The following is a 72,089-nucleotide window of genomic DNA, read 5'->3' as shown; positions in this document are numbered from 1 at the left end:
CTTATGTATTAATGAATATGTAGTTTTAGAAAGGATTTTATATATCTCTGGTATAATACCATCATTACCCGGTGCTTTGTTTGATTTAAGCTTATTTATTTGTGTAATAACTTCTGTATATGAAATACTCTTGTCCAATAGTTTAATCTGTTGTTTATTAAGCTTTTTATTCATGTTTGTGGTTATAAACTCCTTTATTTTATCTTTAGGTTCCATGTTAATGTTGTTATGGTTAATCTTGTGAAAGTGATTTCTAAATTCATCCAGTATTTCTGGTATACTAGAAACATTCTTCTTTTCCTTAGAGAAAAGATTTCTTTGATATGGTTTTGTTTATTCAATCTTTTTGTTTTATTTTAAGTCTATGTAAGTATTTGGGGCTTATTGAATAAGACAAAAACTTGTATTTCTCTAAAGTTATTTTAACTTTATGAGTTAAAATTTCTTTGTATTTCTCATTTAGTTTGTTTATTTCTTCAATAACTTTCTTGTCCATAATATTTTCTTTATTATTATGTTTATAAGAGTCTAGTTTACTTTGAATATCTAACAATTCCTTATCCCAAGATTTCCTTTTATTATTATACCATCTGATACTTTGTCCATATAGATATGATTTTAAGGCATCCCAAACATAGACAATGGAGACTTCAGGAGTATTATTTATGTCTAGAAAATGTTGTACTTCTGAAAGTATATATTCTTTATAGTCTTTTAGCTGAGTTAAGTATGCTGGTATCCTTTTGATCTGAACATTATGAGTATTTTTATCATGAATTCAAAACAATTGAGTTATGATCAGATATAGGACATGAAATGATTTTGGAATTAATTAAATCTGTTACCATCTGTTAGAAATAAAGACCCTATCTATTTTTGAATAAGTTTTGTATCTGTTAGAAAAAAAGGTGTATGGTAATGATTTTGACTCTATCTGATTATTAATATCATTCAAATGATAAGAATTAGCAAAATCATTTAAATGTTTTGCATTAGATGTAATTCTTCTTTTCTTTATAGTGGTAGTATCACTTTCATGTAGTATACAATTAAAATCACCAGCTAAAATAATATCCCCTATAGAGAATGATATGATCTTATCAATATGATGTTTCACTGTATTAATACCAATTCCAGGTATCCAATATACATTAATTAAAGTGTAAGTCTTCCCATTAATTTGTATTGTAACCATACAAAACATTCCTTTGTCATCCTGATAAGACTTAATGGTTTTAGGAATGGGCATACTTTTATTCCATAAAATAGCCACCTCTGTTTTTTTCTGAGTGTGCTCTGAACTAACCAATACTGTATACTTATTAGTGGCTAGTTTATCAATATCTTTTTTCAAGAGATGGGTTTCTTGCAGGAAGACTAGATTGGCCTTGTGTAGATTAATGTATCTTATTAGGCTTGCCCTTTACATGGATTATTCAATCCATTAATGTTTAAAGAAATTCCTTTTAAAGATGTCATTTGGTATTTTAAAACTCAAGAATCTTATGATCTAAATAACAAATAACAAGATAAATAATGTTACATCTCCTCTTTTAGGTGTACCTTTAAATATAGCTGTATTTATTAAATCTCTTATGGGATTTTGTATAGGATTCAATTTTGTTTGTAGTGACAATGAGTGTACAAAATATATTGTGGATGTCAAAACTATATACATATAACAATGAACAAGTGAAAATAATGTAAGGATTAAACCTTGCATCCCGCCTGGAGTTAAAAACTCCAACTTAGAGTAGTATTTGCTACTCAAGTTAACCCCTACCCTAAGCAGCAGTACCTCAGCTACCACCTTATCAATTTAATACTAGTTATATTTAACTGAGGTTAACAGTTTTCAATTCAATTATCTATCAAGACAAAACTACACATTTGGTAAAACAGCATCATATAAACTAAAATAAACTTTTTTTTTTTTTTTTTTTTTTTTAAAAACTGTTCATACTATTATATAGATCTATGTAATATATAACACTTGTATTCTAATAGCATTCAAATAATCTTAATGTTAGAAATCAAGAGGAGAGAAAATTATGTTCTAACATTCATTTAAATCAAAACTTTGGCTAATATGATTCAGACATTACATGCATTAAGATGCATCTATTTTCTGTCATGTGAATTCTATCAACAGCTTCCAAAAAAATCTTGAATTGTTTGTATATGAGCATTTACTTAAACTCATTATTGTCAATAGAGTTAAATATTGTATTCATAAAAATTATTATAAATCATATTGCATAGTTATGCAGATTCTCAGAAACACCTGCGTTATTACCTAAAAAAAAAAAGCCATCACACACCCACACCCACACACACACACACACACACACATATACACATACACATATATACATACATACATACATACACACACACACACACACACACACACACACACACACACACACATATATATATATATATATATATATATATATATATGATCTCACTGAGTTGTGTCTTTGTAGAGCAGTATCCTATTTGCTGTTCCTAGAATAAATCTGTCTGCTTTATACAAAATAATGCACAGCAAACACATATTAGTAACCAGATTTTACAATCATGCTAACCTACTGCTTCAAAATATATCACATGACATTTCTTCCAGAATAGAGTTATAAGATTATTTATGTTTGTCAATCAGATGAATTAAATGAGTTATAGTAAAGTATATGTTTGGGACACAAATTTTTAACACAGATTATTATACTGCTGCTAAGTAGATTTTCCAAAACATTTAAATAAATGTTTCATTTTTTATGCCTTCTAAAATAAGACATTTACTTACTACAAGAAACTACATCATTTAAACTCATTATAACTGACATATTTTATGAACAGGGTATTTTTCCTGAATCTGTGGTGTGTCAGTGTGATAACCTTGTCAATGTTTATACTAACTGCTTTCAGTTTCTCTGTGAGAATTCTGTCATTTGAAGATTCTGAGGTAACTCTGACACTGTGCATGAGACAGCCCACATCCGAGATTGTCTCTCTTAACATTTTGGCGGGAAACTTATTAAAAACTAGTGACAAACATTCATTTAGCAGTGTAAATGCATCTAAACATGACAGAACCTCCACAATGTATTCCACAGATCATCACAGCCTCTATGCAAGTGAAATTAAACTCAAAATTACCAACAAGCAATAAAACTCAGCATTCTTCTCCCAACTCAGTTTTCATACAAATCCTATTATTCACTGTGCCCACACAGTCAAAAGCATTTCTATATATTAATAAAGAAAAGAAAAAGAGAGTAGAAAATAAAAGGGAGTGAGGCAGAAATAAAAAAATGTAAGAGAAAGCTGTAAGAAGTATATACAATGGAATGTTACTTACTGTTTATATTAATAGAGTTAAAAATAAAACATATTATTTACTCTTATTTAGTTCTGATTATTATTAGTTAAAGCATGACAGATTATTTACAAACAAGCATAAGCAGTATAATCAAGAAAGTATAATTAGAAATAGCATTTGAAGAACTTATAAACTTTTACAAGAAATAAATATGTTATTATTCTATTAATGATATTTTCATTACTGTTCTCTCCTGCCCTCCCCACCCTTTACCCACTACATAATCTAAATAGAATGTCATTGTTTAAACAAAGAAAATAATAAAAGAAGGAAAGAAAAGGTAAAGATAAAAATGTATCAAATTACTAACCTTACTTTTTCAGAAAGAAAACAAATCGAGTCACAGCCTGCCATTAAATCCTCAGGCATTTTGACTGGTTATGAAACAAAACATTTCTTTGCACATAGAGAATAACTTTGATTAAATCTTTTCCAAAATATTTGTGGCTTTCTGGAAATGCAGGAACTATATTCAAAAAGATTAATAATGAACTAAAATGATGAGAGAGAAAAAACATATAACAAATGATTTGTTTTTTAGTCTCTTCTTCTTCTCTGAAGTCTTCCAGGAAGCTTCAGTTGCCAATCTCTTCAATGAAGAACTGGCCCATTCCATTTCTTCTATTTTATCCAAAATCCTTTTTTCTTTGACAAACAGTAAAGCAGAGTCTAAATCATCGAAGACCTTAGAACCATCAGGAAGGAAGATTTTAAGCTTGGCAGGAAACAGAAGGTATGTTTTAAACTGTGCTTTTTTAAGCTCCCTTATTAGTGGCAGAAAAACTTTTCTTTAGCAATTACCATGGAAGAATAGTCATTGTCAAAACGCACAGTTGTCTCATTAAACTTAACAGGAGCTTTAGCCCAAGCAGATTTAAGAACCATCTCTTTATCAAATGATGATAGAAATCTAACTATAACTGATCTAGGATAGTTTTTGTTAGAGTTAGTATTAGCTATAGATCTATGTGCTCTTCGATACCAAAAGAGAATGCTTCTGGTAAATCTAAAGTTTTAGAGAGCCATGTTGTTAAAAAAAGAAGTAATATTGTTACCTTCAATATTTTCTGGCAGTCCAAAAATCCTAATGTTATTGCCTAGATCTATTTTCCAGGTCATCCAGCTTTGTTTGTAAATGTGTATTTTGTTTCAGCAGAAACTCAATGTTGATTCCCTCTTCTTGTATTTTATTTTCCATGTCATTCACAGCTTCTTCTATGCCTGTCATCTGGATCTTCTGTTGTTGCAGGTCCATATGTAACAAGTCTATTTGTTTTGTAGTTTTTCTATGAAAGTGTCTATTTTAGTATCCATTTTATCCATCTTAGCAGTAAGTTGCTGGACTATAATTATCAGAGACTGAAGTTCTTTCTTGATGCTGGAGTCTTGAGAATTTGTCTTACTGGAACTCATTTCAGACTGATAAACTGACAGGAAAATTTCCAAAGTAATTTCTGACAGGAATATTATTAAGATTTCCTTTCTTTTTTAGATATAGTTCAAGAACTATATAAAACAAATATATTTAGAAAGAAAATTACTTCAAGAATTAATTTTTTAAGTAATTAATTCCTGTCAATGTAATGAAATTGGTGGAGCTGAAGAAATCTGCTGCTATCCTGTGTTCATCCTTGGCCACGCCATGAGTGTAGGGTCTTGAGGTTGTTATAGGGGGTGATTAGGTTAGTAAGTATTGGTGTGTTAGTAGGTTGATATAGGATCTTGTGGGCAACTGTTAATTGATTAAATAGTATTATATTTGGCAGTTCTAGCCATCCTAGCTGTTTCAGATCACAATGATGGGCTCTAAAGGCAGATACAGTTGCAAATCTGGCAATATTATTGTAGGAGATTGCTAGCTTGTTGATGTTTCTATGTAGTTTTGTATATATAGGCGAGGCAGAGAGGAGGGTAGAGATTAAGTGGGTACTGGCAATGGTGGTCCTGGCTAGTGGTGACAAAGGATTTAATCCTATATAGGGATCCTAGTTTCTTGACTGTTTCTATAGTACTATTGGGAATCAAAGGTAAGATTTTTGTCAATTAGAACCCCAAGAAGTTTAGTATTACAATCAGGAGATATAATAGTGCCATTGCTTGATGTGACCGTAAAACTAAGTGGGGAGGCCCTATGTGGGGCAGTGAATAGTAACAGTTTTGTTTTTTGGGATTCAGAATGAGGCATCGATATAGAAGCTATTTCTTGACTGTGTTAAACACATTTTGGGTTATGGACTGTAGGACAGATGGCGAGGTTTTTTTATTCTGTTTAATTGAATAATGATCGATTTAATACATTGGTATGTGTATAAATTTGTATTGTTTGCTTGTTTTAATTGATTCTGTAGAGGTCTCCAGGGTGGAGACGAAAGCGCTCAATCCTTATTTTCTGTTTTATGTGAAATAAAACTTGTGATTTAACTGCCGAGGGGTCGGGTGTTTGGTTTTACACCATTGGATTTCCTGTTTTCCATTGCTGGGTTGTTTGATTGGAGTTTCCTCAAATACTTCCACAGATGGCGAGGTGGCAGAGTATATTAGCGTGAAATCATCCGCATACTGGATACAAGTAGCTTGGGAGTACAGGTAGTTTATAAAAATAGAGAATAGGAGATGGCCTAATATGGAGCCTGGAGGGACCCCAAGGGCAATTGGGAGGCGGGAGGATAAGTTGTTCTCCCATAGGACAGCCTGCTGCTGCCCAAGTATGATAGGAATGATTGAATAGCCAGGTTTTTGAGTATATTAATGAGTAAGTGGTGGTTAACCATATTGAAGGCTTTTGAAAGATCAATAAAGAGGGCTGAGGGTATGTGTTGTTATGATTCTTATTAATACAGTCTGTGAAAGGTAAAAGAGCAGAGGTGGTGCTATGAAATGGTCTAAAACCATGTTGGCAATTGGCTAGTAAATTGTTTTCTATTAAGTGGTTTAACAGCTGCTTATGAATGCATTTATCCATGATCTTTCCCAGTGGTGATATGGCTATAGGTCTATAATTTGTTAATTCGTTGGAGTTGCCTCCCTTATGCAAGGGGATAATGGTGAGAAACTTTTCAGAGTAATGGGATAGTTCCTTCTGTAATAGTTCTATTAATCAGGATGGAAACTAGGAAGGCTATGGCTTTTACAGCTTTTTGCAGGTATTCTGCAGGTAATAGGTCTGCAGAGAGGGTGGTAGGTTTAAGCTTATGTAAAAGTGTACAGACAAGGGATGTAGGAACAGGTTGAAAGTGAAATGAAGGGGGTGCATTAGTGATGGAGGTGGTAGATGTATTCGGACAGGTGCTTAGCAAGAGATTGAATAGTCTCTGTGAAAAGTGTTAAAGGTATTGGCTGAGTAGGGTTATTGTGATCAGAGCCTAAAGGGATGGGTGTGACTGAATGACCAAAATTTTTGTGGTTTATTTTGGTGTGTTTGTTGGAGTTCAAAGTAAAAATTCTTTTTGTCTAACTATGGCTTTTTTTTGTTTCATTTCTAAGCTGTCTAAATTTTAATTGATCAACAGGGTTTTTAGTTGAATGCCAGTTTGCCCACAATTTGTTTCTAAGGAGGATGTTTTGTTTGGTAGTTTTTGAGCCATAGGGCTGGTTTAGTCTTGGCTCTAATTGTATGTGTTGGGGCGTGGTAGTCTAAAATAGCTAAGAATTTTGAATTAAAGTATTTTACTGCTTCATCTAGAGGTAGGTTTGTTAAGGGTGACCAATCACATGCCACAGGTTCTTTTTGAAAGCTATCTGGGTTAAAATTATTTTTGGTCCTTATTGTCCTGTAGGTTGTTGGGTTTGGAAAGTTACTTTTATATCTGATTATAAAGGTCAGTGAATGGTCACTTAGATCTTCGGGGAGAGTACCTACTTTGTAAGTTTGGTGGTGATTGAGAATCCGATATAAGGTGCTTTCCTTGCCATTGAGTTTATTGGTCCTTGTAGGGGATGTAATGGTTTGTGTAAAACCATATAGGTTAATATAAGTAGGTGTCTGTTCTGAGGAACAGCTCTTCCAGTTGATATTAGTCACCAAGCACTACAGTTTCTTATGGGTAGGTATTAGATAGCCAACTAAGGATATCTTCTAGGGTGCTAGAGTTATTACCTGGGGGAAGATAAATACAGATGATGCAAATGGATTTGTTTATTAAGTTGTAATTTGGAAATAAGTATTTCAGCCTTATTAGTGGAGGTTGAGAATCTATAGGGGTCACCTGTAAGCCAGATTTATATAGAATAGCTACTCCCTCACCCTTCTTAGCTTTACAGTCTAGCCTCAAGATATTGTAGCCGGGTGGAATAATCTCATTATCTTGTGTTGCATTTCTGAGCCACGTTTCAGTAAGACATGGGATGTCGAATGTGCATCCATGAGTGCATGTAGGTGGGCAACTTTGTTTATGCTCTGTATATTGAGATGAGCTATCAAGAGTGAGTTAGAGGGTCTTTCTAGCAATTGTGTATTAGCAGGAATTGGGTTGTTGGGCAATGAATTTGTAGTAGAGGTTGGTCCAGGGTTTGGGTGGATATCACCATCTATTAAGGGGTGAAATTGTACTCCTCATTGTAAGTTTTAAGAGTCTACCTGTTAGATTCTGGAATTTCCTAGTTCTTGAACTATAGAATTTAATGTGGGTCAGCCTATGATACTCAGCTGGTAGGTAGTTAGTTGTGCTTGGGTGTATATGTACTGCTAAGAGGGACTTCAAGTATTGGTGTAGAGGTTTTCCTTATGGAGTTATAAAATCTTAGGCAGTTAAAGGTATTAATAGAATGTAAATAGGTAAGGTATAGAAAGGAAAGGTAAGAGTAGAATTGAGAAGGACCTCTGGGAATGGTAAGCTCGATGAAGGTAACATAATGAGATGGTGTTCTAGCTTACTATAGAGGGAAAGTTCCAATTGAGGTTTGTGTGTAAAACAATGGTAATGGGTTATATCACTTTAAGGAGGTGGGTCCCATGAGTGAGTGTGTGGATACGGGGTGTTGTTTAGGGAGGATAAATGTAGAGGTACCAGGGGCGTGTGGGAAATGGGGGGAGGGTAGGGGAGCGGAGTGAGCCCACAGGGCGAACGGTGCGGATAGTGCCAGTGAAGGATTGAACCTCAGGAGAACAATCAGTGAAGTGCTGACTGCTATGGTAAGTTTGGGAGAGATGGTTGGGAGAGTTGAAAGAGAGATGATCAGTGTAAAGTAGAAGGATAGAGTGGGACTGCAGGAGAGATAAGTGTAGGAAAAACTGGAATGCCTGAGAGTTGTATGTTAAGAAAGTAAGATGTGTTCAAGGAGATTAGTCATGGCAAGAGGGTGCCACCTACTGGTCAATAGGATATATTGCAATCATGGCTACTCGTAGGGGCTAGCAGGGCAAGAAGTATTAGGAAGGAAAAGATAGGATAAATATATACAGAGGCAATGAGAGGGGAGGGTATGGTAGGTAGGAGAAGAGATGACTTTTTTTGGCTGCTGGCTGTCCTGGCTAGGGAGTGTACGCTAAACCTGCAGTTTGCTTCCAGATATCAGATATTCCAGGTACCAGACAAGTCTAAGTACACACAATGTTCTGGTAGGCATACTTGTTTCCTTGAGGGAATGATGCTCAGGGAGAGGTTTGACTCTATACTTAGCCCTCTAGTTTTGGGTAAAATAGGATTCTTGGTCTTCAGCTAGGGCAAGTTTCCAATTCCTTATACAGGACAGGCAGGTTGGAGAGCTGGTTACATAAAGGGGAACAGAAACAAACTGGTAAAGAAAAACATAAGGGTTTTGGCCACATGTACTCCTGTAATAAGAGCTTAAAAAATTACTAGAATACATAAATTAGCAGGTAAAAAGTCAGTATTCCAAAAACATAAGGTAAACGTGGCATGGGCTCCATAAATACTTATAAAGATTTTCAATAATAAGTTTTTCTTATTACTAATGTGGTGAGATTAGTGTTCCATAAATCATATGCTCTTATGTCATCCATGGTAAATAACTCATAAAATCTGATCTTATATGGTCCTATCTCTCCCACATTCCTTACTCACTGGTTCTCGGCTCCGACTCTGCCTACAATTCTTTTAGCACGAAGTCTCTAACTGGCTGGGCTAACCCGGTATCCCAAGATGCACCACACCGTAACCCCCAGATCTTGTTTGCCGCTCGTAGAGTTAGGACATGGTCTCGCGCTTGGCTGTGGCCAAGTACCCCTTGTTTAAACTTTACTAAAGATTTTTGCTATCTTTATCTTCAAAAAAAAGCTATTGTCATAGCTATATTGTTTGTGTGAGTGTACGATTTGTTGTGGTTAGCTTGTTATTGGCTAAGTTATTGGCTAGTGGTAGTGTTAGCGTTTTGTGTGGTATCCTTTGTGTTTGGCGGGTTAGGCCCATTTAAATTAGAGGGACCTAGTCCTCTCCCTTATAGCCTGTTCTGTGTCGTGTGTTGGTGATTCCAAGGGAACGTTTCAGTTAGTCTCCTTGGCGTCAGTAGTTTCCCGCCTTCCTACTTTTGTATCTTGTTGGTTTGGTGTTTGTGTGTTCAGTATGTCAAAGGAGCAGAAGGAGCATAAACCCTCTGGGTTTAAGAAATGTTCGAAATGTGCTTACAAAATGTCTATTACAGATGGGCATGCCATCTGTGTTTATTGTTTGGGTGCGATACACCTGCAGGAATTTTCCAGTGTCTGTCATTCCTTCAGTTCGAGGGTACTGCAGGAAAGAAAAAATAAACTGATTTTGAAGGGCCTGATTAAGCCCTCCTTTGAAAAGGCATTAGATACTTCCTCTTATAGTGCGAAGTCTAAAGCTACTAAATCGAAGAAAAGATCTCCGGCTCCATCTATTTCCTCGGAGCCTCCGGAGAAGGTGTCGAAAGTAGTTACTACCTCCTCGGCTTCACTGGCTTCGGAGCTGCAGGAGAAGGTCTCAATATTGGATACTGCCTCCTTGGCTCCATTGTCCTCGGGGCCGCAGGAGGTATCTGCTGTACCGATTTTATTGGAGCCCATTTAGAGCCGGTCACCCAGTGTCAGACAGGAGTCCACAGGGAGGAGATCCCCATCTCCTTCGGTTTCCTCCAAATCCTCTAGGCTGTCTGATCTGGATGTGGACAGGGTGGTCCTGAGGCTCCTTCAGTCGCCGGTGTTAGCCAAATTGTTTTCGGCTCCGACCCAGTCGGCTCCGGAGCCAGCCCCGATGTTGGCACTGATGATTCCTCCTCCGTGCATCTCTGTGTCATCAGAGCCAGAGTGCTCCACGCAGAGTGATGTTCTTGCTCCGGCTCCGATACCCCTGGTGGGTTTATCGAAGCAGATGGTGGCTCCAACCATTTCGGTTCCATCGTCTGGTTTCGGTACTCTGGTTTCCTCGGTCTGAAACCGAGGGGGACGCATCAGGACTTCTGTCGGATCAGTCTCTCAGTCTTGGTGGGTCGGCCAGGGGATCCCAGACTCCGGTTGTGGCCTCGGAGACTGGTCAGTCCTCTGATTCGGGGGGACCCACCTTCGAGGCCATGAGGAGCGCACTAGCTAGGTTGTCAGTTACACCCCGGCTAGAGCTTCTGATGCCCCCTATCCATGGACGGTGGAACTCGAAGGCCTGAGGACACCCCCATGAGCAGTCCCCAACTTTGAGGGCCCCTCAGAGTCTGTGCCTGAGGAGCCTTCCAGGAAGACGTTGTGCAAGAGGAAGCACATAGACTCCCAGGACGAGTCCATCACCTCAGATACCGACCTCGAGGAGTCAGAGGGGTCCCCTAAGTCGTCCTCCGAGGAGGTCTCTTTCTCTGACATCCTGGAGATTTTGAGGCAGAGAGGCGACTGGCCTTCCAAGACCCCCTCTGAGGAGGAGTCTGTATTCAAGGCCTTCTGAGCTCAACCCTCTGCCTCCTGGGTGTCTCCACCCTTCGAACTTCTGGATCTGATTTGTCGAAGGGTGTGGGAGAACCCTGATTCCGTGGAACCGGTTCCTAGACGTCCAAATAAGTTTGTCTGCTCTCCCGGGGAAAGAGTTCCTGACGAAAGGGGTTTCTGTAGATGCCATGGTGGTGGCGGCGGCCACTCAGCAGGAAGTTGCAGAGGCTTCTTCTTCCGTCCATCTTCCTAACAAGGAGTCCAGGAGTATGGACTGATATGGGAAGCGTACCCTGTCTTCAGCAACCTTTACTCTGAGGTCGCTGAATTATCTTTGTCACTTTACTCTGCTCCAGAGAGATCTCCTTAAAGAGCTGGGAGATACTTTGACGGGTAACATGCCTGAGGCGGTAGCGCAGACTGTTAACGCCCAGTTGTCTACCCTTGGTTCCATAGTTAACTAGTCCATGAGGCTCATATCCTATGCAGCCGAAGGGGTGGGTAGGGCAGCTAGTTCAGGTGTCGCTCTCAGGAGGCAGGCCTGGATGCGCCTGTGTCATTTCGCAGTGGCCTTTAAGTCTTGCTTTGCTAACGCCCCCTTCGATGGGTCCTCTTTTCGGGACCAAAGTGAAAGACACTCTCACCAGATGCGAACAGGAGGGTAAGACTGCCGTAGGGGCTCATTTTTCTCTACCTTCTAGGCCTTACCCCAAGGCTCAGAGTGGAGGGAAAATGTGGTTCAAGAAGTCACAAAAGTCTTTCCCTGCTGCTCAAGGTGAGCCCCCTCAGAGGAGGGGGAAATTACTCTGGGAGATGCTGCCTTAGGGGCAGAGGAGGCCCCCGCAATTCGGGAGACCACCACTCCTTTCGTGGTTCTTCTATCAGCATCTCTGAGGGACTGCCAGACTGTGCTATTCCGGAGCCAGTCAGGGGTCAAATTTCGTTGCATCCGGAAGCCTGGGAAAGCATCACCCAGGATCGATGGGTGCTTCGAATAGTCACCGGAGGTTACACCATTCCCTTTATATCGATGCCCCCCCCAATCAAAAAAATCCTGGACGTTCCACCCAGTCAAAGGGATCAAGCAGCACTAGAAGTTTCAAAGCTGCTAGAAAAAGGAGTCATCCAACCAGTCCCCTCAGACCAGATCGGATCAGGAACTTACTCAAGACTCTGGTGCCAAAAAGAACAGGGGACCTGAGACCCATTCTGGATCTCAGCCAATTGAATTATTACGTCCAGAAGTCCAAGTTCCGAATGGTCACTCTTCAGTCCATCTTTCCCTTGTTGGAAAAAGGAGTATGGATGTGCTCCATCGACCTCAAGGATGCCTATTACCACATCAAGATGAGCAAGGCATCCAGGAGTCATTGACACTTCCGGCTGGGAGCCAGTCATTTCCAGTTTCGTGCCCTGCCCTTTGGTCTCACCACAGCCCCCAAGGTGTTTACCAAGTGTTTGGCGGTGGTGACAGCTCACCTGAGACGTCTAGGATTCCAGGCGTTTCCCTATCTGGACGACTGGCTCCTCACCGGCCCCACCAGGCATCTCCTCGTCCAAGCCAGGGAGGCTACCATAACACTTTGTCAGTGACTAGGAATTGCATTAAACTGGGAAAAGTCTGCCTTGCTGCCCTCCCAGCGTGTTGTCTTTATAGGCGCAGAGCTAGACTCTGTTCAAATGCGGGCTTTTCTGCCACAAGAAAGAATAAGAGTGCTGCAGTCTCAGATTCAAGAATTGTTGCCCCTCGAGAGTTCAAGTCAGGTCAGTTCTTCAGATCCTGGGATCCATGGCGGCTACCGTCATGCTAGTGCCTTTAGCCAGTTTACACATGCGGATCCTCCAGTGGCTCCTTTCGGTCCAGTATTCCTTTCAAGAATTCCCTCTTTCTCGCTTAATTCTCCTCACGGAACGGTGAAAACAGGATCTCTGTTGATGGCTATGTTCCACCAGCCTGGACAGGGGTAGGAGTCTAGTTCCTATGTCTCCTGCAGCCACGGTGACCAGGGACGCTTCCCAGATGGGGTGGGGGGCCATTATCTGGGCAGAACGGTCCAAGGCACATGGCAAGATCACAAGGTACACCTGCACATCAACGTTCTAGAGATGAGAGTGGTGCTACTAGCGTTGCGAGAACTCCAGAGCTCTCTCCCTCGTGGAACTATTGCTATTCACTCAGACAGCATGTCAGTAGTGTGGTACCTGAACAAGCAAGGAGGAACCAAGTCTTATCCCCTTTGCAGAGAAGCCATGAGAGTGTGGCATTGGGCAGTGTCTTCCCAATGGTTTCTGGTGGCAATGCACAATCCGGGAAAGTCCAACGTGATAGCAGACAGGCTAAGCAGAGACATTCTGATGCCTTACGAGTGGTCCCTGAACGACTGAGTTGCGGTTCAAATCTTCAACAGGTGGGGTCAGCCTTGCTGCGATCTCTTTGCCAGTCCCCTCAATGCCAAATGCAGCAACTACTTCACTCTGATCCCCCCACAGGGGGAGTCAACCAGGGACGCGCTAGTGCACAGTTAGCCTCCCGGTCTGCTCTATGCTTTCCCTCCATTTCCTCTATTACCAAGAGAGGTTCAGAAAGCCATTTACTTGGGAAGCAGGATGATTCTAATTGCCCCACACTGGCCTTGCCAAGTTTGGTTCTCCTTTCTTCAGCAGCACACAGAGGACGGTCCTTGGACTCTGGACCCAGTGCCATTTCTACTGACTCACATGTCGGGACAGTTCCATGCCTCCCTGCGGACCCTCAGGTTGACAGCCTGGCTGCTCCACTTCCATCATTAGTTAGGCTACATTCCTTTTCACCTGAGGTGGTGCACATCCTATCGTCGTCTCACAAGTCTTCTACCAGAAGAATTTACTCCAGCAAATGGAAGAGATTCTCCATTTGGGCTCAGGCCCAAGGGTTGGACCACTTCACAGCCCCTATTTCATCGGTTTTAGATTTTTTAGCTATGCTCTTCTGACAGGGCTCTGCACCCTCTACCATTAAGGTGCAGCTGGCTGCAATTTCTAATTTCCATATATCTTACGAGCCCTCTTATGGGCCATAAACTCTGTAAGGCCTCCTTGAAAGGAGCCTGGTTACTTTGCCCTCCTGTTTCAGAACCCGTTATGCCATGGGATTTACATCTGGTATTGCAAGCCATCACTTCTCCTCCTTTTGAGCCGGCTGCTACCTGCAAACTAAAATATTTATCTTGGAAGATGGCGTTCTTAATTGCCATCACATCGGCCAGAAGAATATCAGAGCTTCAAGCGTTGTCCATTAAGCCTCCATACTTGACCTTCCATAAGGACAGAATCTCCTTGAGACTTAACCCGTTCTTCCTTCCTAAGGCGTCATCCATGGTTAATCTCCACCAATCTATTGAGTTATTTTCCAAACTTCTTCAATAAGGCAGAGTTCAGGTTCCATCAGTTAGATGTGCACAGACATCTAAGATTCTATTTACACAGGATGAAACCTGTTAGGAAATCAGATCATCTGTTTGTGTCCTTCTCAGAGAATAGAACAGGTTGCCCTGTGTCCAAGGGCACTATTTCTAAATGGATTAAGGATTGTATTTCCTTCATTTTACTCCTCTGCAGGCAGAAATTTACCTTTTCCAGTTAAAGCTCACTCTACCAGGGCAGTGTCGGCATCAATAGATTATCGTGCCAGGCTTTCCTTGGTTGACATTTGTGCGGCGGCTACCTGGGCTTCTCCTCACACCTTTATCACTCCACACAAGCTGGATGTGGCATCTAGGGGCCGGGCTTCCTTTGGTTCCACGGTTCTCAGGAATATTTTCCTATGAGCCTCCCGGGATAGAGGTGCTGGGGACGCTGTCCCGTGAGTAGGAGAGATAGGACCACATAACATCAGGTAGTTATGTACTCACAATAACTATCGATGTATGTGGTCCATCTCACCTACATTCTTGTGTACCCTCCCTCCAACCCCCTTCCTAAGGATTTGGAAGAAAATTGGCTCTGGAACCCTTCAAGGTCAGTTGTGTTTTTCTTTCTTCCTTGTTGGCCTATATTTCTCCTATTGAGGATTGTGTATGTGGAATGATTGATATGCCTGCAAACAAGATCTGGGGGTTAGGGTGTGGTGCATCTTGGGATACCGGGTTAGCCCAGCCAATTAGAGACTTTGTGCTAAAAGAATAGGCTCCGAACCCGTAAGTAAGGAATGTAGGCGAGATGGACCACATACATTGATCGTTATGGTGAGCACATAACTACCTGTTATCCTCCAGCATGTTCTCTGTCTTTTGGTTGTAGCTAGTGTTATCAGTCATAAGTATACCGCCTCCCTTGTCTGCCTTCATTACACACCTGGATTTATCATTGTTTAGCTCAATCAATGCTTTTCTTTCTCCTTGTGTTGTATATTTTTTCCTTAGGTTTTTTTTTTTTTTTTTTTTTTTTTTTAAGTATTTTCCTGATATTCATCTCACATTTCACTTCAAAAGCAACTAATGTTTGATGTAGTGGTGGACAATAGCTGCTAGACTTTTTATAGTTTCATCAATAGGCTTATTTTCAATGTCATTAATTTTGCCATGAAACTGTACCCTTAAGTTGAGCTTCCTCACAAACTTTTTAAGATCGATCAGTACCTGAGCTACGTCACTCCTGTAACTTGGTACAAAAGTCCTTTGAACAACACTTTTTTTTCATCTTCAGCCAGTGCTTTAACAGAGTGGTTCCAGGTTAAGTGCAGGACCTGTTATTGTGGCTGGTCCGTCCATCTGAGCCTGGGTTGTATTAGAGGTTGCTCAGGTATTGCATTTTCCTCACCCCTCTCCACTGTTTTGGTTGTTCTGCCTCCATGGGGGGGTTCATGGATAGGGTCTGAGACCTCTGCATAGCCGGTGTTAGGCACCTGCGAAACCAAACCCGCGGCCATGGGGAGTCCCCGATTACCTCCCTGTGAATGAGGGCCCCCATTCAGTAGCTGCGGGTTGCTCTGACAATTACTCTTCTTCAGCTTGACTCCCCATGGATGTCTGCATAGTTCCCTGCAGCTGCCGTCACTGTGAAAATCAGAACCATGTTTCCAGGTTTTTTTTTCTAACTGGTTCCCACCCTTTATAGTGTTGCGTGTCTGCGTCATTTTTGTCAGGCAGTGACTAGTGCTGTTTTGGTTTGGTGATAATGTGTTGGAAAATGTCCAAAGATACCAAAGAACATAAACCTTCGGGTTTCAAAAAGTGCACTAAGTGCAGTTATAAAATGTCTATCACCGATGGGCACTTTATTTGCGTTTATTGCCTGGGAGCCATCCATCTGCAGGAGTCTTGCAGCCTCTGACATGCCTTCAGTCCTAGAGTGCTTCAGGAAAGAAAGAATAAGCTAATTTTTAAGGGACTATTGAATCCCTCTTTTGAAGAGGCCTTTGATTTGTCTCCCAGTGCTAAACCTAAGTCCTCTAAATCGAAGAAGAGATCTCCAGCTCCTTCAGTTTCTTCAGAGCCTCCGGAGAAAACCTCAAAACTGACTTCGACCTCCTCGGCTCCACTGTCCTCAGTTTCACCTGAGAGGAGATCTAGATCTCCCTACCCGTCCTCCAAATCCTCCAGGACCCTCTCTGATATGGATGTTGATAGGGTGCAGTCACCGATGTTGGCAAAATTGCTTTTGGTTCCGGTCCAGTCAGCTCTGGAGCCGGTTCCTATCCTTGCTTTGATCGTTCCTCCTCTGAGCGCATCCATGTCTTCGGAACCAGAGCGTTTGGCGCTGTGTGATGTTCCTGGGTCGGTTCCAATGCCCCCCGGGTTTATCGGTACCTACGTCGGCTCTGTCCACGGGGTTCGGGACTCGAGATTCTTCAGTAGGGCCAGAGGGAGACTTCTCGGGACACGTCTCGGTTCTGAGTCTCTCGCTCGGTGCCTCAGCTCGAGGGATCCTGACTCCTGTCTTGGTCTCGGAGGCTGGCCAGTCCTCTGACTCAGGGGGTGCGGGCCTGCCTTTGAGGCCATGCGGACTGCAATGGCCAGATAGTCAGCTACATCATGCAGGTCGGTCGTTCTGTCCCCCACCACTCCAGTGAGAGCCTCTGATCACCTCCTATCTGTAGGCAGCGGAGCACCAGAGCCTAGGGATACCCCCACGAGTGGTCCCCAGCTTTCTAAAGACCCGTCAGAGTTCGTGCCCGAGGAGCCCCCTAGAAAAAAAAACGTGCAAGAGGAAGCACATAGACTCCCAGAATGAGTCTCTCACCTCTGATACTGACCTCGATGAATCAGAAGGGTCCCCCAAGTCATCCTCTGATGAGGTTTCCTTCTCCGACATCCTGGAGATTCTGAAACAAAGAGGTGACTGGCCTTCCAAAGCCCCTTCTGAGGAGGAGTCTGTCTTCCTTAAGGCCTTTGGTGCTCAGCCCTCCGCCTCCTGGGTGTTTCCACCCTTCGATGAGCTCTTGGATTTAATTTGTCGAAGGGTGTGGGAAAATCCTGATTCTGTGGAGCCCATACCCAGGCGTCCCAACAACTTTCTTTCTGCTCCCCCGGGTAAGGAGTTTCTATCAAAGGGAGTCCCTGTGGATGCCATGGTGGTGGCGGCGGCCACTCAGACGGAAGTAACAGAGTCTTCTTCCTCCATCCATCCTCCTAACAAGGAGTCTAAGACATGGATTGGTACGGGAAGCGTACCTTCTCTTCAGCAACCTTTACCTTACGGTCGCTGAATTATTGGTCTCATTTCACTCGGCTCGAGAGAGATCTCCTCAAGGAATTAGGAGATAATCTTGCGGGTAGCGTTCCTGAGGCAGTGACCCAGTCGGTTCACGCCCAGTTGTCTACCCTCAATTCCATAGTCAACTCCTCCATGCGGCTCATTTCGTATGCAGCCGATGGGGCGAGCAGGGCAGCAAGCTCAGGAGTCACCCTTAGAAGGCAAGCCTGGCTACACCTTTGTCACTTCGCAGAGGCATTCAAGTCTTCCTTCACTGATGCCCCCTTTGATGGTTCTTCTTTGTTTGGAACCAAAGTGAAAGACACCCTCACCAGGTGCGAACAGGAGGGAAAGACCCTGTCTGCCATAGGGGTCCATTTTTCCCTTCCCTGTAGGCCTCACCCCAAGGCCCAGCGGGGTGGGAAGATGTGGTTCAAAAAAATCAAGAGTTTTTTTTCCTGCCGCACAAGGTGAATCCTCCCCCCAGAGGAGGGGGAGGTTATTCAGGGAGATGCTGCCCTGGAGGCAGAGGGGGTCCCGCAATTCGGGAGACCGTGATTCCTTTCATGGCTCCCGCTACTCCCGTTCCTGAGGGAGTGCCTGGCTGTGCTTATCCGGAGCCAGTCGGGGGTCGGATTTCGTTGTATCCGGACACCTGGGAAAGCATCACCCAGGACCGATGGGTATTACAAATAATTTCCGGAAGTTGTCATCCCATTTACGTCAGACCCCCCTTCAGTCAAAAACATCCCGGACGTTCCACCCAGTCAACGGGATCAAGCAACCTCAGAGGTTTCAAAGCTGCTAGACAAAGGAGCCATCCAGCGTGTCCCCTCAGACCAAGTCAGATTTAGGGACTTACTCAAGATTCCTTTTGGTTCCGAAAAGAACAGGGGACCGGAGGCCCATACTAGATCTCAGCCGACTGAACAACTATGTACAGAAGTCCAAATTCCATATGGTCACACTTCACTCGATCCTCCCATTGTTGGGAGAGGAGATATGGATGTGCTCGACCTCAAGGATGCTTACTACCATGTCAAAATGGACAGGGCATCCAGGAGTCCCCTACGCTTCCGGCTGGGAGCCAGGCATTTCCAGTTTCAAGCCCTGCCCTTTGGTCTCACCATAGCCCCCAGGGTGTTCACCAAATGTATGGCGGCGGTTACTGCTCACTTGAGAAGTCGGGATTCCAAGTGTTTCTGTATCTGGATGACTGGCTCCTTACCGCCCCCCACCAGGCATCTACTAATACAAACCAGGGACGCTGCCAGCACTCTCTGTCAACAGTTAGGCATAACAATGAATTGGGAAAAATATGCCTTGTTGCCCTCCCAGCGTGTCACCTTTATAGGCGCAGAATTGGACACAGTTCAAATATGAGCATTTTTACCACAGGAAAGGATCAGAGTCTTACAGCGACAGATACGCAACCTGATACCCCTGAGAAAGGCAAAAGCAAGATGGGTGCTTCAACTCCTGGGGACCATGGCAGCAACAATTATGTTGGTCCCTCTAGCGAGATTGCACATGAGACTTCTTCAGTGGCTCCTCTTTGTTCAATGGTCCCTCCAAAAACTCCCACTTTCTCACCCCATCTTGCTCACATACCGATGCAAACAGGATCTCAGTTGGTGGCTTTGCACCAACAATCTGGACAAGGGAAATCCCTTTGTTCCATCCACATCCATCCCGGTTGCCACAGTGACCACTAGCGCCTCCCAGATGGGGTGGGGGGGGCATTATCTTGGCAGGACAGTTCAAGGCACTTGGCAAGATCATGAGACACATCTGCATATCAACGTCCTAGAAATGAGAGCGGTGCTACTTGCGTTGCAGGCACATCAGAGCTTTTCTGCCTCTAGGGACGATTGCGATACACTCTGACAACATGTCCATAGTGTGGTATCTCAACAAGCAATGGGGAACCAGATCTTATCCCCTGTGCCGAGAGGCCATGCGACTGTGGCAGTGGGCAGTATCTTCTCAAAGGTTTTTGGTGGAAACGCACATTCCGGGGAAGTCCAACGTGATAGTGGACAGGCTAAGCAGAGCTATTCTGATGCCTCACGAGTGGTCCCTGAATCCTCTAGTTGCAGAACAAATCTTCAGCAGATGGGGTCAGCCTTGCTGCGACCTTTTTGCCAACCCCCTCAATGCCAAATGCAGCAACTATTTCACGTCGATTCCCCCTGCAGGGGGAATCACCCAGGGACACTCTAGTCCATGATTGGCCCTCTGGTCTGCTTTATGATTTCCCTTGCTGTCAAAAGTGATTCAAAAAGCGCAATCCTTGGGAAGCAGGATGATTCCGATTGCTCCACACTGGCCTCGTCAAGTCTGGTTCCCTTTTCTCCAACCCCTCATTGTGGACACTCCTTGGATTCTGGACCCACAACCAGATTTACTGACTCACATGTCGGGACAGTTCCACCCCTCTCTAACAACCCACCAGTTGACAACCTGGCTACTCCACTTCCCTCATTAGTTAGGCTTCACCAGTTTTCACTGGAAGTGGTCCATATCTTATCTTCCTCTCATAATCCCTCTACTAGGAAGATTTATTCTAGCAAATGGAAGAGGTTTTCCATCTGGGCGCATACCCAAGGGATTGATCCTTACACGGCCCCCATTGCTTCAGTCTTGGAGTTTTTGTCTATGCTCTTCCACCAGGGTTCTGCATCGGCTACCATAAAGGTTCAGTTGGCGGCGATATCTAACTTTCATGCTGCGAATGAGCCCAGTCTCATGGCTCACAGACTCTCTAAGGCTTTCCTAAAGGATACCCTATAACCTCCTTCCTCCGGTCTCTGAACCTGTCATGCCCTGGGATCTCGATTTTGTCCTACAAGCCCTCACTTCACCACCTTTCGAGCCTGCAGCCATCTGTGAATTGAAGTTCTTGACCTGGAAAACTACCTTTTTAACAGCAGTCACTTCAGCCAGGCGTGTTTCAGAAATTCAAGCTCTTTCTATCAAACCTCCGTACTTGATATTCCATAAGGACAGGGTTTCTCTTAGACCGAACCCTTTGTTCCTTCCAAAAGTGGCTTCAGTATCCAACCTGAATCAAACAAGGCAGAATTTAAGTTGGATGTACACAGACAGTTACGTTTCTATCTGCATCGAACTAAAGATCCGCAAGTCCGATCAACTGTTTGTCTCCTTCTCGGACAACAGAATTGGGTCTCCTGTCTCCAAAATTACCCTATCCAGGTGGATTTCTATTTGCATCTCTTTCGCATACGCCACAGGAGGGAAAGATCTGCCTTTTCCTGCCAAGGCTCATTCTACTTGGGCTGGTTCCACATCTACAGCTTATCAATCCAGATTGTCGATGGATGATATACGCTGCAGCTACTTGGGCTTCTCCTCACACATTTGTTTCTAATTACAAATTGGACGTGGTATCTAGGGGCAGATCGTCCTTTGGTTCCACAGTTCTCAGGAGTATTTTCCTATGAGCCACCCAGGATTTAGGTGCTAGGGACGCTGTCCCACGGGTAAGAATGTAGGCGAGATTGGACTACATAACATCAAGAAGTTATGTACTCACCATAACATTCGATGTATGTAGTCCATCTCGCCTCACATTCTTTCTTACCCTCCCACCTTTCCCCTTCCTGGAGGATCTGGAGGTTAGGTTTCTTTTTACAGAGTTCTCTTCACCTTTAGCTTATTTTTTACCTGGGTGTGTGTGCATGCAGAGGGTATGAGTGAGTGTTCGCAGCAAACTAGATATGGGGATATGGAGCAGTGCACCATGGGATACCTGCTTAGCCCAGCCAATAGAAGACTTAGAGCTGAAAAAGTTTGGCTGAGTCGTTGCCGATGTTCGGCTCCGAACCCACGGTAAGAATGGGAGGCAAGATGGACTACATACATCAAACGTTACGGTGAGTGCATGACTTCTTGTTTTGGGGTTTAGTTTAAACTTTATTTTTTGTGTGTGTGGGGGGTTATGCATATTTGTTGCGCTAAGAGGTTTGGGGGGGTGAAGGCTGTGGTTGTACTGGTTTTATTTTGGTTTTGTGTAGAGTTTTTGTGCTAAGAGGTTTGGGGGAGGAGTGAGGGCTGTAGTTGTACCAGTTTTATTTTGGGGCTGTGGTTGTACTGGTCTTATTTTGGTTTGGTGTAGAGTTTTTGCACAAAGGATGGGAGGTTGCGGTTGTACCAGTGTTGTTTTGGCTTTGTGTAGTGAAGTGTTGTGATAAGAGGATTTGTGAGTGAGGGGCTGTGGTTATACCAGTTTTACTTTACTTATTTTACATGTCTTTACTGGATAGTCTGACTGGGATAGAACCCATTTTCAGTGGAGGCCCAGGGAGAAATGCTTCTTAGTACACGTGCTAGAAATGTGTAAAATAAGTTTGGTTTACCTGTTTGTACGAGGGACAATGTAAGGGAATGTGAAATGTAATATACATTTAATTTTGATTGCCCATTAGTTAGGAGAGTGCCTAAGTTAGTTATCTGGGGCAAGAGGTACAGTTTTTTAGGCAGAATCTATGCTGTATTTGTAAAAGTTAGAGAGAATGGGATAGGGGTGACGAAAAGGAGGGGAGATAAAGAATGGGACAGAGAAGGATATTGTAGATGGCTAGAGCAGGGATAGGAGGGCAGTCCTGTGAGATGCTGTCTAAGTCAATAGTCTTAGGCATATGGGGTAAGTGGTGAAGATTAGCTTATTTCAGCCTGTGTTGGGACATAAACTGTTGCATGGTAGACTGATGTCAGCATATTGGATTGTGCTAGGGATGTGGCGTTATTGAGGTTGATAATAAATCCACTAAACTGAAGTGGATCAAGGTTGTAGCCTTGTGAGACTCCTAATGTTAGTGGAAGTAGAGGGGGGTAGATCCTGGAGACATTTTTTGGCTGTTTATGACCTGTTTGGTAGCTTTAGAGCCAGTGGAGGGCTAGGGGGATGCGATTAAGGTTGGTGAGAGTAGTTAGTAGTTTGAGAGAACAGTGTGTGATATTTTTAAGGTGGTTGGGACGTACTGCACAGTAATGGATCTTTTAAGTATTCAGGATAAGAACTGGCTTCAACTGCTATTTTTTGAAATTCTGATGGTAGATTGTCAGCTTTATTTGCAGTAGGTTTTGAGTTTTTTACAAGTTTGTCAAGCACTGTTCTGATATCTAGGTTTATAGTACCGTTTTACACTATCCCTGATGTTAGACCTTGTTCTGCAGTTTTTTGGCTGTTTGAATTATGCTGAGAGGTTAGGAGGTTGATGGGGCCTGTACGTTGCTTAAAATGCCTAATGCTGGGAGGGTAGTTAGCAGCTGTAAGAATGTTGCTGAAGGCATAGAGGTTTTGAATGTATACTAATGCAAACCCTGTTAACGCTACTATTGTGTATAACCACAGTGTTCTACTCTCTCATGCAATGACTGCAGTTTTTTCTGTCCGTATTTAATGTGTTGAAAGTTTTGGGAATGTGGTTACCTGTGAGAATGTCAGTGTTAAATGTTTGCTTGGAGTTTTTTTTAATGGGGATCACCTACTCTATAAGCACATTGTTAATGCTAAGCCTATGTTTTTGGTTTACAGTTTATCTCGGCTGTGGTTGGGGGGGGGGGGGATTCCACAGAATGTACTGATATTTTAATGCATGCTAATGCAAACACTTTTCTGCTGTGTTTATAGTACTGTTTAAATATCCATGACAGTACAGCTTGTTCTGCAGTTATTTGTGACTGTTTGAATTTAGCTATTTGGAGGTTGATGGGGCCTGATATCTTAATGCATGCTTGCAAACACTGTTTGGCCATCTTGGCTTATAGTACTGTTTAAATATCCCTAATGTTACGCCTTGTTCTGCAGTTGTTATTGTTGACTGTTTGAGTTGTGCTCTTTGGAGGTTGAGGGGGACCTGTACATAGTTTACAATGCCTAATGTTGGGAGGGTAGTTAGCAGCTGTGAGAATGTTGCAGAAGGTGCAGATGTTTGAATGTATACTACTGCAAACTCGGTTACGCTACTATTGTGTTTACCAACAATGTACTACTGATGCAATGATTTAACTTTTTTTGTTGTCTGTACTTATATTGTGTTGAAAGGTTTGGAGTGTGGTTAGGGCCTGAGAATGTTGCAGTGTACATTGTTTGCTTGGGGTATTTTTAATAGGGAGTCATGGACTGTATAAGCACATTCTTTATGCTACGCCTTTTTGTTTTCACTTCATCCAGTATTCTACCTAGACTTGGGGGGTAAGAATTCCGCAGAATGTACCAATATCTTAATGCATGCTAATGAAAACACTGTTCTGCTGTCTAGGTTTATAGTGGCTGTGCATGTTGCAGTGTTCAGTGTTTGCCTGGAATTTTTTTTTTTTAATGTGGGGCCACATACTATATAAGCACATTGTTAATGCTACGCTTTCACGTCATCCAAAATTGTGCAGAGACTGGGGGCGGGGGTAAGAATTCCACAGAATGTACTGACATCTTAATGCATAGTAATGCAAAGTGTTCTACCATCTATGTTTATAGTACTGTTTAACTGTCCTTGATATGCCTTGTTGCAATGACTTCAGTTTTTTTCGTTGTCCATAGTTATTGTATTGAAAGTTGGGGTGTGGTTAGGGTCTGTGAGAATGTTGCAGTGTCCACTGTTTGCCTGGAGTTTTTTAATAGGGGGTAATGGACAGTATAAGCACATTGTTTATGCTGCGCCTTTTTGTTTTCACTTCATCGAAAATTGTGCCAAGACTGGGGGGGGGTAAGAATTCCACAGAATATACTTCTATCGTAGTGCATGCTAATACAAACACTGTTCTGTTGTCTACAGTACTGTTTAACTGTATCTGATGTTACAGCTTGTTCTGCAGGTATTTTTGGCTGTTTGCATTATGCTATTTGGAGGTTGATTGGGCCTGTACATTGTTTAAAAAGTCTAATGGTGGGAGAGTAGTGAGTATGTGAGAATGTTGCAGTGTTCACCGTTTGCTTGGGATTTTTTTTAATGTGGGGCCACACACTGTATAAGTACATTGTTAATGCTCCGCTTATGTTTTTTGTTTTCACTTTATCCAGGATTATTGTGCAGAGGCTGTGGGGGGGGGGGGATTCCACAGAATGTACTGATGTCTTTAATGCATAGTACTGTATCTGATCTTCTACTCTCTCTCCACCCTCCAACGAGCGGTCCTAAGGTATCTCCAAGCCTCCCACAGGTTTAACTAATTGCTACCTGTGCTTCCCTGACTCTACATCAGGCCCAAACTCTCTGGAAAACCACCTTCTGCCAAACATCTACAGTCTGATTAATCTAAGTATGTACTGCTCACCTTGAAATTATATTTGCTGCCTATAATCTCTGGGCTACCCCTGTGTTGGCTGCAGCCCACCTGCTGACCACTCCCTCTAATCTACCTCTTCCTCCAACTCTTACCTGAACATCCTTCACTCTTCCTTCCCCCCCTCTCTGCCCTATTCCTCTCCACTGTTACCCATACCTCCTTTCTGAACTACTCTTTTCTCTTTACCCACTCCTCTTTCAATCTGCTTGTTTTCCTCTCTACCACAGTAAGATATTCTAATCACTCCCTTTACCTTGTCCTACCCTGCTCTTCCTTACATTTCTAGACTTGTGCCTTGCTTCCTACCTCTTGCTGTCCTAATCTCAGGCCCACTACCTCTGCTTATAGCTAGAACCCTACACACTTTCCTCTCCCTTTCTTCTTTCACTGATTGATTGTTTTTTCTCAGGCTTTCCTTTTGGGTTTAGCCCAGCACCGTTTGCCCTCGCTATGCTCAGGCTCACTTCACTCCCCTGCCCTACTCCCATTCCCACCCCATACAGTTTCCTTTATACTTAACCATCCCTCCCCTTCCTGCCCAGCCATCCACTACAATTCCACTTCCTGCTTATTACCACTCCCACAATCCAACATTGAATCACACTTGGCATATTCTCCTATTTTATAACATTTCTTGCACTTCCCCTCTTCCCTCCTTAAACAAACTACTCATCATGCTGCATCTTTTATATCTGCAACATTACTCGCTATGCTCTCTATTATACCTCCTATCACTTCTACCTCACAAATCCATTTCTCTTTTCCCCGACCTCTCACTCACACTACAGCTTTCCTACTTCATCTTCTTTTGCCATCTCTCCAGACCTATTTAACTCTTGTACCACAACTCTGTACAAAAGAGACACATTACAAATTATCAAACCTTCTAATAGGACTAAATCTAGACTTCCCAAATACTATCAACTTTTCACATCAAGTGCTCTTCTCTATAAACAATTACTCTCCTCAGGGGATATCCACCCCAACCCAGGCCCCTCTACACCTCTCCTCTCCCCCCTTATCTACCTTAACTACCTCCTCCTCCAACCCTCCTCCAACAGACTACCAGATATACAACCTCAGTCCCATAACTCAATCCCATGCAAACACCTAACCTTTTATTCACTAAATATTCAAAGCCTAGCAAATAAAATTACTGAACTGCACTCTTGGATAGCTTACAACACCCCTCACATCCTATCCCTATCGGAAACGTGGCTCAAGCCACATACTTCAAATAGCGAAATACTCCCTCATGGCTACAACATCTACCGCTCTGATAGAACTTCAAAGAAGGGAGGTGGTGTAGCCATCCTCTACTCTGACAGCCTTAACCTTTCACCTTACCCCACACCTATTCCTAACTTCCACCCTGCTGAACCCCAAATTCTAAACGTTCATCTGAACCCACACAAAAAACTTGCTATCACTTCCATCTATTGTCCTCCTGGCAACAATGTACCCATTCTAGAAAACATAATCCTGGTTCTCTCTCAACATACCTTATGAAACACTCTTTCTTGGTGATGTCAATATAGACTGGTCGAAACTTTCTACTGACTCTCTCTTACTTGGTTATTCACCTTCATGGTTTCCACCAACTCATTTCTACCCCCACTCGTTTCCACAAAAACTCAGCCTCCAGCTCCACAATAGAATGGATTCTTACCAACTCCCCTCAACATTACCACCAGCCCACAACCCTGCCAGACTCCTTTAGTGACCATCTCTCTTACCTCTATCCTGAGATACGACCCACATACTTCTAAACCCCACCTTTCTAAAGATTGTCTGAAACTGTCCACATTTAATTCTTCTCAGTTTAACTCAATTCTACAAAACATTGACTGGTCCATCCTTAGACAACTCCCTCTGAATGATGCCATTGACACTTTCAATAGCATTTTCCTGAATAGTCTGGACTCCCTCGCTCCCTCCAGGAAGATCAAAGTGAAATCTAATCATGCCCTCCTGGCTTTCAAAAGAAACTAAGTCTATCATGAAACAGAGACAGTGTCTGGAAAGCCTGGATCAAAACTAAACAAATACCTCATCTTCTCAAATACAGACAACTATGTAATCTTGCTAAAAAACGGACAATAATAGACAAAAAAATCATTTTATAGAGCAGGCCAGCATAAACATAGATCTAACCCCCGGAAATTATGGTCAACACTTAATAGCATCCTTTACCCAGGCTCTCCCTCTAACCCATCCCCCTACCCAAACATGACTCCTGAGGAAACAGCTACCCTACTTAATTCCCACTTTATTTCCTCCATCCAAAATCTCCTACCCTCTCAACCTAACTTCTCCTCCTTACCAGACCCAACACCCACTCCCAATACTACTTTTTTTTTCCTTCAAGCCAATTCCCACTTCTTACATCAAATCTCTACTGCTCAAACTCAAACCCTGCTCTCCCTCTACTGACAAATGACCTCCTACATTCCTCAGACTGCAGCTGACTCTCTTGCCTGTCCAGTGACTATATTAATAAATGGATCTATGCTAGAATCTACTGTTCCTACTCTATGGAATTCTTTCTACACTACCCATCTCCATAAAGGAGGTAACTCCACTGACCCTTCCAACTATCAACCTATTGCCATTCTATTCCCTCTGTCTAAGATACTAGAACAATGTATCCATATACAGCTTCTTAATCACCTTCTCAATCACAATTTACTCACCCCTACCCAACATGGTTTTCGTCCCTATCACAGCACAACTACTGCTCTACTTTCCTTCACTCACACCATTGCAGAATCCCTGGACAATAATAAACTTACCTTCTGTCTCTTTCTTGACCTCTCCAAATCTTTTGATACAGTATCCCATCCTTTACTTCTATCTAAACTTGCCAACTTTCACCTATCCTCCTCCACCCTCAGCTGGTTCGCTAGCTATCTATCTGGATGTGATGTGAACAATCTGTCAAATGGCTCTCCTCCACCTCTTTCCTGCTCATCTCTGCTGGTGTTCCATAAGGTTCCATCTTAGGTCCCCTTTTATTCAGCATTTTCACCAATGACCTCTTCACCTCTTGCAATCAGTCATTTCTCATACAATACGCTGATGACTCCACTATTATTTCTACAGCTGACATCTCTGACCTACACTATCTAACCCAAAAACTCTACTTTCCACCAAACAATGGCTTTCAAAAAACTTACTAATCCTCAACCCCTAAAAAAACAAACTCTTACTCTTCCTGCCCCGTTCTCTTGCTCATCATAAATCATCCTTTGTCATTAAGTCTGATAACAATACAGCCATCCAACCTGATACCTACATTAAACTCTTAGGGGTCATCCATTGACTATGAGCTAAAATTGAATCAACACATACAGCAATGCCTAAAGAAAACCCATCAGAAACTAGGTCTCTTATACCAGAACAGAAAATACCTCACTCCTGAGGCTAGACTCACCCTAGGACAAGCACTTCTCCTCCCCTCTCTCCTCTATGCTGCCCCAGTTCTCACAAATATTCAAACTACCCTGAACAAACTCCAACAAACCTACCACAAAACAGCCAGATTTAACACTAACTTCCCAAACAACACACACCACTGTATTGCCTTAGTGTGTACAATGGCTGGAACTCCCACAACTACTTCATCTCTACCAATTTCACAAGCTGCACTCTATGCTCTTTAAACCCTCCTTCCGTCTATCTTTATCTTTCCTAGTCTCTATCTATACTCCTACTCGATCTCTCCGCACCTCGAATCAGCAGTTGCTCGATATCTACTACCTGAATAAGTCATGTAAGCAACTCTATAAACACTCTGTGACCAAGCTTGGAATAAACTTCCCCTGGACATACGCTTTATCTCTCACTCCACTATTTGAAAAAGAACTTAAGACACATTTACTCAACTCCAGAACCTGTCCCTGCTATAACCCTACATAGCTCTACCATCCTCCACACTCACATCAGTTAATCCTACTCACACTCTTGACTTTCCCTCATTGTACAGTAAGAAAGAATTTGTCCTGAGAAGAAGAAAAAAAATTTCAATATATTTTTTCCTTCAATTATAATCTTCACGTGTAGTTTTCTTACTATTGTTTGCTATTATTGTTTGTAGTACTTGTTTTCTTACTGTAATTATATATTGTACTTTCTGGATCTTTTCTCCTTGGTTCTCCACTGAAAATGGGACAAAATTCCAGTTGGACTAACCCGGTTAACAAATGTCAATAAATAAATACTGAAAACACTGCTCTGCTATGTAAGTTGATGTTTTAAACTATCCATGATGTTACGCCACCTTCTGCAGTTATTTTTGGCTGTCTGACAGTTTAGGAGGTTGATGGGGCCTGAAAGAATGTGTGTCCAGATGTTTTTGGCCTGTTCTCTCAAAACGATTGCACAATGCGTAGGGCTGAGGCTACTAGCAGAAATGGACTTCATGTTTCATACCCTCCACACGTAATGCATGGTACATTCCCTGGCTTTATGCTTTTATACATGGATCCTGTGTCAAGAGGGGTTGTGGGCATGTCTCCCAATGTGTGCGTCACTTCTACATCTCTCACAAATTAGGTTTTCTAGCAAATCCATGATTTCACTCCTTTGTTCAACCAGTGATTTTGGCTTGTTCAAGTGTGCTAATAGATTGAGAGGTAGTGGGCATGTGTAGACTTTTTTGTACCGTAACATTTGTCTTGCCTCATAGTTTGCCGTACCCCTTGAAACTTGGGCCTCTCCTAGTCCTTACTTCTTTCAGACTTTAGTCTGTTCCAAAGAGCTTGTAATATCAATCTTTTGCATCATTTTGGGGCTCTTCACATGTTTGGGGGGGATGAAAGGGGAAGAATTGTGTAGAAAAAGCTCAAGTTCACCTCTAGTGTTAGGTATTTAACATAAAACTGTAACTTCGGCCTTTCTCATTACTTTTTTGTGCCTAGTGGTCATTAATTCTTCAATCTTTCTGCCTGCAGTGCAATAGTGACTGATGTCAATGCAAGTCATTATGCATTTTTGCTAACAGTATGACAAAAGGACTCTGTCTGCAGGTGTAGTAATTCTGCTTTACTTCCATTTCCAGTTAGAGATGAAGCATGCATATTTGTCAGGAGCAGCAAAAAGAAAGCTTCAGTAGCAGAGGAATGAAGATGCAGAGAGACAGGGTTCCATTATGAAAATTTTCTGTGGGTCATCGGAGAGGGACGAGTCAGGAAAAAGTCTGCCTTCAGGAGAACACAATGGTTCTGCATTACAGTCTGACCACTGTGAGGCGGCTACACCACAGGCTACATCCTGTGGACCTACAGCTGTTACCATGGGTGAAAGCATGTCAACAAATGCAGATTCAACTGTAGAGGTGTTGCCTAGATCAGACTTTGATACAGAAAGAGCCCATACTTCTGTAGTGACAGATGTGGCCTGTGACTTGCAGGGAGTGTCAGGTGCATCTTTTGAGGATCTAGGGACTTGGCCAGACCTGATAAGGGATGAGTTTAGGGTAGCTGCCATTCAGCATGGACTTCAGCAAGTGTTACCACATGTCCCAGTCAATGAGCAGAAAAGATTTACATCTGAGAACTATTTCCATGTGCTGCCTAATGGAGAGAAAGCCAAACGCACTTGTCTGACATATTCGGTCTCAAAGGATGCACTGTTTTGCTTTGCATCCAAATTGTTTGGACATTCTAACCATCTTCTCAAGTGAGGTGGTTACAAAGCATAGATAGAGATGTCCAAAGCTTTATACAGCCATGATCAAGCACTAGAGCATACTGCATGCATGCTGAAGTGGAAGGAACTGGACAATCGAATAAAGAGTAGGCGGACTATGGACGATAAGAGACGAGCAGTGGTTGAAAAGGAGAACTCACTGGCATGGTGTTAGAATGCATTATTGCTGTTGTAAAAACTTGGTAGAATGGAACATGGCATTCCGTGGTACAAGTGATGCCCTGGATACCTATGGCAATTTCTTAGATAAAGTGCAACTTTTGTCACAGTTTGACTCTGTCATGGCTGAACATTTGTGTTGTATTCGGAATAAAGAGGTATTGGATTACTATCTTGGGAAAGACATACAGAATGAAGTTATCCAGATGATTGCAAATGCTATTTTAAGGATCATTGTAGGGAATGTGAAGGATGCTAGGTACTTTTCTGTGATTATTGATTGCACATCAGACATCAGCAATCAAGAGCAAATGACTGTAGTAGTTCGGTATGCGAATATTTCATGGACTGCCGCCACAGTTGAACATTTTCTGGGATTTGCGCCTGTGAATGATGCAACTGGGGCAAGACTTCCAGAAGGTCTTCTTCAGACTCTTCAAAATCATGAACTGTTCATTGACCGTCGAGGACAAGGATACGACAATGGCAGTAACATGAAGGGGAAACAAGCTGAAGTGCAAGCCCGGATAAAACAGATTAATTCAAGGGTTTTGATGTGCCTGCCATAATTTAAATCTTATAGTTAGTGATGGAGCACATTCATCAGTACAGGCAGTGTCATTCTTTGGATGTCTGCAGAACATTTACATACGCTGTTCAGCATCAACAAGCAGATGGCAGAGCTTGAAATGGCTTCTAAATCTCCATGTGAAGCCACTGTCTGAGACTCGCTGGGAATGCAGGATAGACTCTGTCAAGGCAGTAAGATTTCAGTTGAAAGGAGTCACTGAGGCATTACCGGAGATAGGTCAAGCAGTATGTATAAATGATGCTGCAACACATCAACAAGCAAAGGGGACTGTACTCAGAACTTATGTCATACCTGTTCATTGTTTGGTATGATGCTGACAGAGGTAAATCGCACAAGCAAAGTTCTGCAGAGTCCATCTGTTATTTTGACATGTATCAAAGTGCTGGCATCCACTATGGGCCTGCTGAAGAATTAGAGACAGAATTTCAACATGGCATGGGTGAAGCCTCCAAGATAGCGGAAGAACTGGATGTTGGCACCACATTTCAAGAAGAGACAGAGCGGTTCTTTGACTATGAAGGAGAAGATGAGACTGTACAGGATCCAGCAGTAAAACTACATGTACAGTTCTTCAATGTGCTGCTGGACACAACAATCAAATTGTTTACTGACTGGTTTGAGCAGCTTTCAGAGTTTGATAAGGCCTTTGGATTTTTATCAAATATTGAAGCTTTGAGTGATGTTGCAGAAGACACACTGCTGCAACACTGCAAGGCTCTGAAAGAGCAACTGACTGACAGGATAAGTGGCCACTGTGATGTTGATGACTCTGACCTTGGACACGAACTTAAAAGCCTTTCTCGAATGATTGATAATGACTCATCACCACTGACTGTGCTAAATTTCCTTATTCGCAACCACTTGCAAGACATATATATATATATATATATATATATATATATATACATACATACATACACACATACATACTTATGTTTCACTATGCAGTTATTTGACTGCACCCATTACCGTGGCTGCTGCAGAACGCAGCTTTTCTAAGCTGAAACTCAGACATACCTGCATTCATCAATGAGTCAGGAGAGACTTTCAGGCTTAGCTGTGCTCTCAACTGAGCATGAAGTGGGACAAAGTGTATCACATGGCAGTCTCATTGAAGACTTTGTCCGGAAGAAAATTCGTAAGATCCCAGTAAAACTGTAGGTATGTGCTCATATTTCCTTTCAGACAGTAAATTTCAGGTAGCCCCTTAGTGTGGCTTGTATGCTGTGTATTCACTTTTTTTTTTTGCTTACCTCCAACAGGTAGGACCATGAGGATGGAACTACCAGGATGTTAGGCAAAGGCAGTTAGGAGCGGCAGGACTTGTCGGTAGCAGCAGGACTCATGTGGAGAAGCAGGGGAGTGGCAGGACTCTGGATGCTAGGACAGTTGAGAGTGGCAGGACTTGGGGGGGGGGGGGCTAGGACAGAAGTGTTGTAAGAACAGACAGGTGGCAGCAGTCAGAAGTTGAAGAGGTAAATGCACATGGAAGATGATTCATACTGGTCTTCACCTTTTTCTCTCTGGGTTTGTGTCTGCTTGTGTCAGACACACTAATCCCTCTCTTGTGCATGGGTTTGAGTTTGCCTCAGGCTCCGTAATCCCCATGGCTCTCTTGTTTCTTTGGGTTTGAGTCTGCCTGCCTCAGGCTTAGTAATCCCCATGGCTCTTGTGTGTTTGAGTTTGAGTCCGCCTGTGTCACACTCCGTAATCCCCATGGCTCTCTTCTGTGTTTCAAAGGGTGTGAATCATCTGCCTCAGGCTCAGTAATCCCCATGGCTTTCTTTTGGGTTTGTTTTGGTTTGAGTCTGCCTCAGGCTCTGTAATCCCCATGGCCTTCCTTTGTATGTTGTGTCTGTAGTCTTTTCTGTGTCCCATAGCTGTGTTGTGTACATCTGCAGTGTGACTGTTCTGCATGTCAGCAATTGCCTTGAGTGATGTCAGTTTATCTAATGCTGCTTGTTTCAGTATTGCTGTAATTGTCTTGTGTTTGAGAGGGGTGTCTCAGTTCTGTTTTGTGGTAGTGCAGACAATCTTGTGTGGGTTTATGTTCAGTCTTGCAGTAAATTTGTTCTGGTCTTCTCTCTGTACTTTTGGGTCTGTCCTGTGTGCAAGAGTCTGTTTTAGTGTGCTTCTGTCCTATGTGAGGGAGTTTGTGTCTGTCTCTGTGGGAGTCTGTGCCTTTGTGTACCTCATATGGTACTGGCTACCTTGATGCGTAGTCACTTGTCATAATGTAACAACATTGCTACTAAATGCCAGTCATAGCTCTCAATCTCATGGCACAAAATCTGGACAAAGCCACAGATAATGGGGTTCCAGCCTCAAAGATCAGGGCAAAGTTTAAATATTGCTCTTATAAACTGAAAAAGTTGCTAGAATAAAAGGGGTTACCATGCATGAAGGATATGAAGTTAAACTGAAATGCCTTTTATTTAATGAATTCAGTCATCAATGATTTGCCACAAAAAATCCAGAAAACTACAAATTGTGAGGAACAGACCAAACACGAGTCACATCTGGACATTCTTTGAAAATCTGGGTATTAGAGTACGCAGTCAGTGTCTGCACCTATAAGTGGCTACCTTGCTGTGGTACAGGGGTTAATCATAATATAACATTGGTACTAAATGCCCGTCAGTGTGTGTATCTGTGAGTTTCTACCTTGCTGTGGTACAGGGATTTATTGTAATGTAACATTGGTACTAAATGCCCATCAGTGTGTGCATCTGTGAGTCGCTACCTTGCTGTGTTAGAGGTTTGTCATAATGTAACATTGGTATTAAATGCCAGTCAGTGTGTACCTGTGAATAGCTACCTTGCTGTGGTGCAGGGGTTTGTCATAATGTAACACTGGTATTAAATGTCAGTCAGTGTGTGTAGCTGTGAGTAGCTACCCTTGCTGTGGTACAGGGGTTTGTCGTAATGTAACATTGGTACTAAATGCCTGTGTGTAGCTTGGCACATCAATTCTTAATGATCTGAATGTAGTGACACTAGTGGTTAAATGGTGCTAGATGAGCTTGACAGGGAAGGGGGTGTGATGGCATGTGGTAACACTATGTTCTCTTGAGTGGGGCCCTCAACTTGAACCTTGCTGGGGGCCCCCAAAATGCTAGTACTGGCCCTGGACCTCTGGAATTCCTCCTCTGCTTTCTGGAATCTTGGTGGGTTGTGGTAGTATTTCTCACTGTGACTGTGGTGGGGGGAAACTGGTAAGAGGGACAAGCTCTGGTGGTGGCCATCATTCCTGTTCTAGTACTAGTGCTGGCTTTGTCATTGGTGTGGTGTTTGAGGTCTGTGATGTCAGCATTGGTCTTCCTGAAGAAACTGGTCTCTGTAAAGATGCTGATGCTCCTGGTAGCTGGATTGTCTGTAGTCCAGCTTGTTCTGGTAGTCCTGTAATTCATCCTGTAGAGCTCTCTGTTGGTTCTGGTTGCCTGTGTGGCTTATGTTCCTGTCCTGGTCTATCTGTGATGTCAAAGGCTTCTGTGGTGTGCTGATAGCCAGAGGGGATTGGGATGGTGGGGAATGAGATGTTAGGGGGGGGGCAGCCTCCTGGTGGTCCTGTATTGTGCCCCCGTCTGGTTTTGTGCAAGGATCTCCCCTGGGAAAATCCTGTTGAGGTCTGCTGGTCCGGTTATACTTTCCCTTGTATCCCCTGTAGAACTAAAACCTTGTCTGTTGTTGGTTCTCCTGTTGTCATTATTGTACTTCCTAGTAAGTCTCCCAGGATCATCTTTGTCCAGTTGATCTCGTTTCATTTTATTAATCTTTCTTTAATGGACTACTCATATATCCTTTCACTTTCTTTAAGCAGCTCAGATTTAGCATCTAGGTCGTTGTGATTCTCATTTTCCAATGATGTTTTTAATAATGTGATATCAGTCTTTGTAGCTTCCTGCACACTAAGGTTGTTCTTTAATAGCAGGTGAATACATTTGTAGCTGGCATCCTCTAAAATATCTTCCCATTCCTTAGAAAGTGAATGATCCATACTTTTCCACATTGGTCTTTTGTTCAATCTAAGTCCCCTGGGTAGTCTCTTATCTATGATTGTTGCAAATAAATGTGTTCCCAGAAGAGACGCTGCATGCGTTTCAGTTGGTTTTCTAGTTTAGAAAAAGTCTCTGAATTCATATTTTCTGGGCTCATTCTTCCCTGTCCTTTTTCTGTATCCGTTTGTATCTGATCTGCTTCTATATCATTCCAGAGAGGTACAGTTAGTAAATCTTTTAGTCTGTCATTATCCATGTTTTAAAATGCTGGAATTCCACCCCAAATCAGGGATCCTTTGACAGAAGAAAGATCTTGGTCTCAGAAACCAAACTATCAACAAAAAAAAGTAATCTGCATGGTATACCCGAAGTCTCAAACAACCCACTAAACAAGTATAGTGGGGCCAAAATAAATAGTTTCTGTTAGGTGAGATGAGAGATGCTTTGCATGAATCACACATGTGAATAATAATATTGAAGGAAACAAAAGCTATGGCATATTCACCATGACTGCTGTAGGATATACAACATGTAGTGCATAATTGTCATATAAAATGCAAACAGTAGTCAACTTGAATTTTCTTTTTTTATCAGCCGTTCACCTATTTATCTTAGGAGAGGAAATGATAGCCCAAGTTTTGCTAGCTTCCATATTATGTTATGGTCTACACAACCAAACACAAGTGGCATAAATAATATCTGTTTGTACCTGTTCTAGGGCCATTACAATTTTTTCTGTTAAAAATTGCATGTGATAATGGACCTATCCTTCATATAGGCATGCTGGCAGATATTGCTTTTGTCCAGCTTTTCTGTTTCATCCAATAAATTTAATACAAAGAATTCAGCGTTTCCCTGTATTTTGCAATAGGTTGATAGGGTGAATTTATTTGGACAAACCTTTGCTCCTTTGCCTTTATAAATTGTTTAATTATTGTAAATTTCCATGGGGAGTTTTCCCACTCACCTCCTATGAAGGTTCAGACAGTGTTAACAGAGTTGGTAGTTGTACAATAAAAGTTTCAAATCTTTGCTTGAAATTTTATGTACTCTACTAACTTTGATATGATATAATTTTAATACTCTTATTTAATCCTTGTTTATATTAAGAGAAATGTAGTCTACCCATTTCCACAGACCACCTTAAAATATTCTGGAAAGCTGTCTGCTGTCTTGTTTATGTCCTGCATTATGCAGTGTTGATCAATGTGTGTATGTACCTTTAAGAAGCTATCCAAGTGCTTGCACACGTGTATAAATACTGAACACTCGTGAGCCTGACTGCAATTTTGTAGTTAGCTGTTGAGATGTGAACATGTATGGTTATGCAAGGTCTGTCTGTTAACTAGTTTGTTCATATTTTGATGGTGCTATCCATCCTGATGCTTCTGTGTAGTAAAGCATCTAAATGAAAACCACAGCCTTTTTCGAGACGGATAAGAGACGTGCAGTCTCCCGTGTCTTACATGGTGAATTTTAACAGTAGTCCACCTACCCTTTTTTGTATATTAAAAAGTGTTTCCTACTGTATTACATGTTTAATCAGAACAGTCTTCGTGATTTGTTTATCTAAATATTTTCTGCATTAGTTTGCATTATTTTATCAGCCTTCTTGTTTAAAGATCCATTACCCTTTACCAATATTCACAGTAGACCTTCTTGTTTAAAGATCCATTACCCTTTACCAATATTCACAGTAGATTTTTGGGCATGGAAAGTCATTTTGTACGTCTTTGTGGGTTCTCCTTTAACTGTCACATCAATCAACAACCTTGCAGTTTGTCGGTATGTGCAAGGTTGTTTAACTGGTAGTTTCAGCTAGTGAAGAGTAAGAAGCCTAAAATTAAATCATTCTTTACCTAAACTCCTGAAAATAATAATAATAAAAAAGACAGACAAAACTGGTATTTTGAAAGCATCTCTCTATTTTAATTTTTTGGGTGTGCACTTTTTTCCCCTCCTTACCTTTGTGACAGCAACATTTTATGCTTCCCTATCGCCATTGATTCATACAACCCCATCACCCCCCCCCCCCCAGGAAACCTTATGGGGCCCATTCATTTCTCTTAGAGGAAAGAGCCAAACAGAGGAAATGCTCATCATACAGATCACTGTTGTAGCCTTAGCTGTACTGGTTATATCCTGCCAAGGATATAACAGCTGCCAGCCTCCAAAGCTTCAGTGCACCAAACCATTAGGGAAATTCAAACCGAGTGACCTAAAAGACTAGTTTAAACTTCAAACCTTTCGGGGTTTCCTGTCACCAAAGAGAGCACTCCTCTGTGGGTTTTTGAGGATCGATGGCTGGCTTGTGCTGTTCTTTTGCTAGGCAGATGAATTATCTTTGGGGAAGAACCTTCTGCTTGTAAATATTTATTGTTAAATTATAGTTTCCTGGTTAGAAAAGTTATTTTTCTTCTACAAGTTTGTGTTTTAGCAGACTGTTTATAGACTTAACTGTAGTTTTAAACAGGTGTGAACTTTTTACATGTCACTTTGAATGCTGTTAAAAACAGTTGAAAACTATTCTTTCTCTGTAAAAAAAAAAGTTTGTTTTTGGGGTTGGCAATGTGTATTAATGTTTGTTTTTTTACTGTGTTTTTACTGGGGAAAAAGTGACTTTTGTACAACTTTAAAATTTTACTGGCTTATTCTGCTTATTTTCCTGTGAAGATGTACCATTTTTGGATTGACCATGGGAAAAAAAATCAGTCTGTCTATTTCTTTCAGCCACAAAAAGAGAACCTTAAGCAGCCAGCCTTTGCCACCGCATCAGACTAGCAATTTGCCTGTTTCAGGTGGGTGACTCTGCTGTGACCACAGATTTCTCAAACCATTCATCTTTTACCTTGGACCCATCTGGTGTAGCTCCTACAGTCACTGTGGACTGGGGGTTAATCATGTCCTCTGAAGCTGTTGGGATCCCCTGAGTGTGTAAGAGAGTCTCTCTTGTTGGTCCTGAGAGAAGGGACAGGAAATTCTTCCCTCTTTAGTCAGAATGATGTGTCCATCCCTGGGGAAGCTGCTGTCACCAATTTTCCTGTGAAAAAGAAAGAAAACTACACACACATCCTGCTCAAATTGTGTGAGTGCTGGAGTGCTCTCTGGTGCCTTGAACCAGGTTTAAGTTACCGCACAGATGTCAACGTTATCCATACTTAGGAGTGCTTCGAGCGCATGCATTTTGAGATTTAAACTCCTGGCATTGAGTAGCATAACCCCCATTTTTTTTTTTTTTACTTGTGCTGTTTACGGAGGTGGGTTTTAATTTTGAGCCTTGCCTAAAGAAAGGCACTATGGGGGCAGCAAGTACCTTGGCCAGCATTCAAAAGCCAAGGGGTGACAGGTGCAAGCAGTCTCTTGCGAAGCAATGCTGCTTGTCGAGCATGTCATCCCAGGCTGAAACACTGGATCCTCGTTGAATGACACCAGAAGCTTAGCCAATTGTTGAAATTGATCATTTTTTTTTTATACTGAGGTATCATTCTTTGCGAGGGCAGGATGCTACTCAGGGTCAGGATCATACCTGCCTGGGCTACATGATCAGAGAGCTCTTCCATGTCTCTTTTCACGTAGTCCAGGGAGGTACGCCTCAGGTCATTCACACCAACATGAACAATGACAGTTATATTTGTACTTGTTCTGGAGTGACCCGAGTGCTTGTGTTGTGGCGGATTCTGGCTCACGACAGGCAGCTAACCTTCTCCTTGTCCAGCCTAGTTTGGGGGGCGTCAGTGTGCCTGACTATTGAGTCGCCTATTACTAGAGTGTTAGGTATGTTATTTTGCCTTAAGGGCTGTGACTGTGTGGCACATTGATTTTGTGTTTTATATGTTGTCTGGTTTGTGACGGGAGGTGCAGGTTTTGTGGGTGTCTGCTTTGGAGCTCTGATGCTTTTGCAGGTTTTTATTTAGAGCCTCTGAGTACGATTTTGTGTATATATATATATATATATATATGTGTATTTTTTGCCAGTGCTGGTTTAGTAGGTCTGTGAGGTTGGAGGTGTGGTGCAAGTGTTAACCTTCTCCTCATGACAGTCTGTTCCAGTCTTGGGTGGAGATACCTTAGCCTCCAATGCATATGTTAGTGTTTTATGGTAGGAGGAGAGGGCTGTCTGTGTACATGAGGCAGTTGTAACATTGCCTCAGGGTACCCAGATTCACCAGCTGGACTGGAGTACACCTGAAGTTGCCCTTTGGTCATGCCTGAATAGTAGGGTGAGCTGCTTAGTTGGTGAGGGGTGGATAAAGAGCCTTGCCCTGCTGGGCAGTCAAGTGTCGGGGTATATTAGTGCTTGCTGTTAGGCCTGAGCAAGTGCTGGACTGTAGGATGCTTTTTGAGTGCTTAGTTGGAGAGAGTTAGACTAGTTTCAAGTGAAAAACTGAAGAGGAGACTTACTGGAGCCAGGAATAATTTAACCCTAGCTAACTGGTGCTGCCCGGCGCAGAAAACTGTGCAACGCGTTTTTTAAACTACTAACTTCTGGGCTGGAACCACTCCTCCAGGGACAGATGGCTGCTCAAAGTTCCCCTCTCTCACAGGTGAACAGAGAAACTTCCCTCTAGCCAAGTAAGGTATGGGCAACTCAAGCTTGTAACACAGCCCTGAATTCAGCACTAGCCTGAAAACTGGACTATAGTAGCTTAGAAAGGCAGGAAACAAAAAATTGATTTATTTATTTTTTTTGAAAAGATAAGGCAAAAACAGTAAAAAGTACACTTAAAACAGCTTTAAACGACTACAAGCAATCAGAAAAGGCTATCGCAATTTAAATTGTTTAACTGTTGTAGGCTACACACTAAACAAAAAACAACTTTTTAAAAGGAGCAGGCAGTCAAATAAGTACAATATGTGAAAACAAACAAGCTTTTAAATCACAATAAGCGCTGGAAAATCAGCGTTTAGGTGGAAAACTGTTTAGTACAGCAAGAAAATACAGAAAACGGATAATCACTCCAAAGTCTCTCTTTTAAGCTAGAAGGCTTATATCAGTTTAAGGCTTTCTAGTGCTTTCCAGTAAGTTACTTACAGGAAAGATGGGAAACAAGCGCAGATGTGGTCTTTTAAACCAGAAAGTTGAAAGAGATGGAAAAAAACTGCCCAAACAGCCAATAAACTACAATTTCTGGGCCAGAACCACTCCTCTTGTGGTAGATAGGCTACCTAGTGCTTACCACTCCCACTGATAAGCTAGAACGCTTCCCTCCAACACAGAAAGGCTTGTGGGGCTCAGAAGCTTACCAACAGTCCTGGATACGGCAACTCTGTACCTGGACTACACTAGTTACAGAAAAGGTAGGGAACAAGCACAAACGCAGGCTTTTAAACCAGCAAGTTGAAAGAGATGGAAAACTGTCTAAACGGCCAATAAACTATAATTTTTGGGCCAAAACCCACTCCTCTCTTGGTAGATAGGCTACCTGATTCTTACCACTCCCACTGATAAGATAGGCTACCTGATTCTTACCACTCCCACTGATAAGCTAAAAGGCTTCCCTCCAACACAGAAAGGCTTGGGGGGGGGGCTCAGAAGCTTACAAAGTCCTGGATACAGCATATCTGTACCTGGACTAGACTAGTAACAGGAAAGGCAGGAAACAAATGTAAACACATTCTTTTGAATCAGAAGGTTGAAAGAGATGGAAGAGCTTCCCAAATGGCCAATAAACTATAATTTCTGGGCCAGAAACCTCTCCTCCTGTGGTAGATAGGCTGCCTAGTGCTCACCACTCCCACTGATAAGTTAGAAGGCTTCCCTCCAACACAGAAAGGCTTCGGGGGGGGCTCAGGAGCTTACAAACAGTCCTGGATACAGCAAGTCTGTATCTGGACTAGATAAGTTACAGGAAAGGCAGGAAACAAGGTAGGAATTTTTTTTTTTTTTTTTTTACAGAAAAGCAGCTAAAACAGCAGTGAATACAGTTCAAATGCAGTGCAGGCTAGCACACGTATCAATATTATGGCAAATACAGTTTAAATGTTTTTTAGTTATTTGTTAATTTAACTGCAAGTGCAGAAGCATTAAATTAGAAAGCTACCAACAAGCAGTAATAAGTGCTGAGTAAGAACAACTGAACAAGTAACAGCCCGCAGAACAGCAACTAAGACAGTTACAGTAAGAGCAGCTGAATATTTTTTTTTTTTTTGAAGGAGGGAACACAGCAGGATTAAGAGGCTACGGGGGTTATCCTACTCAAATGCTCTTTGTACACAGTAGGAGTGCCTGAAATCAGAATATGATCTCACTGCACTCATTTGAGTGAGCAGATGAGATGGGCCCAAAAGAAGTATCCAAATACAAAATTACAAGAGGGGCGGGCAGTTTCAAAGCCACCAAGATTAACACCAAGACAAGAACAGGAAGGGTGGATGGGAGAAACACAGTGGATACAGACTGAAACAATGCAGCACCACTATAAATAACAGGCAAGTGTATAAATACAACACAGTGCAAGTTAAGTGGCAAAAAGTGTACTTATCCGTTTGAAATAGATTTACAGCAAATCTATCAGCTTTCCAGCAGTTCACAGAAATGCATATTTAGAAAGCTTGTGAGGAAACTATTACTCTTATTTTTGTTTTACTTGGATCGCTTGTCTGTGTACTTAAAGGATTTTCGACTGGAAACAGCGACTGCCTACTCTGCTTGGGTTACTTTCAAATACTTAGTAATTCTTTACGAATATTTCAAATTACATATTTTTTTATTTTTTTGACTTAGGACAAGTTTAACCTTGCCGTTTCTACTACCATTATCTGATCCGATTAATATACAGTGATCAACTATTAATTTCCAGTTTGATGACCGGGGAGGTCCAATGGTCTCAAGGAGCCCGTTTTCAGTGGAGGCCCAGGGAGAAAAGCTCCGCATTACATAGAAGTAAAACATATAATTATATAAAAAACAAATGTAGAATTATATACTGAGATGTAGCAAATTACAAATGCAAAAAATGAACACTTCATAACATACATACATAGTTGATTAGAGAGCCATTTGCACAGCATATAGTTGAACTGAGGCAGCAGAATAATCAGAACAAAATACTAAAATCTGTCAATATTGTAAATCTGTTAGTAGTTACAAAGACTGAATATTTGAAAGACAATAGTAAGTATATGTTTTGTAGAATATGGGAGAATTAAAGGTGGAAAGTACAGTGTGTACTATGTATACCTTCAAGATTGTGGTGAACGTAGAGAGAGGGAGCTGAGCAGTAGAGAATGAGGAGGTTTAGTAGAAATAGATTCTGGTGCAGAGAGAGGCACGTACAGCAGAGAAAGAAGCAGTTATTTAGTAGCAAAGTGGAGTACACAAACAGCAGACACGATTATATTAGCTAGTTAGCATCATCTCTTTGTATCAACCTTGTATGTAGGTAGAAGAGAAATATTCCCAGATAGGGAGAGAGAGACTAGAGATAGTAAGCTATGCACAGTATTTACATTATATACATTCAAGGTTTTGATGTTATACTACATTAGATTCAGAGAGGGGCATCTGTAGAGGAAAAACAGCATGGTGTAGAGGCACATGAGGAAGTACATGTGTAAGACACAATAGCAGGATTAGGTAGGTAGAGTGCAATTACATTTCCAATTATGGGAGAGGTAGGAATGGAGCTGGGATTTGAAGTGTTCAAAGTTTTTACAGATTCGTAGTGAGGGTGGGAGAGAGTTCCATTTACTGGCTAAGGAAAAGGATAGGAGAAACTGGCCAGCGGGACATGGTTTGTATACAGAAAGTAGATTTAGTTGGGCAGATTTTAGGGGTCTGTGAGGTGTGTAAAATGTTAAGATATTTGTTAGAGCAGGGCATGCAGTAGGTTTAAAGATTAATTTGTGGGCTGTAGTGAGTTGGAGGTAGTCAAGGTAGTTGGGAAGCTCTAGCCAGATTAGTATGTGGAGAAAGGTACAATGGTGGATGGAGTGGATAGATTTAATAGCGAATTTAGAGATTTTGTTGTAACAGATTTCTAGTTTAGCAGTGATGGTAGAAGAGAGGTTAGTTAGCAGTGAACACCGTACAGTAGTGACGGTAGTAAGTAGGTAGTGGCGAGAGTTTGCCTTGTAGAAGGAGAGAGAAAGTGAGTTTCTGTATAGCATACCAAGTTTCTGATGTTTTTTTTTAATATTTAGCTGGACATGTGTATTGAATTTCAGGTGTTCATCAATGGTAACCCCAAGAAGTTTAGAAAAAGGAACAACTTCGATAGTTGAGTTGGTATGGCTGATTATATTGAAGGATTGTTTGTCGAAAGGGATGGCTTTTGAGGGGGAGAAAAAAAGGATTTTGGATTTATTGGCATTAAGGAAGAGATTATTTTGAAGCATCCAGTTCTCTGTAGTTGTAAAAGCCAGCTGGGCTTTTGCCTGGAGCTCGGGAAGGCTACAAGCAGAGAAGACTAAAGTGGAGTATTCTGCACATTGCACTATGAGTGTTTGGATTTGCAGTATGAAAACCACTGATGAATAAATTAAAAAGAGCATTGGTCTGAGTATAGACCCCTGGGGAACCCCGGTTGGGGTAGGTAGGAAGGTTGAGGTACCAGTTTGCCATTTCACAGCCTGGGATCTGTCAGAGAGATAACTTTTGAGCCATTGGGTTTTCAAAAAGGGATTTGGGAGGGGGACTTTTAAGTTAAAAAAAGGGTGGGAAATTTTCCAAAAAGGGGTGGGGGGGGGGGGGGGGGGGGGGGGGGGGGGGTCTTTTTTTTTTACTTTTTTTTTTTTTTGGGAGATCCCCGGGGGGGGGGGTTTTGAATGCCTTTTGGAACAAAGGAAAATTTCCAAAGGAGGAAACAGGGTTTGGGGACAATTTCTTTTTTTTTTTTTTTTTTTTTTTCCAGAAATTTACGGGGGGGGGGGGATTTTTTTTTTTTGGTTTAAAACTATTTTTCCTAAAAAAAAAAGGGGGGGAAAGGGGGGTTAAAAGAAAAATTAAGGTTTTGCCCAAAAATTAAAAACTTTTTTTTAAAAAAAGTAGAAGGGAAAAAATTTTGAAAACCCGGGGGCATGGGAAGGGAAGTTTTTCCCAGTTTTAAGAAAAAAAATAAAAAAAAAAAAAAAAAAAAAAGGGGGGGGGGGGGGGGGGGGGGGGAACCAAAAAATTTTTAGAAAAAGTGAAGGGATTTTTTGGGTTCCTTCCCGGGAGCCCTTGTAAGCCCCCACCCAATAAACCCTTTCGAGTGAAGGAGGGGGAACAAATCCCCCAAAAAGAGTGGGGGAAGAACCCCAATGAGAGAGCAGGATCATAATGGTGTGAGACATTGGAAGTTGCTGGTATGACCATTATGTAAAGAGCATCCATTGAAGGATCCGCATGTGGAATCTGGCTAATGGAAGCAGAGGTATGGTCACCAATTCCCAACACTTTCAGAACTAACCTGGCTTTGATTCTGTTGTTGTTGAAAAGGAGGAGACCAGTTTGTGAACGTCTGTTATTCTCTGATGTGTTAGTCTACATGAGACATGTCTACTGTGTCTAGATTTAGCCTATGAAAGTAATATACGACAAGGCGACAAAACAGACTTTTCAATTTATTGAAATGCCTAGCTTTTGACAAATGCGAAAAGTGTAATCCCTGGCCATCAGAAGGAGATGCTTGGTGGGAGCTGTGAGGAGCCAGTCGTCCAAATATGGAAACACCTGGAATCCTTGTCGTCTCAGGTGAGAAGCTACCACTGCCATGCATTTGGTAAACACCCGGGGCAGTGGTGAGACCAAAGGGCAGGGCCCTGAACTGAAAATGACTGGTTCCCAGCCTGAAGCCGGAGGAATCTTCTGGAGCGTCTGTTCATTTTATGTGATAGCATGCATCCTGAAGGTCTATAGAGCACATCCAGTTTCCTTTTCCCAATAGGGGAAGGATGGACTGCAGCTGACCATCCTAAATCTTGTTTTCTTGACTGATCTGTTCAAGATACTGAGATCCAAAATTGGTCTCCAGTCCTGTTTTCTTTGGAACTAAAAGAACCTTGAGTAGATTCCGGATCCTTGCTGGTCTGCTGGAACTGGCTGAATTGCTCTTTTGCAAGCAGTTTTGAAATCTCCAAAACCGCTAGATCCCTTTGAGCGGGTGGAACATCTGGAAGGGATTTTTGATTGATTTGGAATGCGAAGAAAGGGATAGAATAGCCTTCGGAAATGATGGACTGTACCCATTTGTCTTGAGTCAGGATAGCCAGGCTTCTGGGTACAGTGACAATCTTCCCGACTGCCTCGAAGGTGGGCAGTCGGGCAACACCTCAGGGATGCTGAAAGGGCTTGTCAGAGAAGGTTTCCGATTGCCTGGTTCTGCGGACCCCCTGCCCCTAGGGCGTCTACCATTGTTATTCCCGCCTCTGCCTCTGGCGGGAAGCGACTCTGTGGCCAGGCTAAGTCCCTTGAGATTGTTCTGAACCACATCTTTCCACCTTTCTGGCCTTTGGGGTAAGGCCTAGAAGGAGTAGAAAACGGACTCGGCAGAAAGGGTCTTGCCATCAGTTTTCGCACCTAGTCAAGGTTTCTTTCACTTGAGGACCAAAGAGAGATGATCCATCAAACGGGAGTTAGTGAAAGACGTCTTGAAGGGTCCGCAAAATTGCATAGCCGCATCCAGGCATGCCTACGTAAGGCCACACCTGTCCCTGCGGCTCTACTCGGTCCATCAGCCGTGTAAGAAAGAAGGCGCATGGAGGAGTTGGTTATGGAGTTAAGGGTAGCCAGCTGCGTGTTCATCTTATCTTGGAAACCCGCAGAGCTGTAGGGTCCTTAACATTTCACTCGCTTCTTGATCAAGTCCCTTTGAAGACGAGTAAAATGGCATAGGTAGTTCAGCTTAACGCATGGTAAATGTCGCTGACGAGAACATCCGCTTCCCGTACCTGTCCATGGACCTAGATTCCTTGTTAGGTGGATGGACAGGTACTGAAGGATCAGCTAGCTCCTTCTTAGTGGTAGCAGCTACCACCATAGCATCCACAGAGACTCCTTTCGTCAAGAACTGTTTGTCTGCTGGTGCCGTTATGAACTTGGAGGGTCTCTTGGGAGTGGGGTCCACTGAATCAGGAGCCGTCCATGCCTTCTTAGCAACCACCTGCATGAGGGGATCAAAGGGGGGGGACACCCAGGAGGTGGAAGGGCGAGAGCCAAACGCCTCAAGATACACAGATTCATCCTCCGAAGGGTTGAGGGCTGGCCAATTTCCCCTCTGCTTCAGGATCTCTAGAATGTCTGCAAATGAGACATCTTCAGAAGGGGAACAGGGGGAACCCTCAGAATCATCTAAATCTGTGTCAGACGTGATGGACTCAGGTGAGTCAATGTGTTTCCTCTTACACTTCCTCTTCCGAGGGGCTCTTCTGCCAAATCAGGAGAGGCCTCGAAGAGGATGAAATCCCACAGGGGTTCCTGAGGAGCTGGCTCTCGCGGTCCGGGATGAGGGAGTGAGTCGACTTGACCTGAGGCAATCAGAGGGCGGACGGAGCCGACTGTGGAGTAGAGCCAGGCTCTAACACACTCCGCATGACCTCGAATGCACCCCTGTCAGGCAAAGCCAGAGGTCCCTGCTCCGAGAGCTAAGAACCCCCTCGGCACCGACAGTGATGGCTCCGAGGTCGATGTCGGAGCCGAACTCACTACGCTCCGAGAGGAGAGCCGGGTCGGACAAGGGTCCGATGCCACTCACCCCTCGGAGCCGACGAGGGAAGTCCGGGCGCCGAGATTCTTCCAAGGAAGAAATCGAGCACAGCCGGAGCCGAGACAATTGTATCGGCTCCGGCGCTTACACCTGATCTCGGTTCCGGCGACCCGGCCCGAGCTCAAGAGAGAGTCAAGGAGGAATATATTGATGGACGGGGCAGGCATCGACTGATGAGTCGGGCTCTGAAGCATCTGGGCCAGTGCCTCGGACTTAAGAAGTCGACTCACCCTCTGAAGGTCATGATCCAACAGCCTCGATGACCTAGAGGAGTGAAATCTTTGGCCCGTTCAGACAGCAGGGAGATCCTGGAGCCGAATGAACGGAGCCAAGGGATGGTGACCTGGACCTCTTCTAGTTGTCGGCTCAAGGTCTGGTCGGAGCCGACAGAATTTTAATACCTCGGCTCCAGCCGAGCAGGGAACCACAGAAACTGTGGACTGAGACTCATCGGCTCCAGCCGAGCCGATGTAGACAGAGGCTTAGAAACCTTAGGTCTCGCCTCAGTTGTCGGAAGGCCTAGATGCCTTAGGGGGCTTCCCCGTTGATACAGAAAGGGGATCCTCTGGCTTGGGTAAGCCCCCTTAAATTTATTTTTCTTTCCTGCAGGACCCTGGGGCTGAAGCCATGGCACACAGCACAGGAGTCCTGCAGGTGCAAAGGTCCCAGACAGGAGACACAAGAAGTGTGAGCGTCTGTCAGAGGCATTTTCTGACAGCACGCATCACACTTCTTGAATCCTGAGAGCTTTGCTTCTTTAGACATCTCAAAAGGTGTAATCACACACACAGTCACAAACACACTAATTACACCCTGTCTAGTTTAAATTATAATAAACCACTAACTAGGTTTTAAAATAAGAAAAATAACACACACACTCCACTAGGGAAAGAAAAGGCCTGTAGGCCCAAGGGAAGAACTTAAAGTTCTTGAGGGAAAAACAGGAATTTTAAGAAAGGGGATAAGAATTCCTCTAAACTAAGGCAAATACGTAACAATATTAAAATTAACGGGGTTTTAATAGACTAACTTCACAAGAAAAGTCACTTACCAAGAACGGTAGAAAACCAACACCTCGATAGCTGTAGGCAAAGCGAGATCTGAGGTAACTCGCCTAGCATTGTGGGATATAGAGCCTCGAGGTGGAACCAACTCGAGCTTTTAGAGTGCTGAAGTCGAGCCGAGGTCGGCCCCGAACCCATCCAGCAAGAATGAAGGCGAGATAGGCAACTTAACATCTATAATTTTTGGGCCAAAACCCACTCCTCCCTTGGTAGATAGGCTACCTGATTCTTACCACTCCGACTGATAAGCTAGGCTACCTGATTCTTACCACTCCCACTGATAAGCTAAAAGGCTTCCCTCCAACACAGAAAGGCTTGGGGGGGGGGGGTCTCAGAAGCTTACAAAGTCCTGGATACAGCAAATCTGTACCTGGACTAGACTAGTAACAGGAAAGGCAGGAAACAAATGTAAACACATTCTTTTGAATCAGAAGGTTGAAAGAGATGGAAGAGCTTCCCAAACGGCCAATAAACTATAATTTCTGGGCCAGAAACCTCTCCTCCTGTGGTAGATAGGCTACCTAGTGCTTACCACTCCCACTGATAAGCTAGAAGGCTTCTCTCCAGCACAGAAAGGCTTGGGGGGCTCAGGAGCTTACAAACAGTCCTGGATACAGCAAGTCTGTATCTGGACTAGATAAGTTACAGGAAAGGCAGGAAACAAGGTAGGATTTTTTTTTTTTTTTTACAGAAAAGCAGCTAAAACAGCAGAGAATACAGTTCAAATGCAGTGCAGGCTAGCACACGTATCAATATTATGGCAAATACAGTTTAAATGTTTTTTAGTTATTTGTTAATTTAACTGCAAGTGCAGAAGCATTAAATTAGAAAGCTACTAACAAGCAGTAATAAGTGCTGAGTAAGAACAACTGAACAGGTAACAGCCCGCAGAACAGCAACTAAGACAGTTACAGTAAGAGCAGCTGAATATTTTTTTTTTGAAGAAGGGAACACAACAGGATTAAGAGGCTACGGGGGTTATCCTACTCAAATGCTCTTTGTACACAGTAGGAGTGCCTGAAATCAGAATATGATCTCACTGCACTCATTTGAGTGAGCAGATGAGATGGGCCCAAAAGAAGTATCCAAATACAAAATTACAAGAGGGGCAGGCAGTTTCAAAGCCACCAAGATTAACACCAAGACAAGAACAGGAAGGGTGGGTGGGAGAAACACAGTGGAGACAAGAGACAAAAACAATGCAGCACCACTATAAATAACAGGCAAGTGTATAAATACAACACAGTGCAAGTTAAGTGGCAAAAAGTGTACTTATCAGTTTGAAATAGATTCCAACTGTACAGCAAATCTATCAGCTTTCCAGCAGTTCACAGAAATGCATATTTAGAAAGCTTGTGAGGAAACTATTACTCTTATTTTTGTTTTACTTGGATCGCTTGTCTGTGTACTTAAAGGATTTTCGACTGGAAACAGCGACTGCCTACTCTGCTTGGACTACTTTCAAATACTTAGTAATTCTTTACGAATATTTCAAATTACATATTTTATTTTTTTGACTTAGGACAAGTTTAACCTTGCTGTTTCTACTACCATTATCTGATCAGATTAATGTACAGTGATCAACTATTATTAATTTCCAGTTTGATGACTGGGGAGGTCCAATGGTCTCAAGGAGCCCATTTTCAGTGGAGGCTCAGGGAGAAAAGCTCCGCATTACATACAAGTAAAACATATTATATAACAAATGTAGAATTATGTACTGAGATGTAGCAAATTACAAATGCAAAAAATGAACACTTCATAACATACATACATAGTTGATTAGAGAGCCATTTGCACAGCATATAGTTGAACTGAGGCAGCAGAATAATCAGAACAAAATACTAAAATCTGTCAATATTGTAAATCTGTTAGTAGTTGCAAAGACTGAATATTTGAAAGACAATAGTAAGTATATAGGTTCATAGGTTCATAGGTTAGTACTAGGCTATCAGCCCTAGGGCCTATACAAGCCTAGCCATAACAATTCCCTGAATATTTCTTCCCACATTATTTACTTTCCTGGACCCCTGTCTAGCAGGGCGACTGACGTGATCCCTGGGGTGAATTTCCTTTCTCCCATCCAATCGTCAAGGTTCCTCTTGAAGAGGTCCAAAGAGGCACTCTGCTTGACATGTATGGGCAATCTATTCCAGAGTCTGGGGAGTCTCTGGGTCAGGAACCTATCCCTCCAACATGTTTTGTTTATTGTGTTGACAAGGTTTAGATCCCTGGAGCGTGTAGCTCTGAGGGATTGGGATTTCTTTAAGTGTAGCATGTCCAACAGCTCTGGGTTTGACATGGCCTTGCATGTTAAGCAGAGATCGCCTCTGAGTAGACTATATGCGACAGAGTATAGCTGGAGTTTTTTAAGGCGGTCAGCATAGGGCATCTGCTTTAGGCCTGTGATTCTTTTAGTGAGGTATTTCTGAGGCCTTTCCTGTTGTTGCAGATGTCTTGAGAGGTACATACCAAATGGGGCATTGTATTCTATAATGGGTCTAATGAGGGATGAGTACAGTGGGACAATGACCTCCTTTTTCTGGATGAAAAGCCCTTCGTGATGAGGTGTGCCACATAGAAGGATTTCCTGACTGTTGTGGCGATGTGGTTATCGAAGGTGAGACCACTGTCCACCTGTGTCCCTAAGTCTCTTATCACACTTTCTGTGTTTAGTGTACTGCCACCTATATGGTAATTCATGGATACATGTTTTTCCCAAAGGGGATAACAATACATTTCTTGGCATTGAGCTTGAGCCCATGGCTCTGGCACCAAGCATCTGTTTCTGTAAGGCCCTTTTGTAGAGTATCCACATCATTTGGGGATTCAATAATGGCTCCCAGTTTGCAGTCATATGCAAACTTTGTTAGCCAGAGTCCCTTAGTGTTGACCTGTACTTCAGAGAAGTAGATGCCAAACAAGAGCGGCCCCAGAACTGAACCCTGAGGTACTCCACTTGTCACTTAATGGAGCTGGATTTGGAGTCTGCTACTTTTACAGTGTGGGTTCTATCAGTAAGCCATTTAGCAACCCATTGGGTGACATAGGGATTAATGCCCAACTTAGTAAGTTTATCTATGATTCCAGAGTGGGGGATGGTGTCAAAGGCCTTGGCAAGGTCTAGATAGGCTGTGTGGACCACCTTACCCTTGTCCATGGCTCTGGAGACTGATTCAAAGAAGTCAATCAGGTTCAGGAGACAAGATCGGCCCTTCACAAACCCAAACTGGGTGGGGTCCAGTGTTTGAAGGTTGCCAATGTCTTTGTTTATAAGTTCCATGATACGCTCCATGGCCTTGTAGATAAGGCTTGTCAGACTGATGGGACGGTAGTTTCCGGGATCCAAGGTGGATCCCCTTGTGGATTGGGATAACTATAGCTCTGCGCCACTCAGTGGGCACGAAACCTGAGGTGAGGCTATGATTAAACATGACACTTAGGTGAGGTGCCAGTTCATATTGTAGTTCATGTAGTACACAGCCCGGGATGTCATCTGGTCCCATGGATGCTGTATTCTTGGCTTTAGAGAGTGCGTTTTGTACCTGTGTGGCCGTTATTACTGGAATTTGGCAATCTTCGGTATTGAGATGGGCCATTTAGGGGTGAAAGTGGGGTGAAGTTGGCACTGAGTAGATCTGCCAGGATATTGGCAATATCCTTGGATCAGTATATTTAATGCCATTGTGTTTTAGCTCAGAGCAGATCTGAGCATTGCCATTTAGATTCTTGACATAATTATAGAATGCTTTGTGGTTGTCTTTGGAATCTTTGGCAATTTTATTTTCGTAACTAGCTTTGGAGGATTTTATGAGGCATCTCAGTTTCTTACTGAGGCTAGTAAGGGAGTTTTGCATCCTGGGATTTTCCTCTTTTCTGCAAAAGTTTCTTCCTTTTGTTGTAAAGTTTGTTTATGGCAGGGGACCACCAGATTGGCTTCCCTTTTTTGGATGAGAGCATTTTGGTTCTATTTGGGATGGCACGATTCATGCATGAGTGGATGTGCTCGTACAGTGCCGTAGTGTAGGATTCAGCAGTTGAACTTTCAGTTCCGTCTGCATGGGTGTCATGAAGTTTGTCACTTCTGACTTGAGTAGCATGAAGTTGGCTTTAGAGAAGTTTATGGTGGTTTCTTTACTGGGGGTGGGGTGGGATGTGGATGTTAAGGGTGATTAGCTTATGGTCAGACCTGACTAACGAGGGGTGACCATAGGTATGGAGCATTGATTTCCCATGTTGGTAATGACCAGGTCTAGGATATTGGAGCCCCTGGTGGGACTATGGATTAGTTGATCCAGGGTTGGAATTTATGAATTCCAAGAACCGTTAAAAGGTGTTGGGACATGAGTAGTTTTCCCAGTTAATGGCAGGGTAGTTAAAATCACCCAGTATTAGGGTGTTTGGTTCTATCTTAATATTTTCCAGTATGTTTAGAAAGGTGTAGTGAGAATCTTGGGGTATGGTGGGGGATCTGTAGCAAGCTACAATTTGGATTGCAGTCTTACCTAGTGTTAGTTGCACTTGGAGAATTTCAGACACATTGTGTTGGCCAACTAGCCTGGTGGTGTGAATATCCTTGGTGAATATTGACACTCCTCCACCTTTAGTGTTTCGGTCCTGGTTTGGTGGCCGAAAAGTGTGGTAAGAGTTGTAGCCTGGTATTGCAGGGTGCTCTCTGGAGCCTTGAACCAGGTCTCAGTTACTGCACAGATATCGATGTTCTCCATTTTTAGGAGTGCCTCAAGAGAGTGTATTTTGAGGTTTAGACTTCTAGCATTGAGTAGCATTACCTTCAGATTTTGCATGCTTGTACCCGTTATGGTGGTGGTTTTGTCCTTTGAAGTTTGCCTAAAAAAGGCACTATAGGGGTGGCAAGAACCTTAGCCAGTAACCTGAATCCCAGGGGCGACAGGTGCAGACCATCTCTGGCAAAGCATCGTGGTCTGTCAATCATGTCATCCCAGGCAGACAGATACTGGATCCCCTTTGAATGACACCATAAGCTTAGCCAATTGTTGAAGTCAATCATTTTATCCTTAGAGCAGGGCATGCAGTAGGTTTAAAGATTAATTTGTGGGCTGTGGTGAGTTGGAGGTAGTCAAGGTAGTTGGGAAGCTCTAGCCAGATTAGTATGTGGAGAGAGGTACAATGGTGGATGGAGTGGATAGATTTAATAGCAAATTTAGAGATTTTCTTGCAACAGATTTCTAGTTTAGCAGTGATGGTGGAAGAGAGGTTAGTTAGTAGTGAACACCATACAGTAGTGACGGTAGTAAGTAGGTAGTGGCGAGAGTTTGCCTTGTAGAAGGAGAGAGAAAGTGAGTTTCTGTATAGCATACCAAGTTTCTGATGTTTTTGTTTAATATTTAGCTGGACATGTGTATTGAATTTCAGGTGTTCATCAATGGTAACCCCAAGAAGTTTAGCAAAAGGAACAACTTCAATAGTTGAGTTGGTATGGCTGATTATATTGAAGGATTGTTTGTCGAAAGGGATGGCTTTTGAGGGTGAGAAAAAAAGGGTTTTGGATTTATTGGCATTAAGGGAGAGATTATTTTGAAGAATCCAGTTCTCTGTAGTTGTAAAAGCCAGCTGGGTTTTTGCCTGGAGCTCGGGAAGGCTACAAGCAGAGAAGACTAAAGTGGAGTATTCTGCACATTGCACTATTTGAGTGTTTGGATTTGCAGTATGAAAACCATTGATGAATAAATTAAAAAGAGCATTGGTCTGAGTATAGACCCCTGGGGAACCCCGGTTGGGGTAGGTAGGAAGGTTGAGGTACCAGTTTGCCATTTCACAGCCTGGGATCTGTCAGATAACTTTTGAACCATGCAAGGGATTTTTGGGAGAGACTGAAGTCAGAAAGGTGATTCAGAAGATGGGTATGGGAGACGGTGTTGAATGCCTTGGACAGATCAAGGAGGACAGTGGAGACAATTTCTCCAGAGTCACGGGCATGGTTAACTATGTCTAAAAAAAAAAGAGAGGACAGTTACTGTACTATGACCTGGATGGAAGCAGTGCTGTGTAGGCGTGAGGAGCTGATTATTGATGAGGTAGGGCATGAGTTGCAGGTGGATGCATTTTTCAAGGATTTTTGAAATTGGGGAAAGAATGGTTATTGGTCGGAAGTTAGAGATGCTATTATTTTTGCCTCCTTTGTGGAGGGTAAGAGAAAGGCAGCATGCCATAACTTGAGGACATAAGATTCCTGGATAGCTCTATTGATGAGAATGCTAATGGGGATGGCAACACCATCTGTGGCGAGCTTGAGAGAGTGAGGGAATATGGTCAGGGGCATTGGAGCATGGCTTAAGTTTGGAAAGAAGCTTTTTGATGTAGGAGGTTGAGACAGGTTTTAGATGAAAAGTGGGGGGAGAATTAGGGGTGGAGTTTTGAGGAGATGAATGTGAAGTAGGATTGGAAGGAGGGGAGGGGATGTGGTTGGGGAAGGTCTTAGTAAGTTCAGCTATAGAGTTGGTAAAGGAGGAGTTAAAAAGGGTGGCATTTTCTGTCAGTTTTATTGTTGTCAGGACAGGGACTGGATTTGGTACCAGGGTGCAAAAGACAGTTGGAGTTCCAGAATTGTTTAGGATTTTTGGAGTGGGTAGCCTGCAGTTTGGTGTAATAAGATTTATTATTATTTGTAACATGCTTTTTTTGTTAGATTGCAGAGTTGCTTATATTTCAGGAGGGTGGCAGGGTGTTTGTTTGTTGTAAAGTTTTCCGGTCTTGTCTCTTTGTAGCACAAGTGTTTTTGTGTCCTTTGTTAGCCAAGGGGCAGAGTTGGGTTTTATTTGTTTTGTTCTAGGTGGGGCTTGGGTGCTTAGAATGTCTAGGAAGGTAGAGTTGAAGTCTAAGGCCTTATCTAGTGGAAGAGTTTTTAGGATGTCCCAACTTGTTAAAGGGTTTCTGAGAATATAGAGGGGTTAAAGTTTGTAAGGTTATGTGTGTGTGCGTGTGTACTGGTGAGGGGGAGTAGTGAGTAGCTCGGTGAATGAAGGCTGGGAGATTGTCACTCATTGTGTCAGGTAGTATACCAGAGTGAGAGATCTTATTAGGGTGGGAGACTAAGATCCAGTCCAGAGTGGACCCTGGGGGGTTGTTTTTGTTAGGTCTGGTAATGCCATTTGTTAGTTGGGTGAAATTAAATAGATTGATAGATAGGGAGGGATTATTGTTACTGATTCTATTCCAGTCAATGTTCACATCACCTAATATGTATGTCTCAATTTTAATGTTAGTTGAGGCCCATAAGAGAATGTTTTTTAGAGTGGTAGTATTATCTCCAGGGGGGATATAGATGGCCATCACACAAATACTTTTATAGTTATTCAGTTTGAGAATTCCTATGACTAGTTCAGCAGTGTTGAATTGAGGAGTGGGGTTCGGGTAAGGAGAGAGGTTCAGTAAGCTATTCTAGATTAAGGCTACTCCTCCTCCTTTTTTGTTTTGGCAGTTGCATCAGAGTGCTTGAAAGCCAGGGGGTACAATCTCAGAGTCAGTAATGTGGGGTTTTAGCAAAGTCTCTGAGACTGCTACTATATCTGGTAGAGTATGATTTAGCCATACATGGAAGAGTGCTATTTTATTTTTTACACACCGTGTGTTACTGGTAATGAGCTTGAGGTATTTGTGGTTGCTATTATTTGAAGAGATAGGAGGAGTGGGATTGCTGCTAGTCTTGGGTCCAGAGTTGGGGTGAATGTCTCCTGCTAGAGCAAGCCAATTAGAGGAAGAATGGAGCAGGACCTTTGGTTTGAAACTTGTATGTAGTGGGATAGACAATTTTTTTTTTCAATAATTTTTATTTTTACATTAATAAATGTCACAAATAAAAACCATCTTACAACATGACTGTGTGTGTGTGTGTATATATATATATATATATATATATATATATATATATATATATATATATATATATATATATATATATATATACACACATACATACATATATATATATATATATATATATACACACATACACATATATATATATATATATATATATATATATATATATATATATATATATTCATATATACACACACACACATGTGTATATATATATATATATATATATATATATATATATATATATATATATATATACATATATACACACATACATACATATATGTTATACATTGATGTCAAATACCACAGGATATAGGTTGTACAACATCTATTTACACTATGTACATATATGCTTTCATTGTTAATTCCACAGTTATATAGACAGTATATACATTCGTAATATCCAGGTTATTATTTAATATCTGAACTTGTACGTGTTCTTTGGTTCCATTATAGTGTATTTCTAAGTTGCTGTGTGATGAATTATGCTAATATGATATTAAAGGTTTATTCCCAAATTTCTCTGGATTTCATGCTTTTGTTTCTTTTATCTATTACTATTTTATGAGCTAAAAGGTGTTTTATAGCTACTTGTTTAAAACCCTCCCAACAGATATTTATCGTATCTAGCCATTTAAAAGCTATATACAGTTTCATTAGTAGCAAAATTGTTAAAAGTGTATTTGCTTGTTTTCTTGGGATGTTGGGTGGGAGAATGTGTACCAGAGTGAATTCCCAAGTTAATGTTGATGTTTGATAACCAGTGTTTTGTAATTGTACCTTGAGAGAGTTCCAGAGTTTATAGACACATTTACAGCTCCAAAATACATGGATTAAGTCAGCTATCTGGTCCTTACAGTGTGGGCAGAAAGGCGATTTTGATGTGTTAAATTTGTGTAGGATTGCAGGTGTAAAATAAGCATTATTACTGATCATGAGCTGAGTGTATGCCAACTTTTTGAGGGGTAAAATCTTCAGTGTTAGATTGATTGCCTGGCTTATTTGCTGATCATCTATGGATGGTTTGATTTTTCTCCAGTAGTTAGAGAAGAGGAGGTCCTTCTGGTATTTGATTTAATTTATCATTTTATATGAATTGCTAATAGTTTTCTTTGTTGTGATAATAGTTTTCCAAAGCCTGCTACAAGTTTCTATGTCACTATTGGTCATAGTAACATTTTGGAGATAACTCGAACACAGTTCTTTGATTTGTCTTAGGATTATTATGTGTGATTTAGGGAGGTTTAAGTTGGTCCTCATTTCTTGTATTGAACAGTTAAGGTAGGGATAGATATCTTGGATTGTTTTATCTTTCAGTCTGGGAAAAGGGACTAAGTCCAGCATCTTTTTGTTTATTTTTAAATTTGGGTTTTTATGAAGGGGTTGCAGTATTGTCATGGCATGTCTAAGGTTCAAGAATTGAAAGAGTTTTTGCGCTAGGTTGATAGAATGTTTTAAGGGCTCTATAATGTTATAAGTTTGTATTTCTTTCTGCTTCAGGAATGGAAGTACTTTGGGATTGAAACCTAGAGCTTTAATATATCTATAATATATTGTTTCCCAGAGAGGAGACCAATTTTCCATTGACTGGTTATGTTCAGCTATTCTCAATATTCTGTTAGTGTTAATGATAGAGTAGTACATTTTAAAATCTGGTAGATTTAGTCCTCCTTTGCTTTTGGGGAGTGGTAATTTTGGATAGGAGATTCTGTTTTTTGTGGGTTCCCATATAAATTTTGCTAGGAAGGTATGAATTTGTTTGAAGAATTTATTATGTATTGTTGTCTGTGATGTCATGAATATATACATTAATCTAGGTAAAATGTTTATTTTGATTATTGATACTTTGGCCAAGAATGGTAGTTTTAGGTTGTTCCATCTTTTGCAGTCTTGCATTATATTTTGCCATTTAAGGTTTACATTGTGTTGGTAGAAGTCTTTGTTACTCTGGAAAAAGGTGATTCCCAGGTATTTAGTTTCTTCTTTTATTTTATTGTGTTTAACAATGGTATTAGTGAGATGAGTTTGGGTGTTTTTAGGGGGAAAATATTAGTTTTATTAAGGTTTAGTTTATAGTTAGACATAGTCGAGAAATGTTCAATTGCAGCTATTATTTTGTTTATATCTGAATTTGGTGTAGTGCAGTATATGTTCAGATCATCTGCAAATGCAGTGAGTTATATTTTGAAGTTGTGTATTGGAGGATTGTGATATGTATTTTAAGAGTGGTTCTAGGTATAGGTTAAACAGGAAGGGTGATAATGAGCATCCTTGTCTTGTTCCATTTTTTATTAGGATCCTATTTGACCAAGTTTTATTTATATACAGAGATGTGTATGGGTTGCTATAGAGAGTTTGGATGATCTGAATGAAGTTATTGGGTATATTAAAGTAGGGCAGTGTTTGGAATAAGAATTCTAGATTAACCCTATCAAATGCCTTGTGGGCATCCACTACCATTGTGTAAATGTTGATATTGTATCGGTTAGCGTAGGATATTAGTGCATCTAATGTTAATGTATTGTCACTAGTCTGTCTATGCGGTGTAAAACCGGATTGTTCTGGGGAGAGGATTTTTTCTATCAGATTTTTCATTCTGTTTGCAAGTATAGAGGTAAATATTTTAGTATCTATATTTAAGAGGGAGAGGTAGCTGTGGGGGTTTTTGGGGTGTGTGTGTGTTTTAATACAAGTATAGTTTTAGAGGCATTAAAGTGGATATCATTTATTTTATAGTTTATTATGTAATTCAGTGTATAGTATAGTACTTTGGCTATCAAGGGGGAAAATGCTTTGTAAAATTCTGATGCGAGTCCATCCGGACCTGGAGCCTTATGCACTTTTAAGTGTTTGATTGTTGTAGTAATTTCACTCATGGATATCGGCTCAGTTAGGTTTTTTTTTGTTGGTCTAAATTGAGTTTAGGGAATTTCAGTTTTTGAAGAAAAAGAGTTCCATCTTCCTTTGAGGTTTGTAGTATTTGTGCTCCATATATTTGAGTATATTTGTTCAAATGTTTTAATAATGTCTTCATTTTTTGTGTAGTTTTTGTCTCTGTAGTTTATTTCTGATATATTGGAGGCATTTTTGTGTTGGCAGATAATTCTGGCCAGAGCTCTAGATGGTATTTGAGCTTCTTCTGCGTAAGTGGCTAACATTCTGGCTTCATAGAAAGATAGGTTCCTGGTTTCCAACATATACAGATCCCTTTGCAGTTTTAAAAGTTCTGCTTCTGTTTGGTTCTTAGGGTTATTTATTAGTTCTTTTTCAAGATGCTCTATTTTCCCTTTCAGTATATGCTCCTCTTTCAGTTGTATTTTTTTATAGTATGCTGCTTTTTTGATAAACAATCCTCTGATTTGTGCTTTGGTTGCAGCCCATTCTATGTCAGTTGGTACTTGGGAGTTAGTGATATTTGTAAGAGCTATTTTTAGTATTGTTTCTGTTTCTTTTATTACATCCATTTTGGAAAGTGGGATAGACAATTTTACTTTGGTTGTAGGAGGTTTTAATGAAATGGGTAGAAGTTTTAGTTTAAAATAGTGAAGAGGGTTAGGTTGAAGTAAAGAGGGGGAAATATTATGAAAGTGGGAAGTGATGGGGTGGGGATGGGGGAGAGTGGAGGAGGTGAGGAGAGAAAGGGGGTAGTTTGTAAGAGGAATAGGAGGTTGCATTGAAGACAGTTATTAGGAGCAGAATGCTTATATAGAGGAGATAAGGGAAGTTTGTGGAAGTGGAGGAGTAAATTAAATTTGGAACAGGAAGCTGGAATAATCGGGGAGTGTTTAGTGAAAAGGAGTGGAGCAAGGTTGAGAGTACAGGCAGGAAAGGGTAGAGATAGGGAGGGATTACTTGGTTGAAGAATGTTGTGAGGGCGAGGGAGGGGTAGAGAATAGGATTGGATTAGGTGAAGGGGAGGAGAAACTGGGATGGAATAAAGGTAAGAGTAATGGGGGTGGGTGAGATTTGGGGGATAGGGGAGCAGAGTGAGCCCACAGGGCAAACAGAGCAGGACAGACACAGCAGGATGGTGAGAAAATCAATCAGTAAAGTCAAAGGTAAGTATAGAGGAAGGTAAGCAGGGGAGGTAGAGGAAGGATTTTATAGATGTTTGTAAAGAAAAATTAAGAGGCTGTAGGATAAATACAGACTGAGATATGAGAGAAGAGCGTAAAAAACTAGGGTTTTAATTCTGTAGGTGGAAAGTAATGAGAAGGCATCAGAGACAGGTAAATACTGCCATCTAGTGGACAAAACCTAAAATTGCACAGAGTGGAAACCACAGCCAAAGGCTGGAGATAAGAAAATCTGAACAGAAGGCTTGAAGGAAATATAGCTACTAAAAGGCTAGGAATATGTGGATGGGGGGTTCCAGAGTGAAAGAAAGCAGAGCAGAGGGGGTATGGCTGCTGGCTATACTGGCAGGTTTACACTAGAGACCTAGTACGTTAGTTAACAATATCATAAGCATGTAGAGGAAGGTAGAACCTCACATGACATGCTTTCTTTTGTTATCTTGGAGTTTAACACAAGATTGCATTGGTTTCCCAGGAGGGTGTAGGATAAGTAGGGTGTGGTAGAAGATGTCTGTTGGTCTTGGATGTTCAGCAGGGCACAACCAATAGACTGAAAATCTTCCACACAGAAGTTTTACACTTTTTTTTTTGAACTATGTATTATTCTATCAGCTTTGAATATTAAGCCCTGGACATGTCTCAGTTTCTCTCTAAAACTGAAAGAACTTCTCTCCTTACTGATAACTTTTGTTGAGGCCAGACTTTCGGTGCAACATCTTTTATTAACTACATTTCCTTGTCACTGTATCTCTGAAATTTTCATTTTTTTTCTTCTAGCACTAGTAACTGCAGAATTAAAAGGATATCTAGCAATATTTCATGCTTGTCTGGTATATATGCGCTTTTCAACACAACTGCTCAACATATTTCCTTGGCTAGTCTATTTCATTTTAAGATTACACAGCTGTAGATTAACTGCCTCAGAAATCTTGAAGATGTTTTGTACAAATTTTTTTCTGAATATGCTTTGCAGTGGTCTGTTATGCTCCCACCTGAATGCATTTTGATCTCCCATCTAAATACATTTTTGTGGCATCTTCTCAGCTGAACATATTTGCCATATTCGTACTTATGGCATTTCTCACACCCATGCACTACTGCAAGCTTTCTATCCATGCATCCTTTTTGTGGATTGGTAAATGTTCTTGACACAGTCAATGGATTTGTTTTGTCGTAGTTCACAGTTCCTATACAGTTCTGATTGACATCTATTTGCAACACAAGTGGCTTAATCACACCACAGCATTTTAACAATGGAACTTCTGTAATTAGTTTCATAAAATTTCCAAACTCTTTCCGTACCACAATAATATTCTCAGGCTACATTTTACTCTAATAACTTTCTCAGAAGCATAGTTTTCTGTCATATTAGAAACACGATTTTCAAGATGCTGCGTCAATCCTAGTAACATCTATAACGTTTATCTTCTAATTTTGATCAATTAATTGGACTTTATCAGAGTCAGTCCCTCTGTTTGAGCATGACCTACGTATTTCAAAACTGTCATTGTATTTTATGTTTTTTCTTATTCAGGTTGAAATTACAGCCTATAAAGCAGCTATACCAGTCAGTAATAGATCAATATTTGCAACATCTTCTTAACCTTCATTTACTCTTGCAAAAATTCTTTAGAATACCTCTAGTGCCGATGAAATACCACACAAAAGTCTAAGGAATGTACCTTCATGACATACTAACTGCACACAATTTACTAACAGTCTGCTTTTTTCACTACCTGCCAGAAACCCTAGTTTACATCTAGTGATGAAAAAAAAACTCATCATTTAGCATTCTTTAGACCATTTTATTTTCCTTTATTCAGATCTTATACGCCAATATAAGTGTAAATGCTGCCATTCTTTCAACAGTAATCACACTCGGAGCCTATGTTTCACAATTAATCCAATGACACCAGTGTCTTCCATTTAACTATACTGCTCTGTGCTAGGCTCAACAACTATTAAGTATTTTCCATGGCCCAAGCATAACTGGCAATACACATTTTCTGTGAGCTTGTCACAACAGTTTTCCCTGTCTGTAAGCACCTGCTCCATTAGCCATCTTTAACAAATGCTTCTTATAAGGCACTTCAGGAGCTTGGACAAACTGCCAGTTTCTGAAATGATCCTACACAAATATGCAAACAATATACATTAGGTGTATGTCATGCAATTTAAAACTTTAGCTTACAGTTAATGCTTGAAAAAAAAAATGAACTCTCAGTACTAGAGATAGTGTTATAGGTTCATACTAGGCTATCTGCCCGAGGGCATTTACAAGCCTAGCCCATAGTTTTGTGGCTTACGCCACCCCTTTAGTATGGGGAACTATACCCATTATTTTGCTGTGCCTCTGTTGAGCAGTGACACTGAGGTAATCCCTGGGGTATATCTGCGATCTCCCATCCATTGGTCAAGATTTCTCTTGAACAAAGCCAGCGAGGTGCTCTGCCTCTGTTAAAGTCAGTATTTTCCTCAGGAAAGATAGTTGTTACATGTCATAAATTAGACCATTAATGTGGTATAAATTTTTAAAGCACGTAATTTAAGTGAACGTCTAATGTTTTCAGGTTAAATGATGTACTGCCTAAAATCTTGCTAAAACTTGAGTACGTAAATACTACAAAGTAGCTGAAAGGTACATAAACACTTGCTATAATAATATGATCTGCAATGAAACTCCACATCAGACTCAATAAGTGGAAGGTAGTTTGACTATTTGAAACAATAAAAAAAGAGACACGTTATTTGGAAGAAACTAAATTGTACACTAGGGAGAATGAAATGTAGGACTTTTGGAAATGGTCTACAGCCTTTTGCCACCAGATGTTCACCATGGAACCCTTTGCCTAGGGCTCCATTTCACCTAAGGCTAACATTAATGGAAGTTCAACGTTTTAAAATGGCTTAGTAAAATGCCAATGCAATAAGTTTTTTGTTCAAATAGCATTTGCAGAGCAGTCGTGGAATGAACTGATTTAGAAGCTTATTTCAAAAATATCACTTATTTACAAATTAGCACACATATTACAAAATGAAACAGAAAAAAATCATATAAAATATGCAACCTAAATTCAGGAGTCACCCAAATTAGTTGGCTTGACTTCCACTGACATCCATGGATAGTTGGTGACAATGTATCTCTATTCCTGTGAAACGTAAAAAAGCAAACGGTAAACCAACGAAAAAAGTCCACAATTCAGAAGGAGAGCAGTCTGACTAAACGTATCCACAAAGTGCAAGCGGTATTGAACGCAAAATTATTTTATTAAAAAAGCATTTGCTGCTAAAAAGCAATGTAGCTTCATCAGAAAAAACGTAAAACCAGATAATGACTTTTTTAAAATATTTAAAGGAAGTGGTTAAGTTACATCACTTCCTGTAAAAGTATCATTGCTGCACTCAGATTAAAAAAGCATAATGAAATGCGATCTAATACACAGTAAAAATAACCAAAAGTGGTTAAATTTCATGGGAAAAACACAATGGGAAGCATATGTGACAAGAAAGTTTCTCATTTTGGTAGGGAAAAAAAAGGAAAAGGAAAGGGAAAGAATTGGTGAAATTTAACAGGAAAAGAGAGGTGCAAACAGGAAAACAGGGGGGGGGGTGTGGAGGAAAGGGTAGGCAAGAGGGCGGGATGTGGAAGAAAGAAAAAGAAAAAGAAAACGTGGAGGAGAAGGGGAGGGGGGGAGGGGGAAGGAAAAACAGAATAAGGATGGGAAAGAAAGAGAAACAGTCTGGTGACATCACTAAACCATAAATGTTAATGGTGGTACAGGCTCAAATTGGGAAAAGGATATAATAAACCCGAAAAGTAACCAGAGGCATTAGTAGAAGATATATATATTATATCCTTTTCCCAATTTGAGCCTGTACCACCATTAACATTTATGGTTTAGTGATGTCACCAGACTGTTTTTCCTCCCCCCCCCCTCTCCCCTTCTCCTCCACGTTTTCTTTTTCTTCTTTTTCTTTCTTCCTTCCACATCCCGCCCTCTTGCCTACCCTTTCCTCCACACCCCCCCCCTGTTTTCCTGTTTGCACCTCTCTTTTCCTGTTAAATTTCACCAATTCTTTCCCTTTCCTTTTTTTTTCCTACCAAAATGAGAAACTGCCTTGTCACATATGCTTCCCATTGTGTTTTTCCCATGAAATTTAACCACTTTTGGTTATTTTTAATGTGTATTAGATCGCATCTCATTATGCTTTTTTAATCTGAGTGCAGCAATGATACTTTTACAGGAAGTGATGTAACTTAATCTATTCCTGTGAAGGTCATATGTTCATAGGTAGGTACTGGGCTATCTGCCCGAAGGCATATATTAGCCCAACCACATTGTGCGGTATTCACCGCCCCTTTAGTTAGTTCCCTAGACCTTTGTACTAGCATCTAGTACCCTTGGCCCCTATCTAGTAGAGCTGTTGGTGCGATCCCCAGTGTGAACTTTCTGTTACCCATCCACTCATCAAGGATCCTCTTGAAGAGGAATAGTGTGGGGCTCTGTCTTATGTAGACTGGGACCTTGTTCCATAGTAAGGGAATTCTCTGCGAAGGGACTCTATCCCTCCAGCATGTTCTATTCATTGTTGTGTTGAGGTTTATATCCCTGAGTAGATTCGGTTTTGCTAAGATGGAGCATGTTCAACAGTTCTGGGTTGGACATTGCTCTGTATGTTAGACAGAGATTACCTCTGAGAAGGCGGTATGCAAGAGAGAACAGTCTTAGCTTTTTCAATCTCGCTGCATAGGGCAACTGTTTGAGGCCAATAATACTCTTGGTTAGGTACCTCTGTGGTCTCTCCAGCTGCTGGAGATGCCTAAGCCAGGTACATTCCAATTGGAGCATTGTACTCAATAATGGGTCTGATGAGGGAAGAGTAGAGGGGCACCATTGCATCCTTAGATCTTGATGCGAACCCTTTCATGATCAGATGGGTCACATAGAAGGATTTTCTAACCACTTTGGCAACATGGTTATCAAAGGAAAGCTCACTGTCTACTTGGGTCCCTAGATCCCTTATTTCTTCTTCAGATTTCAGGGGGCTAACTCCTATGTTGTAGTTTGTGGGTATTTCCAAAGGGGATTACTATGCATTTTTTAGCATTTAACTTGAGACCATGGCTTTGACACCATGCATCACTCTCATTAAGGCCCTTCTGGAGGATATCCATGTCGGCCTACTCTATTATAGCACCCAGTTTGCAGTCTGCAAACTTAGTCAGCCACAGCCCTTCCATGCTTGCCTGTACTTCTGAGAAGCATATGCCAAACAGGAGGGGCCCCAGGACAGAGCCCTGAGGCACACCGCTCGTTACTGATCTGGATTCAGACATAGATCCCACTACTCTTACTTTGTGGGATCTGTCCAAGAGCCAGTTTGCGATCCATCTTGTGACATAAGGGTTTATGCCCAGGCTGGTGAGCTTATTAATAATACCTGAATGGGGAATGGTGTCAAATGCTTTAGCAAGGTCAAGGTAAGCCATGTGTACCTCCTTTCCCTTATCTATATCCTGAGTAAATCCACTAGGTTCAGGAGGCATGATCTGCCTTTGACGAAGCCGAACTGTGTGGGGTCCAGCGTCTGGAGGTTCCCAATCTCTCCATTTAGGAGTTCGATAAAGTTTCGCTCCATAGCCTTACAGATCAGACTGGTCAGGCTTATTGGTTGGTAGTTCCCAGAGTCGGTTGTGGCCCCACCCTTGTGTAGCAGGACCACAGTTGCTGTTGCCATTCTATGGGCACATATCCTGTGGAGAGGCTGAGACTGAACAGGGTATTAAGATGCAAGGTTAATTCATTTTGGAGTTTGCGTATGACACAGCCTGAGACACTATCTGGTCCCATGGAGGCAGTGTTTTTAGCTTTAGATAGAGCCTGGTTAACCAATGTATCAGTAATTGGAGTTACACAATCCCCTGGAATGGTAATAGGCCCTGTAGGTGGTGGTGGGGGATTTGCACTGAACCTGTCAGCCAAGATGTTGGCAATGTGATACAGTTGTGCTGTTTCCATGCAAGTTACCAGCAGCACCATCAGAAAGCCCAAGGCACCTTCAAGTACCACCTTCCTTGTGATTTCCAGTACACACTTGTGGCAGAAACCTTGTATCCATCCAAACAGGAAACTGGCCAACAGATGGGCTCTGTCTTTTCCTAAAAATGGAGTAAGTAGCCTTGATCTTGCATCTTTCAGTTAATTCTTTATGAGAAACCCAATTTCCATTTAGAATTCAAGCACAATTTCTGTATCAGTTTTTGCTATACAACATTGTGGACCATACAGGAATTCCCTGATTAAATCAAAATGCACTGTGAGGTCCCCTTACCATAAAATGGAAAATAAGACAGCTTGTCAAATCCTCTAAGGGCTCCTTTGAGAGAAACTTAGTAAGTACAGCCAAGGATAGCCATAAGGCCTTTTACAGCTACATATATACAAAACTAAAAAGGTAGGACCCAAGCTTGTGTAGAACTAGTGACCAACAGAATCACACCTACTCACCTCACAAAGATGGCAAACCTGATAGTAGATAGGTTTGGTGAAAATTTCACTCCCTTATCCCCTCCTAACTTATCACAAATAATCCCCCAACCCCCCACCCTACATATCTGAAAAGCAGGTCCTCAAAGCCTTGTCTAAAGGCAAAAAAAAACAGCCTCTATGGGACCAGTTGACATACAAGGCTGTCTTCTAAACAGGCTAAAAAAGAAGTTGTGTACTCACCATAATGTTCCATCTGTACTTCATTTGTCTTCAACTTGTAGGTTACGGATCCGTATTGGAACCACGCCCACAACTTTTACTAGCACCAGCTCAGAGCTCCAAACTCCTTCCCTTACCCATAATACACCTCCACTGCCTTCCATACCCAGATAGTTTGCTGAACCTTATAATGGTATAACCTGACATGAAAAAATTTTCTTATGACCTATACTGCAGCCTGTAGGCTGATCATATGCCAAGGTCCGGGGGAAGGAGGGGACAGACGATTGAAGACAAATTAAAGTACAGCTACTCAGATGGAACATTATGGTGAGTACAGAACTTCATCTGAAGTAGTTTACTTCATTTGGTCTTCAAACTGTGGGAGAGTTCCCAGCTACTAACTCCTGGGAGGCCCTCATCAGAGGATATTCCGGAGCCCCTGGAACCAAAGGATGCTCTCCTTCTGGAAGTCAAATCCAATTTGCAATAAGAAACGTATGAGATGAGGACCCAGTAGTTGCAGAACAAATATCATCCAAAGACATTTTCTAGACCAAAAGGCTGCAGATGTAGCCATGGACCTAGTGGAATGAGCTTTCACCTGACCTGGAAGAGACATGCCTCTGTCCTTATAGACCTGCAGGATGCATGAAGAAATCTACCTAGCAATAGTGATCTTGGAGATAGGTTTCCCCAAAAAGGGTTTATAGAAGGATACAAACAATTGTTCAGATTTACGGAATGTTTTTGTCCTGTGTAAATAGAATTGTAACTGTCGAACATCCAACATGTGAAGTCATTCCATCTTGTTAGTAAAATTAGGAAAAAAACAGGCAAATTGATGGTATAACTGATATTGACTGGATGTCACCTTAGGTAGAAAGGATGGATTGGTTCAAAGGGAAACCCTGTCTTTGTGAAAAATCATGCAAGGAATTTTGATGGACAAGGCCTGTAATTCTGAAACCCTTTCTACAGAGGTAATAGCCACCAGAAAAGCTGTTATCCAAGATAAGAATTTCAGATCAGCAGTTGTGGCAGGCTCAAAAGGCGAAGTAACCAAAGCTTGAAGAACCATAGTAAGGTCCCATGGGGGAACAAGATCTTTGACCAGGGGGGGCGTAACAAAAAGGTGCCTTTAATAAAGGCTTTACACAGTCTGGAAGAGGTTAAACTGGCAGAATTCTCACCCACATGGAAATAAGATGGCAGTCAACTGAACTGACAGTAGAAGAACTAGCTCTGTGTTGAAAAATATCAGCTAGAAAATCCAAGAATGGTGGAAATAGGAGCCGTGAAAGGGTCTAAACTCCTTTGAGAGGCCCAAAAAGAAAAACGTTTCCACTTGCTCCGATAAACCTTCCTGGTTGAAGACTTATGAGCAGCTACCAAAATAGATCCAACTGAGGAGTCCTAGCAATCATGGGAACGAGCAGCCAAGCTGTGAACTTCAGGCTGTCCAGATTTGGATGAGGCACCCCTGAAGGCTGTAAAATTAAATCCTGAATGGGATCTAGGATCCAAGTCAGAGCCAGAAGGTGAGACCAAAAGAAGGGAAACTATACCTGGTGAGGCCAGAACAGGGCAATGAGGATAACTTTGCTCCCCAGTCGACGAGCTTTCTGTAGAAATCTCAGAATGAGAGGTACTGGCGGGTAAGCATGCAGAAGACCAGGAGGCCAAGCAAGAACTAGAGCACCTCTGGGGAACTCCCCCGGCAGGGGGTTCAGAGTAAAGAACTTGCTGCATTTCACAATGGAAGGAGATGTAAAGAGATCGCAGCAAGGTTGACCCCACTCGAAGATCTGTTCCGCTACCGAGATTCAAAGACCACTCCTAAAGGCATCAGACTGGTCTGACAGCCTGTCCACTAGGATGTTGGACTGTCCTGGAATGTGCATTGTGATGGGAAAGCGACCAGTAGAGATTGCCCATTCCCACACTCTCATGGCCTCGTGCCAAAGGGGGTAAGATCTGGTCCCTCCTTGATTGTTGATATACCAGACCACTGACATGTTGTCTGACTGAATAGCAATCATCCCCAGAGGAAGAAAGGCATGAAGCGCCTGCAATGCTAGGAAGACCACCCTCATCTCTAGAACATTTATGTGCAAGCTGGTCTCTATGGGGGACCACAGGCCTTGGACTGTCCTGCCCGAACAATGCCCCCCCACCCAAGTTGGGAGGCATCCATGGTCACTGTGGCTTTGGCCGGGGCTGGAACAAAAGGTCACTCCTCCAAAATGTCCAGAGAGCACATCCACCATGAGGGACCGACAGACTCGACTTGAGTTGATCTGGATATGTCAAAGCCAGTTCCAACAGGGACCACTGTACAGCTAGAGTCCACTGTAGAATTCTCATGTGTAACCGAGCACACGGGAGAAGAGTTATGGTCGCCGCCATAGAGCTCAATGCCCAACACGGATTCCAACATTGGGAGAGGACAGTGGTAGATCAGGGAGACATGCATCTTCAGGTTTGGAACTCTGAGGTCAGAAGATTTTGCACCGAAGAGCATCTATCCTAGCACCAATGTGGTCTATCACCTGTACAGGAGGAGCCAATCATCCAGGTACACATAGACCTGAATCCCCTGAAGCCTCAGGTGAGCCGCTACCACCGCCATCACTTTGGTAAACACCGTGGGGGCTGTGGCGAGACCAAAGGGTAAGGCTCAAAATTGGTAGTGACTGACTACTAGATGAAGTGGAGGAACCTCCTGGAGCTTCTGTGCATTTTTGTGTGACAGTAAGCATCCTGGAGATCTAACGAGCACATCTAGTCACTCTCTTGCAGGTATGGCATGATGGACTGTAATGTGACCATCCAAAACTTCTTTGGCAACTGGCAGATTCAGGGAACAGAGGTCCAGAATAGGCCTCAAGTCTTCAGTTTTCTTTGGCACCAAAAAGAACCTGGAGTAGAAGCCCAATCTAGACGGATCTGGGGGGGACGGTTTTGATGGCTCGTTTTTCTAGCAGCTTGGAAATTTGCTTTGCTGCTGCCTCCCTTTGTGTGGATGGTATGTCCAGGAGGGTGTCTGGGAGATTGGGGGGAACCCATAAAGGGGATAGAGTATCCTCTGGATATGATTTGGAGCACCCAGCAGTCTGTTATGGACTCCCATGCCACTGGGTGCAAGGACAATCGTCAGACTGCCTCCAGAATAGAGCAGTCGGGCAAACCCCTCAGGGTTGCTGCCCAGGTCTGTCAGAGAAAGGTTCTAGAGACCCAAAGTTCCGAGGACTCCCTCTGCTTCTGGGCTGGCGTCCATTCTGTCCCCCCTTGCCTCCTGGGGGAAGAAGAGCCCTGAGTGTCCCGGGAACACTGACTTCCAGAACCACATCTTCTTTTGCCCTCACTGGTTCAGGGAAAAGGACCTTTGAAGGTTAGAGAAGCAGATCCCGACGGCAGACAGTGTCTTCCCATCCTTCTTACTCTGGATTAATGTTTCCTTGATGGTCTTACCAAAGAGTGTAGAGCAGTCACAAGGGGCATTGTCAAAAGACTAAGGGTTCAGAAAATTGACATAACCTGAGCCAAGCGTTGCACCTCATGGACACGCCGGACCCAGACACCCTAGCTGCTCCTTCTGTAGCATGTGAGAGGAGTCGCATGGATATGTTAGATACTGCTTTTAAAGTGGCCATCCTCACGGAGAATGAAGCCTTGCCCTCCTGCGACATGGACTTGGGGAGAGACTCCCCCAGCTCCTTTACTAGGTCGCAGTGGAATCTGGTGACATGGGCCAAGTAGTTCAGCGCCCTAATTGAAAAAGTAGCTGAAACATCCACCCGCTTCCCTAGGCGGTCCATCATCCGTGACTCTCGGTCAGGAGGGTGGACCAAGAAACTCTGAGCAAGTTTCTTCTTAGTGGCTGTTGCTACCACCATGGCGTCTACAGGGGGAGCCCTTATTCCAAGCTAGCCTGTCTGGGGGGCTCTTTTTGGGATAGATTCCATGGTGTCCGGTTCCTTCCATGCCAGTGAGGTGACCAGATCCACCAAAGGATCCATGGGAGGGGACACCCAGGAAGTAGATAGGCCCATGCCAAAAGCCTCCAGGAACACAGACCCATCAGAAGAAGGTTTGGGGGCAGACCACGAGGATCTCCATGATGTCTCCAAAGGAAACATCCACGGGAGGTGACCTAGGGGAACCTTCTCCATCATCTAAGTCAGTGTCCTCGGTGAGGGACTCGGGGGGGGGGGGGTCCAAGTGCCTCCTCTTGCACGTATGTTTGCGAGTCACCTCTCTGGTGGGGCTCTCTGGGGGGAGCTCACAAGCCACTTGTTCCTCGAGGGGAACCTTCTGAGGCTCTAGGAGCACGGGCTGTCCCTCTGGTAAAACGATGGGGAATGTAGACAGAGCCACCGAGTGGGTCTGGGAGGAGTCAGAGGGGGTAGTCAGGGGTCTCGATTCAATAGAGAGAACTCTTTCTACCACACTGAACGCCAAAGGAGAGCGAACCTCCTGAGAAACCAATAAAGAGGCCGGTCTCCCCGGGTCTGACAAGAGAATCAGAACCGGGCCCGAGGTGGACGGAGCTCAGAGGGAGGGAACCTGGCCAGACAAAGTTGGAGCTGATTAAAAAGGTTCCACTCCCTCGGATCTGTCACCCAAGCTCCATTTCAGAGAGCAGCTCGGATCCAAGCTGGTCAGATCCAAAACACTCCAGGCAGCTGTCAGCATCTAAGAAGCAGGTACCATTGGTGCAGACCCATTGACCAAAGCCAACCTTGGATCAGAGTACTCTGAACCTGAAGGTCAGATCGGAGAAGGAGATATTGGTTGAAAAAAGCAAGCCCCCCCCCCTCCTAAGGGAGAGGGGGCTGGCAAGGCACCCATCTGGATCTGTGTATGGATAAAAACGCCTCACCATTTTATCCAGATCCTTGTCAGACAAGGCCATGAAGCATTTCATTATGGACCTCATAGATGACATCCAAGCCCTAGATCCTACCCAATTTAGCTTCATGAAGGGCAGATCCTACCTGTTAAATCTGGTGGAGGTGGACCTCTTGAAAATGTG

Source organism: Protopterus annectens, chromosome 10.part0 (genome assembly GCF_019279795.1).
Source record: "Protopterus annectens isolate FY-2018-M chromosome 10.part0, PAN1.0, whole genome shotgun sequence".
NCBI classification, from domain to species: Eukaryota; Metazoa; Chordata; order Ceratodontiformes; family Protopteridae; genus Protopterus; species Protopterus annectens.
The sequence above is the reverse complement of the archived record's forward strand: the minus strand, read 5'-3'. Positions refer to the sequence as shown.